The sequence below is a fragment of the Haemaphysalis longicornis genome, unplaced genomic scaffold (assembly GCF_048455015.1).
Source record: "Haemaphysalis longicornis isolate Haplotype H1 unplaced genomic scaffold, Haemaphysalis longicornis Haplotype H1 scaffold_10, whole genome shotgun sequence".
Taxonomy (NCBI): Eukaryota; Metazoa; Arthropoda; class Arachnida; order Ixodida; family Ixodidae; genus Haemaphysalis; species Haemaphysalis longicornis.
Window position 1 is genome coordinate 154947328 of NW_027526204.1, and position 72089 is coordinate 155019416.

The 72089-nt window shown below is 48.4% G+C and overlaps 1 protein-coding gene across 2 annotated transcripts; it reads right to left on the minus strand.

Annotated features, from left to right (window-relative positions):
- Positions 1–6784: 6784 nt before the first annotated feature.
- Positions 6785–47229, minus strand: LOC144159697 (phytanoyl-CoA dioxygenase, peroxisomal-like). 2 transcript variants are annotated; one of them, XM_077691359.1, is made up of 7 exons: positions 47101–47229; positions 28469–28693; positions 14767–14851; positions 11494–11651; positions 10487–10618; positions 7344–7406; positions 6785–6980 (listed from the first exon to the last, which is right to left on the minus strand). In XM_077691359.1, exons 1-7 carry the CDS (start codon positions 47194–47196, stop codon positions 6927–6929), a joined length of 813 nt encoding a protein of 270 aa, XP_077547485.1. In that variant the 5' UTR covers positions 47197–47229; the 3' UTR covers positions 6785–6926. The 2 variants fall into 2 exon arrangements, with proteins under 2 accessions (XP_077547485.1, XP_077547486.1); XM_077691360.1 differs by lacking the exon at positions 47101–47229 and adding an exon at positions 29641–29797.
- Between the last annotated feature and the right edge of the window lie 24860 nt (positions 47230–72089).

Genomic DNA, 72089 nt, shown 5'->3' on the forward strand with positions numbered 1-72089 from the left:
TTACTTGCGTGGGCCTGGCGAGATTGCTGTTCGCTCTATAATGCGGGCGGCTTGGGGGTTGATGCGTCCTCTTGCGAAGTTGCGGAGGGCTTGTTGAGAATCACTGAGGATAGCGTCGCAGTCCGGTTCGGTCATGGCGAGGGCGATAGCCAACTCTTCGGCCGCAGTGGCGTTGTTGCAGCATGCGCTGGCGGCTTGGGTAGCTTGGCCCGTGCAGGCGTTGATCGCAACCATCACGTAACGGCCGTTGCCGTACTCGGCCGCATCGACGTAGCGGGCGCGGGAGTCGTCCCCATATTGCTCCACGAGGAACTTGGCCCGGGCTTGACGGCGTTCTTGGTTGTGGTCAGGGTGCATATTCTTAGGGATAGGACTGATGTGAATATTGACTCGGATCGTGTCGGGGAGGTTGGAAAGGTGTCTTCCCGTGACTTGGGGACCATAGCCGAGGATCTCCAGGATGTGGCGTCCCGTTCTTGTGGTTGCGAGGCGTTCGCGCTGGGCAGCGAGTTGTGCTTCGATGATTTCGTCGACGCGGTTGTGTACCCCCAGGTGGGAGAAACGCTCGTTGTCTGTGGACTCGCGTAGTCCGAGTGCCCGTTTGTAGAGTCTGAGCGACATGGAGAGGCAACTGAGAAACCTTCAGTCGCAGCTCTACTCGGGATGACATTCTATGAATTGAAGAAAACTATTCTTCCTCTTTTGGCTTGGACTAAGGAGCCCACCTACTAACCAGCTAGATTTGCTTGCCTGTTAAATAACGTTTTCTCCTCCTACTGCTCCTCCTCCTCTTGAGGGGAGCTTTACTACAACGCATATCTGAATATTATATAGATATGGCTTCGGGAGATGTACCGAAATATCCCTCCAGGTCTGAAAAAACAGTGTTACTGTGTTTTACCGTAAACGTGACTCGTTTTGCTCAATTACTTCGATTCTGTTTAGAAGCCTGGTATAAAACCTGCACATGCCTATACACACAATGGGTTATTTGGAACTCAACCTACAGTTTTTGCGGCCCAGAGTGATTGTCGGCATAGCTTCATGCCATGACAACGTAAAGTTGTGTGATGAAATACATTCGATCGTTCGGCAAGGTTGAAAAAACTGTTTTCCCTTACATACGATTACCGCGAATCGTAATGCATTCTGCCAAAGCCTATAGCCCCGAAGGCCTGGAATTTGTTTTGGGCTTGCATTTTCGCTGTTATCTGTTACTAGCAGCTTGCTCTTCCCTTTGCTCGAAATATTACTTAATACAGAAGCTGACGGCCAGCTCCGACTCTTCGCGCTTCGCACAGGACCGGCTTCGCAAGGAAAGGGGCGACGCCGGCAATCTTTCTTCCGTAGCGGTATCCAAAACTATACTTTAACTCACGCCTTGAGCTAGTGTATGCGATTTTAAGTCTATTATTATAATAAAAAGTTACGCACACGCAAAATCTGGGGCGGACAAGCAGCAAACGTCAAGCGAGCGCAAAGGAATGGCAGGGAGAGCGAGCCCGAGTGAAGCAGACGACAAATGCGAGAATCCCTAAGCCGACGTCACGGAGGCGCGCTTCGCAGCGCCGCCCGTGGTCGTGCTCACCGCCAATGGGAAAAATCAAGGCGAGGTACTACTGGCCACGCCTCACATCCGACGTCACCCACTACATCCGGAGCTGCCGTGACTGCCGTGACCTGGCCCGAAAATCATCTACCTCCTCGTTTCGGAAAGCACAACTTATGAGCCCTTCATGTCGATGGTGTACCGGTAACTGCTTTAGTCGATGCAGGTGCACAGTTGTCCGTCATGAGCTCATCCCTTCGCCGCCGCCTACGGAAAGTCCTCCCGCCTGCCCCCTCCCATGTTTCGAGAGTTGCCGAAGGGGGATGACCTCCGTAGCCGGAGTGTGTACTGCTCGTGTTGGACTCGCCGGCCACGAAATTTCTGCTATGTTTGCGGTCCTGAACACGTGCCCCCATGACATCATTATCGGGCTTGACTTTCTACTCGATCACACTGCCTTAATCGATTGCACCTCGAGTTTTCTTCGTCTCGAGCTGCCAACCACCCTTGCTACTGATGTTGAACCTCAGCCCCGGCTTTGTTCCACCGAGCACATTCGACTAGCCCCAAACGCGATGACCTACCTCCCGCTGACCTCATCTCCGCCCGTGCCGGATGGTGATTACATCGCTTCACCGGTTACTGGCGTGCTGCTCGACCGCAACGTGACCCTCCCATTTTCGGTCGTAACGGCCACCCAGAATTGCATAACACTCCCTTTCCTGAATTTCGGACTTTCCACACAAGTTGCCCCGCTAGGAATATTCCTTGCTCTGCTTTTCCTATTGGCTGACTGCGAAGTTTCCGCCATGGTCATTGACACAGCTCAAGATGTCAAAGCAGGCCACCCCAACCTCGCACCATCACAGCAGTTCATGGCAATGATTTCTCCCGCCCGTCCCGCTGAGCAAGCGCAGCACCTCCGATGTCTTCTCGCCAGCCATGGGGACATTTTTGACTTCGACAGCCGCCGCTTAGGTCAGACGTCCGTTGTAACGCACCCCATAAACACCGGCGATGCCAGCCGTCGACGCCCATATCGCGTGTCCCTGACCGAACGGGGCATCATTCAGCGGGGAGTCGATGAAATGCTCAGAAGAAATGTTATCGAACCCTTCTAGGCCATGGGCGTCATCAGTCGTCTTAGTGAAAAAGGAGGACCCTTCCTGGCGCTTTTGCGTCGACTACAGGCATCTGAACAAAATCACCAATAAGGATGTAAACCCTTGAATTGGTGACGCCCTCGACTGCTTACACGGTGCCTCGTACTTCTCATCATAGAGTTTCATACTAATATATGAAACTCTATGCTTTTCATCAACTGACCTGCGGCCTGGATACTGGCAAAATGCTGTCGACGAAAAAACCGCTTTCCTAACATATGATGGGGCCGGTGTACCAATTCAAAGTCACTCCATTCGGACTTTGTAACGCGCCTGCCACATTCGAAAGGGTGATGGAATCTCTTCGTCGCGGCTTCAAGTGGACAACCTGCCTGTGTTACCCGGACGACGTTGTTGTCTATTTCCCCACATTTGAGACTCACCTACAAAGTCTCTCGGACATTCTGGGTGTGTTTCGCCTGGCAGGTCTGCAACTCAACTCCAACAAATGCCGTTTCGGATGCCGCCAAATTAAGATTCTCGGTCACCTAGTCGACGCCAGCTGTGTTCAGTCTAATCGTGAGAAGATAAGCGCCGTCAAGACTTGCCCATCCCGCGTTCGGTGCACGACGTGCGCAGCTTTATAGGGCTGTGTTTGTACTTCCGCTGTTTTGGCAAATATTTCGCTGTCATCGCTCGCTCCCTCACTGATATTCTGAAGAAAGGCGCAACGTTCTCTTGGGGCCAAGCGCAAGCTTCCGCTTTTTCCACGCTCATCGACCACCTACCTACCCCCCAATCCTGGCTCACTTCGACAGCTTTGCTCCGACGGAAGTCCGCGCAGATGCTAGCGGCCGTGGAACAGGAGCTGTGCTGGCACAAAAACAGGCAGGCCTCGACGGGGTGATAGCTTACGCAAGCCGTTGCTTGTCCCCGTCCGAGCGCAACCACTCCATCACAGAACGCGAATGCCTTGCTCTTGTGTGGGCCGTCAGCAAATTTCGACCATATCTCTACGGCAGGACGTTTTCTGTTGTCACTTACCGCTATGCCTTATGCTGGTTTTCTTCCCTGATAGACCCCACATGCAGGCCGGCTCGGTCGCTGGGCTCCACTCCTCCAAGAGTTTGATTATTCAGTTGCCTACAAGTCCGGTAAACTGCTCAGAGATGCCGACTGTTTATCTCGTTATCCCGTCGAACAGCCTAACACTGCATGATGAGCACGACCCGAATAGTTGCGTCTTTTTGCTGTCCGACTTCCACGACATCGGTGACCACCAGCGCCGTGATCAGACGCTCCGGTCTATCATCGACCGTCTCCACTCAGAGTCAACGGATCCTTCTCTGAACGCGCTCGTACTCCTAGATGGTGTCCTATATCGCCGTAACTTCCGGGCTGATGGACCTGAGCTGCTTTTTTTTTTGGCAGTACCCGAGAACCTCCACTCGGACGTCCTCCGCCAGCTTCACGACGTGCCAATGGCGGGCCTTCTTGGGACCGCCCCCACGTACGACCGCGCCCACCGGCGATTTTACTGGCCAGGGATCTACCGGACTGTGCGTCGCTACGTCGCGGCATGTGATATTTGCCAACGTCGAAAAACGCCCCCGTTACGTCCTGCCGAACATTTGCAACGTTTAGATATTCCCACCGAACCATTTTATCGTGTTGGCTTGGACATTTCAGGGCCCTTCCCGTTGTCCTTATCCGGTAATCGTTGGATTTCAGTAGCCACAGACTATGCTATCCGCTACGCCATCCCGCGTGCGCTCCCCAGGAGCTGCGCTACCGATGTCGCCGATTTCTTGCTTCACTACCTTATCCTGCGTAACGGTGCTCATCGCCAGCTGCTCACGGATCGTGGCCGGCACTTTTTCTCACGGGTTGCCGAAGACCTTCGCTCTTGTGAAATAAAGCACAAACTGGCAACCGCATTTTACCCTCAGCAAATGGCGTTACTGAGCGGCTCACCAAAACGCTCACTGACATGCTTGCAATGTACGTCTCCAACGACCATCGGGATTGCGATGTTACACTACTTTGTGTCACATTTGCATACAATTCCTCCCGGCACGACACTGCTGGATATTCTCGTTTTTCCTTCTCTTTGGCCGTGAGCCTACCCTATATACCATTCGACACCAAACTGCCTTTTTCCACTCAGCCGACCACTGTCGTGACGCCATCGCCCACGCTGACCTGGCTCTCCAGGTTGCCCGCGCACGGCTCTCGGCATCCCAAGCATCCCAGAAATCTCGATACGACGAGCGCCACTGCACTGCAAACTTTTCTCCGGGCTCCTTGGTTCTTTTGTGGATCCCTTCTCGCCGCATTGGAGTGTCCAAGAAGCTCATGTCCCCATTCACTGGCCCTTACCGCATCGAGCGTGCCGTCACTCCCGCCACCTCTGGCGCCCCCGACGTCGTCTCTTCACTCGGCGCCTCAGCTCGTCCACGTGAGCCGCCTCAAGCCATACCACATACGGGATTCCGCTGCTCCCCCGTCATAACAGGCACCGGGACGGTGCTTCTGCGGCCGGGGAGTTGCGTCGCAGACCTTGGCCAGCTTCGCCAGGAACGGACGCTCATGACAGCCGCATATCCAGCTACGTTCATTCTCTCTTTATCTGGCATGTGCTGCTGCTTTTGAGGACCGACGGAAAAGAAGAGAAGGGAGACGAAGTTAGAGTCCGGCTGGACTGGGTTTGCGCCATCAACCTGCCCCTGTGCCGGTGACTACGGTGTCTGTTGTAAATACACCTACCTACTGACAACCTATCTCTGCGTTGTCACGTGACAATATGTATAAAACCAACAGGCGCCTATACACACAGTAGGTTATTTGGAACTCAACCTACGTTTTTTTCACCCCATAGTGCATGTCGGCATACTTTCATGCCATGACAACGGAAAGTGATGTGATACAATACTTTCGAGCGTTCGGCAATGTTACAGAAACTGTTTTGTTTTGCCATCTCCTTACACACGATTACCGGGAGTCGATCGTAATGTCTTCTGCCAAAGCCGACAGCCCCGAAGGCCTGGCATTTGTTTTGGTCTTCCATTTTCGTTACTGTCGGTTACTAGCGGCTGACTGTTCCCTTTGTTTGAAAAATTTCTTGATTCATAAGCTGACGCCTAGCTCCGACTCTTCGCGCTCCGCACAGGACCAGTTTCGCAAGGAATGGGACGACGCTTGCAATGTTTCATCCGAAGCGGTATCAAAAACTGTACTTTAAATCACGCCTTGAGCTAGTGTATGCGATTTTAAGTCATATTGGTATAAAAAGCTACGCACACGCGATTCTGGTGCGGACAAGCATCAAAAGTCAACCGAGCGCGAAGAAACAGCAGGAAGAGCGAGCCCGAATGAAGCAGACGACAAATGCGAGAATCCCTTAGCCGACGTCCAGGAGACGGGCTGCGCAGCGCCGCCAGTGGTCGCGGTCACCGCCAGTAGCATCATAGCTACTCCCCGACACAGAAAATCCCACCAGAGCACCAGCTTCGCCAGAGTTCATTTTCACAAGGTTGAAGAGCCCTGATTTTCAATTCTTTTTTTTTTTTTCGGTATGCTGCCCCTACGTGGCTCAATTTTGGCGAGGAAGGTTTTCATCGCTATGACTGCCGCAGAACTATACCTCTCGCTCCAAAATAATTAAATTTCCGCTTTGAAACAAACTGTGGGGCTTTGGTCATATACTCCCGCTTTTTAGCCTCGGTTCCGTAGCCAGCCATGGTGTCCTGGCAGTACTTAAAGTAAAGTTATATTCTCTAGAAAAGTCACGTAGCGCTCAAGATTGCACTTCTCCGAAATGATGGAACAGCGCAAACTTGACGGGACAAAGAGAAGGTGGCAACGCGAGTGCTATTCGTGTCAGCGCGCGTCTTCCCTTCGTGCCGTCAAGCGTGCGCTGTTCCGTCGGTATGAATGCATACCAACCGCCTCGACCCCCTTCACGACGCGGATCGTAAGTAAAGCCTGGAGGGCTCCGTGGGGGCCCGACACCCAGCGACGTTGCTGCAATGGCCCCAGAACCAACCCTGGAAACCCTTGGGATAAGAGGACCGTGCGTCCGCAGGAGAGTGCGGCAGCTCGGTCTGGGGAAAAGCATGCAGTCGCTCCGAGCTAGGCTTTGTTGCTCGCTTTATTTAACACACAATCATTTCGCTTAAACAGACGCTGAGCATGCGCACGACTGTCCGCTCGGCCCGGCGTGCGGAGGCGCCCCCGTTTGGGAGGTTTCCCCCTTCGTGACTGTGCAGGCAGTTTCACAGGCGGCTGTCGGCGCTGCGAACTACGTAGGCGCTGTCCTTCCAGTAGTCCTGCATGTCAAAACGAAGAAGGAAAGAGTGCGTCGAGCAGTGCAAATTACAGAGCAGCCCGAAACAGAGGAAAAGTACTGTAGTACCCCCAAATATATGTTCTCAGCAAATAAACAGTTTCCTCTTATAGGCCTTATTGCAGCCACCTTACGGGTGTGGCGTGTGGAGTCCGTGGCTTTCATCGGGGCCAGGGACATATGACTGTCCTGTTAATTTTGTTGCCTTTCTTGCACTCCTTTTCTCGCCCTCCGCGCTTTGAAAATGCGTATTTCGCTGACGCCAGGAGGAAACTCCGGCGAAATTCGGCGAACAGAGAGCGCTTCGCGTCCGAAAATAGCCTTGCAAACAAGAAATTCAAGTCACCTGGGAGGCGGACGGTTTCTCAATGTACCGAAGGTTGCTTGGGGCGTAGTGCGAAATCATTTCCTGCAAAGAAAAGCACTTTATGACACAACAGGCCTCATCGTCAGAGCGCGGTGTTTCTTGCGGAACTAATAAATGAATTTTTCTGGAAAAAAGGTACCTTACATGCACACTTTCAGTTATTACAAGCCAGCGTGCATTCTGCTCCATTTGCCATTGCAAAAGAGTTAGCAACGAAGCGTGAAACCTCCTTGTGCTTGTAATGGCCTGAGACATTTGCGTCCAAACTCTGCGTCCAAAGGCGCCTCATAAGTCATAATGACCAAAAGGTGTGACCGTATATACCACACTGACGTGCCGAAAGAGTTGAATTTTATGATTCAGGTAATTAGTTATCCTAAACGCATTGAAAAAGTTTCTAGCGATGCTTAGAACTTTGAAAGAATGTGAAGGCGAAAAGCGAGCTAGTTCGACCTTCTACTGATATGATGAACTGTCTGTTTAACTTTGCGGACGCTCCCGTCACCATTTCACCAGACCCTGGATAAAGCCCCCTCCCACACCGCTGTTCCTTTTCCTGGCGCGCGATCCCGGGCTCACGCTCCACGGATCGCGCAACTTCAGCGTTCTTTGGACCACACGTTTTGTGAACCACACAACGCGCGTGCTTGAAGAAAACAGAGATTTAAGGCTTTCGCCTTAAGCATTGCGGAGGACACTTTATGTGTGAGGACGCGGAAGCATGGGCGGGCTGCCGTATGCGGGGAACCACGCGATGCAGAGGCAAAGGGCCCCGGAGCCGAAGCGACCGGACAGCGCTGCGCGTTACGTTAGGCCTAACGTTAGGCCTGCGCTTACCCGCGTCGTCAGCCCAACGTATACCCGCGCTCTCAGTAAATGAGGATTTTTTTTGTCACGTTCGCAGCCAATGGAGATTTTTCTTGCGAGGATATTTTCCTTGCCGAACGCCTACGCCGCTTTTCGCTCCATGCGCCTACTTGGCTTTCGCCTAAATTCCGCCGGATCTGAGCTTGTCGTGCGGTTTCAGTTGTGTGCCACTAACTGGACCACCACCACCACCACCACCAACAACAACAACAATTGTACAGGTATATATTGTGCAGCTCTGAGTTTTTATAAACCTTAGATTTTCAAACAATTTTTGTCTTTGCTGAAAGAGAAAAACAGCGCTGAAGACAGGACGAAGGGGAGACTAGACGCACGCAGCGCTGCCTGCCAACGAAAGTTTTATTGAAAATAAAGGGGGCATTTAAACACGTTTTTCAGAAAGAACATATACAAAAAATAAATATAACAGTACTAGTGATTATGAAGTGAGATACCTAATCTCCTTGTCCGTTAATTCTAATGAAGGACTGCTTATGCAATCTTCTCACCTTTGGTATAGGACTAGTGCTTGGAATATCTCTCGCGTGCGTATTTAGAATGGCGACTTCTTCAAAGGCCGGCGTGCACCCGCTATACACTTTGATCAGTGCGCAGCAAGCTTTCTGCCCGTGTCCTGTTTTAGGCAGTATGCGCCTGCTCCCGTAGGCGATCATTGATGCGCCGTCCTGTCTGGCCGATATATATAGGACCGGCTGTTAATGTTGCGATTCGACTGGCTTTTCTTTCTCTGTTATTCACGGCACGGCACCGACTACCAAGCTTATTTGGTGCAGAAAACACCACTCGTACCCCCACTCGGGCAGCCGCTCTCTTAGTCCGCTGCAGCACGTGATGAGCATGCGGGACAACAGCGGTTCCACGACGGGGTTCCTCAGGTTGGGATTTGCTCCCAGCACTCTTGCGGTTTTCTACCAGTAGCATTTCTGCGAGGCTACTAGGCGGCCCGTCAGGGTATCCAGCTGAACGTAGCCTCTTAACTTGGTTCTGAAGGCTGTGCTCAATCAAGTGGGCACATGACCCAGACAACGCATTTTTAATTTCAGAAAGAGCAACGCCCCCTTTTTACAGCTTTTGAGTGCGCAGAGGCAAAGGGCAACATGCTCTTAACTGACCGCGGTCAAGGAACCTCAACTGAGAATTGGACATGAGTTCCCCGGTTATGGTTTCCTGACCAAATGTGGTGCTAAAAACTGAAAAAAAAATGGTGTTGGAACGCTTGTGATACTGCTCAAATGGGGACACAAAGATCACGAGGAAATCAACATAGCCAAAAACGTGTAGAACGTTTCACATCCAAGGTGAAACGTTTCACATCCAAGGTTTCACATCCAGGTTCACATCCAAGGTGCGGTCCAAGTTGGCCAGCAAAATGTCACTTAAAACTGGTGCCACGCAGGAACCAATACAAACGCCAGTTTTTTGCCCACAGTGACCACCGTGCAGTTCTACCAGCGAAGAATTCAGGTAGACCCTTAGCAGATCGAGAAACCTGCTTATTGAGCACGGCCTTCAGAACCAAGTTCAGAGGCTGCGTTCAGCTGGATACCCTGACGGGCTGCCTCGCAGAAATGCTACTGGTAGAAAACCGCAAGAGTGCTGGGAGCAAATCCCAACCTGAGGAACCCCGTCGTGGAACCGCTGTTGTCCCGCATGCTCATCACGTGCTGCACCGGACTAAGAGAGCGGCTTATATCGGCCAGACAGGACGACGCATCAATGATCGCCTACGGGAGCACGCGCATACTGCCTCAAACAGGGCACGGGAAGCAAGCTTGCTGCGCACTGTTCAAAGTGAATAGTGGGTGCACGCCGGCCTTTGAAGAAGTCGCCATTCTAAGGCGATACCGAGAGCAGCGCAGGCGAGAGATATTCGAAGCACTAGTCCTACAGCAAAGGTGAAAAGATTGCATAAACAGTCCTTCATTAGAATTAACGGACAAGGAGATTAGGTATCTCACTTCATGATCTGTTATATTTATTTTTTGTATATGTTCTTTCTGAAATACCCCTTTTCTTTTCAATAAAACTTTCGTTGGCAGGCAGCGCTTCGTCCTGTCTTCAGCGCAGTTTTTTTTTTGTTTAAGCATTATGTACCAACTGGCCCGCGTTACCCGTCTTTTACAGTTCAGTTTTGCCTACCAGCTTTGGCAAATTATGTAAATCCACGCGCTAACGGCAACTTTTCGAGCCTAATCCAGTTATTGCGCACGGCTTCACATGTTCGTTGCGCATACCTTTCGGTGCACACTGGATCTGTTGGGCGCAGTTCCGTGGACCAGTCTGGGGTGAATGAAGACTGCGTCACCAGGCTGGGCCTCTACAGTCACTGCGCCCTCGTCCTCGAACATTGGGTCGATGATCACTCCCTGCGCACAATCGCCATTGGCCGGAGCTATTGCAAAGCCCAGTTTCGCACCGGAAAGATGGGAGATCGTGAAAAGAGGGCAGCGAGTAAGAATATAAGCAAAGAAAAAAACACGAAAATAAAAACAATAACCATAAACAAAGAGTCATTTGAAAAAAAAAATGTCTATATGCCGGGGGCGTAGTCTACAGGAACTTTCGGTTGTTTCGTTCGTTGTTGTTTTCGTTCATGGTCAAAAAAAGATAGCTCAGGCGCCGTCACTGTTTTTTTTTTTTTTTTGGTGGGAGATTGCCGGGCCAAAGATTGTGGACAGCGTGAGGCTGGAGGAGATCTTCTTGGGGAACCCCTCCGTGGGCGTAGAGCACCTGCGGTCATAACCGAGAATGGCGTCCCTGAGAGGTATCTGCATGTCCACATGGTAGGCGCGGCAGCCGAGCTCCACAGGAGGCATCGTGCCTCACACTGTCGCCTTGTCATCAGCTGCGCCAGATGTCGCGACAGTCGCTTTTTATCGAACACAAGAAGTACGCGGCGCTGACATTCTCAGCTTCTCCGTCCTGGGAGAAGTCATTTTGTCACTGGGCTGTGCTAGCGCCAATGTAATTGGCGCAGTCGACAGGACCGTCTAAGTGCGCATGCGCAATGCCGCCCAGAACGTTCCAAGATGTTACCGAGGCCTAAAGTACGAAATAATACACAAGGCGTGCCTTCTTGACATTGGCCTAACGAGTATAGCGCATTCTTACCGCGACATGGCGTCAAAGATGTGCACTATTTCAACGTGCTAACGCCCTCCAACGGCAGAACTTTGCCAAAACGTTTTTCGTGAGAACTTAGAGCGCTAGCGCTTTAGCAGACGACAAGCAGAGGACGCACGTCTTCGACGCTGTGCTGCAGGTCGGAGCCCCTGTGGGAGCCCGGCATGGCGACGAGCCCGGGGCCACCGCGGTCGAGCAACGTCCACACGGACACCACGCGCCCTTCGTCTTCCGCCGACAGGGGCAGGAAGTTGCCGTTCTGGTGCAGCGCCGCGCCTGCGAGGGAAACAGGTGGCGGCGAAATTTCGGGCTTGCTGCTTCCTAGCTTTCGGCAGAAGAGCAGAGACAACGAACGAGCGGACACACAGCGCTGACTGACTCCGTCTATATCCGTTCGTTGTCCGTGCTCTTCTGCGCCACACTTTGAAAACAATGTTGTTCCCGTGACATCTCGGTTCGATTTGCGCGCAGTTTGATTGTGAACCTCGAAACACTATTAGCTGAGGAAAACAGCCCTCTACCAGCGCTTGTGGCTGCTTTGCGCTGCAAAACATATTTACCTTTCTAGACTGCTTTATTTTAGTTTGTAATCTGCCTGCAGGGCCTGGTACTTATGAGGTTGGAAGAGCAGAAGTCCTGGACCCGAGAACACGGGGAATATTTGAGACAGCCAAGGCTTTTCTGAACACACTGCTTTCGGTCAGTGCATCGGGCGAATACCTATGAAGCATGCATGGTTGACTTTGTGTAGGCGAAACACAGCAGTTGGCTCAAACATCAATTTCATCACCATAAGCAGCAGCAGTACCACCATATTCCAGTTTCGCTAGCACCGTTAGAGACTCTCTCTCTCTCTCTCTCTCTCTCTCTCTCTCTCTCTCTCTCTCTCTCTCTCTCTCTCTCTCTCTCTCTCTCTCTCTCTCTCTCTCTCTCTCTCTCTCTCTCTCTCTCTCTCTCTCTCTCTCTCCATTCTGCCTGTTTCTTCATTATTTTTAAACGATTCTATCAAAGAGAGAGAGAGAGAAAAAAAGTTTTAATAAAAACGGAAGGAGTCATCTCCACTGACGATACAGTTTGCTGCTTAAGATGGATCTGAACAAAGTGAGATGAAAGAGCGAAAGAAAAGAAGGGGAGGGGATGAGCAGAAGTAAATACATCGTGATATATGTGGCGATAAAGATAGTAGTAAACACGATAATAAGCCAAACTGAAACATCGCTGCAAGAAACACGTTGTAAACTGGTCATTTGGAACTTATGAGACGATGTACACATATTTGAAAGATGCAAGAGAGCTAAATATACAGGGTGATCAAAGCTAAGTGGACAGGTTTTTTTCTTTAAATTAGGCGCTTATGTGTACGTGTAGACCACCTCTACAGTGAGTTAATGCGCCCAGAGGGACACAGAATGAAGTGGTAATTATGGATGGCGGTGGCCTAATAAACTAAAATTGAATAAGTAACTTTTTAGCGGACGTAGTAAGCAGGCATGTTTGTATTGAAAGTTAGACACAAACTTGTTTCTACACAGTTTCATTTGACAGAAATCTTCTAGCGCATCCGTACTCCGAGATATCGAACTGCTAAGTCTAACTGCCCTTCGCATGATTACGCATGCAAGACAGTGAGGACCGGCGCAATGCTCCTCCCTTTTTTGACGTGCCTGCTGTGTACACTGTTTAGTTTGACATCAGGGTGGAGGCATAGGCAAAAGTGATAACTGGCACCGTTTTAGTCTTGGCTGGCGCTATCGCAATCTGCAGCACTAGGAACCGCTATCGAAACACAGAACAAAAGGGAGGAGCTTTGTGCCAGCCCTCACTTTCTAGCACGCGTAATCATGCGAACGACAGTTAAACTTCGCAGTTCAATATCTCGGAGTACGGAAGCGCTAGAAGAATTCTGCCAAATGAAACCGCGTAGAAACACGATCGCGCCTAACTTTTCAATACAAACATGCCTGCTTGCTGTAGCCACCAAAAGTTATTAACTCAGTTTTAGTTAACTAAGCCACCGACATCAATAGTTACCACCTCATTCTGTGTCCCCCTGGGCGCATAACCTCACTGTAGAGGTAATATTCACGAACATTTAAGTGCCTAATTAAAAAAAAAAAAAAACCTGTCGACTCAACATTGATCACCCTGTATACGTTCAAACGGTTCACAGCTAAGACGTCATCTAGCCCTGAGTCCATGATACAAGTTAACAGAGCTTTTGTCTGTAGCGCAGCCTCGTCACGATTGCGCCACGGTACAAAGAAGCGGGAAAGTTCGAGTCCACCTCCACGTTGGAGTCGAGTCGCTCGAGTGCTTTCGACGCTGTTGCACGTTGACTGGCGAATAGCGGGCAACAGCGTAAGATGCGCCTAGTCATGGGCGTCGGCAGTGGGGTGCAAAAGGGGTACTTTCCCCCTCCCAAGCCAGCCCATAACCATTGCCCTCCCCCTCTCCCTCTTTCCCCTCAATACAGCGGGTTTTCCCCCCTCAAGACAAAATCCCGCCGACGCCCATGCGCCTAGTGTGCACTCGGTTGTAAAGCACAGTGGACACAGGGGCGATTCTGGCAGGCCCAGAAGCTGCGAGCGGAACATGCGAGTAGTGCAGAAACTTCCCTGGGCGGCGCAGCGAGGCTACCCATGCACTAGGTTCGAAGGGCTGAGCCACGCTGCTGTGGCAGGTGCACTGACGGAAGAAGCGCGTGGATTTGTCGGCTGAGCTGATCCGATGAACAAACGGGAGTAACCGGCGGCTGCGTGCAAATGTGGGCACCACCAGAATGTGTCGGACCAACTGACCATTTATGTACAACACGTATACCAAATTAAGCTGACTGTATACGCAGACGAAACTACTTGTTTTTCACCCAGTACGCTGGAACTAAGCCCTGCGGCGCACTTTTGTCGGCTCGGTGAGGCGAGTGCAAAGGGATCGCGCCTAATCAGCCGCCAAGCATACTGCCAACGTTAACTGTGGTGGTGCAGGCGCTGCGAAACGGGCACTGAATGTTTTTAGCGCTAAGTGAATGCGAAAAGAGTAGCCTGTGGCTCGCTCGCTATAGACCTCACTTACGTATCTGGTCTTACCAGAAGCCGAGTCAGTTTTCGCACCGAGCAACGTCCATCCTTTCACCGTTGGAGAAGATTTTTTTCCTGGTAAGAGAGCGATATATGACGCATTTCTGTTTTTCCCAGAAGACATCGCTGAACTACCTCTCTTCTCAGAGCATACTCGTACTTTATCGGGAAAAAAATCCGAACCGGCTCTTTTTTTGCGTGTATACGTATGGGCCTTATTTGTGATTCAGCCACCGAACACACACCGTCCTTTAAATTAATTGTCCTTAAATGACTCCAATGCCACGTTTTGAGATAAATGGGGAAGTACTTACCAGACGAGTTGGGTGGCACGCTGACGTACATGGCAGCGAGGGAAAGTATCTTGGCACCGCAGAAATGCTCCACCCAGTCCAACACCTGCGCCGAAACGGGGTCGTGAAAAGACTATAGCTTTGTGGCCGTGTATGTATAGTCAAGCTGAAGCGAGTCTCTGAGATTTATTGTCACCTCCCGTAGGAGCTCCCACCACCTTACGTATCGTCATCACAACTGCAAATGACTAAAACGAGAGTTCAAACACTTATTTTGCCTGCTAGGAGTTATCATTCAGCGCACTTTACGTCACCCTCTTGGCTACTCCCTGCACGCTGTAAGCAGTATGTTTTGACAGGAAGGAATCGGAATAGCGAATCGTGTGGGACGGAAAAAAACTGTGGTTGACTCCTCTGTCATATGAATCGGTAAAACACGAAAGTGAAATGTGCAGTGAAATCTGCAGCTAGGCATGATTTGCGGGTCGGCGGCTGTCTTGTCGGTGTGCTTGGCGAGCGACGTCCTGCTGGCGGGCCGCTTCGGCAAACGTGTACTGGCGCCATGTCCGTGACGGATATGACGTCAGTGAAATCTTGGTGTATCCCGGCATAAAACACTTTCGTGTTAAAATATAAAACCCGAAAAGGAACAACCCGAAGTATAACCTACTGTTTAGTACTAAAGGTTGCTTCCCCGCAAGAAGACCCTCTGTGCAGGGGTGCACCCTTTACAGGCCACTTGCTTTTTTGTACTGGCGTTACTTCCGTGACGGATATGACGTAAGTGAAATCTTCGTGAATCCCGGAATCAAACGCTTTCGTATTAAAAAAACTTGCCTTGGTTGAACGCGGTTAAACTAAGTTTGTCGAACGATAGCTGAGCTTTCGCGCCGATAGCGCGCAGTGATCACGCATACAATTGCACGTCAAGATAAAGCACTGACGCTGCTGGGCGCAGTCAGCGCTGTAGGCGCGAATTCGCAGTGAAACTGGATGCAGCCAGCGGCTCCTTGTATTATCTCCTGATGGCACCCGCGTTTAGTCTTTCCCACCGTCCCCTCTTCGCACTCCTCCCCTTGGAACGAACGAGCGACTAGACGCTTTCACTGCGCAACCTCACGAGGCGCCGGCTTGACCTTGGATGAGCTCGAAGGTCCGGTTGACGCTAGGCCCGTTTTCTGTGTATGTACCTGGTTCAATAGAGCTCTAGCTCTATAACCCCCAAAGAAAAAACGAAAAATGAAATGCACTTGATTCTGAAGGCGAATTCAGGTATCGTGGAGTGCGGACCAGAATTAGGACAGACGTGAGGCGGTAAATAACGAAAGTAGTAAAAAATAAGGAGCCAAACTTGCAGTCCGTAGGAGACAAGGCGCGGGATATTAGAATAATGCTTCATAACCAAGTCGGGCTATATTACGAAGGGCTATATTACGAAGGATATAAGCGGGCTTTACTGTACCACTAACGTCAAAAAAGCATTATTTATTTATTTGTTTATTTATTTATTTATTCTTTTTATTTATTTATTTATTTATTTATTTATTCTTTTTATTTATTTACTGCAGACCTTTCATAGGTCCAAGCATCGCAGGCGCTTTACAACAAGACGCAAAAAACAAGAACATAAACAATAATACACAATAAACATGAGAAAATCAAGTAAGGGAGTTAACACTACGAGATTGAATATCAGCGTTCCAATCATTTATCGCTTAGGAAAAAAAAGAGAACTTGAACAGGTCTGTGAGATCGAAATATGGCGTAAAAGTATGCGGGTGATCGTGGCGTGTAGACTTTCTTGACAAAGGAATTAAGTAATTACTGGGGTCTAGCCCAAGCTTTCTATTGACGAGAAGAGAAAGGAAATCTAAACGGAGTTTCTTCCGACGTGCCTGAAGTAATGGAATGTTATTATCACGCAGTAAGGCTGAGGGGGAATTATAAGCTGAAAATTTGGAATATGTGAACCTGGCGGCTTTCCTTTGGATTTTTTCCAACTTACTGATGTTAGAGGATGTGAACGGGTCCCAAATTATACACGATACACGGGTGCTCGAGTTTTGGTCTAATCAAGGAATAATAACTCAACAGCTTAACGATAGATGGTGCTGCTTTAAGTTTGTCTTAAAAAACACAGCTTACGAAACGCAGATGAACATACATTGTCAATGTGATCGTTCCATGATAAAGTATTTGTTAATGTCAGACCCAAATATTTTACAGAAGTGACGTCTTTTAGTGGTGATGATCCCAACATGTAGTTAAAGCTTAAAGGTGCTTTCTTGCGTGTAATGCGCATTAGGACACCTTTATCTGTATTTAAAACCATTCCCCTGCGGGACCACCAATCAGTTATTCTACCGAGACTTTTAGACAGGCTTTCTTGGTTACTTGGAGAGCTGATGTTACAAAATAAGACACACTGTCGTCAGCAAATAACCGCATTTCCATACCAGGGCAAGCTTCATATACGATATCATTTACAAAAAGTAGGAAAAGCAATGGTCCCAAGACACTTCCTTGGGGAACGCCAGAGCGAACTGGAAGAAAGTCAGATTTTTCATTGCCGAGCGAGACAAATTTCTTACGATTAGATAGGTAGTCCGCTATCCATGAAACAATAACATTAGAAAGTCCAATGTTCCTTAATTTTATGATTACACTGTGATAAGGGGCCTTCTCGAAGGCTTTACTAAAATCCAGAAATATTGCATCAATTTGGCCATTACAATTAGCACCGAAGCGAAAGAATCTATAATACAGACTAATTGTGTGGATGGGGAATATTCTTTCCTAAATCCGTGATTATGCCCGGTTAGTACGGTGTTACGTTGGAGAAAAACGTTTATGGGGTTAGCAATAATGCGCTCCATTATTTTCCAACACGTGGATAGTAAAAATATGGGTCGGTAGTTATCTATTGAAAACCGGCAGCCTTTTTTACAACTGGACATGACTCGGGCTATCTTCCAGTCGCTTGGGACTTTCCCAGTTAAGAACGAAGCACGGAATATAATAATAAGAAATTTAGCCAAAGACTCGGCATATCTTCGGAGGAACATTTGGAATATCATCAGGACCTGATGATGTCTTAGTTTTCAAGTTAAATAACATAGACACATTACCGTGATAAGAAATAAAGTCGGCATCTGATGAATGAATAGTTTCACTAGAAACATGACTCCTATAAGAGCGTAGGCATTTCAAACGTACCATCCTACTTTCTTTTGTTCACAAGTCACGTAACAATGTAACGCATTCCTAGATTTCCAGCAAACGCGGTACCAGGATATCTTTGGGAAGGGATATTCAAGGGCGGATCACATTCATGCCATAAACCAGGAAATGGAAAAATGCAAGGTGTGGACCTTTGCATGGAATTTATGTAAAGGGAGAAAGTTTGATTTATATTTACAGTAGATATCGCCGCAGCATTGAGATATGGCTTCTGTAGCACGCATGCTGCGGACGTGCGGGCCCGATAATTCTTGGGTAGAACAGATAAGATAGAACAAAGTGTGGCTGGTCGACCTCTTCAATTTGCTTGATTTTTTTTTTAAAGCAAAGCTTTCTACCTCTACCAGCCGATGGTCCTTTCGCGGCATGCGGGACAATAAACTCCCAACGTGGCGGAGGGTGCGGGGGGGGGGGGGGGTGGAGGAAGGCTTCACTTCTTACGGAGCACACTGTAGGCGCGGCAAATTTGCCCACCGTTCCCCGCGCGGAGGTGCCTGCTCGTAGGCGGGCGCGTCGGCGGTACGGCTCGTCTGCTTCAGCGTGGCGCAGCTTCACGTCCGTTGCGCGCTTCCTTCGCACGGCTTGATTAACTTGCTCGACAGCACCTCCAGGGTAACCCGCACCCGACGTAATTAAGTGGTCGAACGGCAAACATACGTTAAATATTGGTTTGCAGGGCGAGTAAACAAAATGTACAAACCATGGCATATAGACGTCTGGCCGCTAGACAAACGCTACCTTTTGCGCTCTGCTTGCTACGAATGGGACTCCCTTTTCAAAATTGGTCAATGCCAACTCGGTTGTGTTTTAAGAGGCATTACAAAAGGCGAAAGTAACAACTGGTCCTGATAAATAGCGATTATAAAAGTTCCCTCAGCTTTCTCGCAATTCTCAAACTTACTAAACTGACTAGTTTAGATCGCTATAAATGGCAATCACTAAGCTCACATGCCGAATTGTTTGGTGTCTGCGCTTATGTCGCGCGGTGGTGTAGCCTCAAGCTCGCACATCAGGATGGCTAGGTTCCGTTGTCTCACCCTTCGAAACGCGCTCCTCTCCATTTTCTTTCTCCCGACGCACGGCAGGGGTACAGCGGCGGCGTCTGCCGCTCCAGTCCGGCCGTGGCCGAGGCTGCTGCGTTCGGGACGCCGCCCCCGCGAATTCCAGGTAACGGCTGGCAGGATCTTTGGCTTTACTCTTTGTAGAGCCACTTGTGTGAATTCAAGTGGCGTCGCATGGGCAATCGTTGTGGGTGTCGTTTAAAGCTTTGCTTTCCACTCACCTCCACAGCGTGGATTAGAGCCAATTTTTTTAATATAATTCCCTGGTTAGTCCAATGTCGAGATTCGAAAACATTTTTCCGCGAAAAATTTTGTCTAACTGTAAAAAAAAAATTGGAACGTGAAAAAGTGGGCCCCTACCGCTACATGCCCATGCGCCTCTGCCAACTTTAGCGAGGTCTAGCTACGAAAATATTTATGAGGGACAATTCATAAATTTTATGCTTAATTTACGTCTGGTGTACATTTATCTAAAGAACGTTTTACTGCTCTCAGATGTATACATTTTTCGCAATAAATGTCAAATTCGGCTCACGGGGCAATATCGCTCGAAATTTGGGCCTAAATATTACAAAAAGTGTTTCTTACAACCTGAAAATTTCAATCACGTGTGCTTATTACAGCTATAAACAATAATTGTATATTTTACAGTCAAGATGCAATGGAATGGGCACGCAAATCTGAAGAAAAAACGAAAAAAACGCTAATTTTAGGAGCTAATATAAAAAAAAAACATCTTCGTTTTTTCTCAAATTCTTCCCTTTGTTTCTGGAGCGCGTACAGCGCGAGAGAGGAGCCCTACCCGGCCGGCTCACCACAGCTACAGTTATGATAGCGGTATCCCTGAGATTTGCATAACATAGATGTTTTATACAAAAGGCAAATGACCCCTTTACGGATACAATACGGGATAATGTAACAGAAAAAAATGGCCTTTTTAAAGTCCACGTTGGCACCATAACAGCCAATCTGCGCCAATTTAAGGTCTATAGATTGGGGGAAAAACAACGAAACTCTTAGGTTCAGCCCCATATTTTAAAAAAGCGCTCTTTCATTTTTTTTGCAGCTCTCCCCATGTGTTGACCGCTTAATTTGCGTTGGTTAGAAGTATAGAGACGCCTTGCATCATATCGATACTAGGGTATACAGTGCGACAATGGAGCCCTATCAGCCATGGTCCTCGCGGGGTGCCGCGACAGTAAATAGTATTATAGCTACGCCCTTAATATATATCTGATTCTTTTGTACAAAAGGCAAAATATCACAGCTGACATGAAATCAGACAGAATTCAGTAGAAAAATGTCACTTTCAATGTTAACGTTTGACGCCATAAACAATCGGCCCGTATACACTGCTGTGTAGCACCTGTTTAGCTAAAGCCATATAGGTATTTAGAGTTTTCCATAAAGAGTACACACAGGCCGTTCTACATGTAGATCTCACGTACCCGCTGCCGATCTCTTAAATTTTACGTCACATGTGTCAGTACTGAATTCTGGGGAACGCATGCACTGGTCATCACTATTCCTTTTTTCTGCCATGGTAGCAGAAAACTTCATTTCGCTCCACGTATGGGACGTGCGCGCACTTGACTTTTTTAGACAACAGTTGCTATGTTTCTGGAAGTATGAATTTCATTTCTTGAGATCGTCCTTATGTTGTAAAATGTAGCCTGGTGCGTTTTTTGCAAATGCAATCCAGATTCCTCTTAGGGTCAAGTGCCTTCTATGCAAAGTCACCGGACTCCCACATGACAACCACAATTCTCTCCCCCCCCCCCCTCCTCACCCTATTTTCTGCAGGAATATTCAGTCTTTCGAGCAAGAGAGACTCGCCTTTTGTGTACTTCCCAATGCCCCCCTCAATAGCGTCATGGCGCGCTGAAAATTAACGCACAGTTCAATTCACTGGCGTCTAAAGTTAGGTTCCAAGGTATTTTCCGTGTATGCAACATCAACGTGCTAGTTGGCACAGTAGGCGCAGAGGCACATTTCCTGCTGTCTATTACATTTGGCTCATCCAGGATGAAAGGAGTAGGGCATTAATTAAACTTGGTTAGCCCAGTGCGGAATTCGGGAAGAATACCTAAGTAAGCAGCTTCGGCTCGCTGAAAGGTCGAATACGGCAGGCCGCACCAACGGAGTCCTGGACTGACGACCCCGCCAACTTACCAGCTCGATCTCACTGTCCAATAAAGTTTCCTCCTCCGCTTGTAGAAGCAAAGCTTGACTTTGTCTTGAACTGTTCCTTAACAAGTCCCCTCGCCCTCACGTACAACTCAGATGATGTTTTGTCTGACTTTGCGCTGAGAACTCCAGCTCATCATTCCCGCCCCGCCAGATTTGCAGTCCCCAACCACTCTAAGCGCCTCACGAGTCTGCGTTAGTGCGAGTAAGCATAAGGGGGGTCGCTACGTGGGGGCAATCACACGGTATTCCGGGGAAACCAGAAAGCAAGAATTTGTGCAACTGTCCTATTGCGAAAATCTTAATTTTATGGAACAAATACAGCACGTTTAGAATTGTGGTGTGCACGGATCCAGTGTGTTACCGGTACGGGTTAACTCGGTGAGGAAAAATGGCATATCAAAAGAAAGAGCGCCAGCGCTTTAAAAAATCCAGGGAAAGCTCGAAAAATTAAACCTGAAGAACATCGTTCCCTTTTTTTAACAACTGCGGGCATTTCCAGAGTGCGCCCCAGAAGCGCTGCCTTTATAGGAGGGTGGTGTACACGTTCCACTATCGATATTACGCAAGGTGTAACTAAAGTAAATAAAGTGGTCAACATGTTAGCAGAGTTTCAGAAAAAAATTTAAAGAGCGCTTTTTTTTTTAAATATGGGGCTGGATATACGAGTTAAGTCGTTTTTCCTCCAATCTATACACTGTAAACGCAAACTAGCCGGAAATGGCGTTTTAATCAAGTAATGTGCCCTGAAAAGTACCTATAGCAAAAAATGTACTCCCTAGGCATGATCTAAAGAAGTGGACGAACCTCCATGGTAGTACCGTTGCCCATCCGGGTAGCAAAAGGGAGGATTTAGAACGACTTAACACCATTTGTGAGATGGCGTTCCGTTCCTTGTATACTACCACGTCCACAATAAACGCCCTATCTGAGGTAATCATCTCAAGCGGGCGGTCGCCATGTTAGTCTTCTGTTGTCTCCGTGCACCAGCACTTCAACCGTGGCCTAATGCTAATTAGAACGAGTAAGCAGGACGCGACGGTTGCACGCAGCTACAAAACCAATACCGTACGTATACCCGTATAGATGCTTCAACCAGCGCGATCACAGGCAGAGAGCGCGGACGTGTTGTCTCAATCTGTTTATTTTGGCGATAGGTGTTGTCAAACTCTGCTGCTAACGAAGAGGCAGTTCTCGCCGTTGCAAACAATTGCAATGTTCATCTGCTTCGCTTGCTTGCGCATACATAGACGCTTTAAATTCTCGTGCCAGCGCGCCAACGCACCCGACTGCAGCGACTCAACTTGCCCTGGCGGCACGACTGGCTGCCCGGATGTAAACAACCTCTGTGATATCAACGCAGCGCGGCCGGTGACTCGGCGCGGCCGGAGCTTCAAGCCTCGCCTTGGGCCGTCGTTTTTTCTTATTTGTGAAGGACTAGTAGCGCCATTTGGTGGAAAGATTTTCATGTGTCGCTGTCACACGAGGAACGGCCGCAAACAGCATTTGGATACGGCGACAGGTGTGGACAGCTCGCTGGTAAGTGGTCTTTCATCAGTCGATGCATTTGTCAAACGTTTGGATAGGGTTAACAACGAAGTACACGGGTACCCGTGCCGCTCACAGCTCGTACACGCACGGGCAAAGAAAAAAGTGCACACTCGTATTATTTTACTTGTTTGTGGGTTTTGGGGTATGCGTTCGCATTCTTTTGTAGGCCGGTTTGTAACAGGGCATTCGAGATAAAATCGTTTGTCGCGCGCGGCGTCGTTTCAAAGCAACGTGACGGTTACTTCGTGCTGGCGAAAATCAGCGCAGTCCGACGGAAGCGGGAAGGAAGGTAGAGAGATCGGGAAAGAGGGCGCTAATATATAAAAGAAAGCGTAATGCAAGACGAGAAATATAACACAACCCGCCTGCATTTCTCCGAACTTCAGGACAGAGCCGCACACGGGTACGTTGTCACAAACTCGAGCGTACGACGTCTAAAAGTACCGTATATTTTTTTTCATTTTTCAGCGTGACCTGAGCCACTTATCTTCTCATTGCCGCGCATGGAGACCTGATTGTGTCCCTGTGACATAAGAACCAGCAAACGCGAGAAATTGTAGAAGCCAGCCACATCAGAAAAGCTGGTTCCGAAGGTATCAGTCATCCCTCTATCGCCCTGCTTAATCGAGAAGTCGCATATTTAGACGCACATTGAGCGCTATTTCGGTGCTTCTTCTGGGAATGCGTGTTGGGGGTGGGAGGGGGGTCTTAATCCATGTATGATGCGGTTATCGTTGCTGATTTTTCGCCTTTCGTGCGCCTCAAAGTTCGTTTTGTGGTTTTGGTGTTACGTTTTGTGGTTTTGTTGTTACGGTTTTTTAGTATTTTCGGCTGAGTGCGCCGAGAACTGCGACGCATTGGGGGCGCGGCAATTGGGCGCTTGGGCATATAAAGCTTTGAATTGTGCAATAATAAACTAGTTGCGAGTGTGCGCTTGTGCCGTCTTCATGTGTTCTTGTCCTCGTTAATTTGCGCGCAGTTTATTTTTCGCAATGCATAATTACCAACTCGCCCAACTCGCAACCCTTTTACAGATCCTATACTCCGTAAAAATGAGTTGCCTGTCCTTTTAGGTACGGCAAAATCTCGCGCAGCGCATCATTCTGCCATGGGGCCATATCCTAATGTCAATGCACACAGCAGCTTGCACTTAATGCGTCACATTGTCTGCTGATAAGCATTTTAGATTCGCCCCTCTCGTCATCATTCACTTCGTGGAGATGGCGGGATTTTCTTTCATAGCTTGTTGTCACTGCAGTAATTAATAGCAGAATCAGTCCTACAAATCACAGAAACGGTTCGTTTCACGTTGAAAATACTCACAGTAACACACTTTGCACCACATGGAGGAACAGTCGGTTGCAGTGATGAAGCATAAGGGTAACTTGTTGTTAAAGGGTCATTGAAGACAACCAGCAAGTTGATTTCAAACGGAAGTCGGACCTCCGCATAGCCATTTCAGCATTGATTTAGTGCCAAGATGCCTTAAGTGCTGAGAAATCGCTGTTCAACTGCTCATCAAACGTGACGCAAACACGACTGCAGTCGCTGTTTGCATCAGGATAAACCGGAAGCAAATGAAGCAGCGGTGATTAATAGCAGTATAAAAGCAACTGAATACAACGTTACCACATACCAAGCAGTTTGGTCAGTTCCGGTCAAATCGCTCATGCTTCCCCAAACTCCCCTGTCATTTGCCGTTCGAGACCACTAAGCAAAATGTTTCTCCATTGGACCTGTGATCAGTATTTACGCTTCACTGAAGAAAAACATTGGCCTTTTCAGGCCCCGCAAGTTTTGGCGTCGAACGATTTTCTCATGCGTAGCTCGCATGCTCCCTTGGAAAGCGGTACTGCCACCCCAAGTATGGACGAGTAGCACCATCCAGCGGCAGCCAAGAAAGAAGTTGTGCGCGTCAGGCCACTTAAGCCCTTCCGGTGAAAACGTGTTTTTGCTAGTTTCAACCTTATTAAAAAAAAATGCCAGGTGTAAGAGGGGTATAATAGTGTTCTCCGTGAGCTAATAGAGAGACTTGCATTTTAACTTCACTGTCATTTAAAGTTGTGCTCGAGTATATTGTGCGGAAGTAATATCTTTTTTATTGCTGCAAAAGCCACGATGGTTAATGTACTGGCACTTGGTTTTATGAAGCCTTTGCATTCCTAATTTAAGTACTGAATCTTCGCAGGGAACCTGGCAAAACAATTTTATTACTGTACCGAATTATTAAGTTCATTTAACCATAGTGTCTGTTTTGAATTTTACATGTGGGGCATTTTTTTTTCTTTTTTGCTTTTTCAGGTAGTTGTTCCTTTGACTCCCTGCCTGCATTCCGCGAACGGGGAAATTAGCCTCCGCATCGATGGCCAGAGTGTCTTGACTGCATCATCTTTACGGGGAGGACTGTGTAGTCTGTTTGCATCGTTCTGGGTTTTCAACATTCAATATCCCAAGAAGGCACAAAGAGCTCTAACGTTTGTGGAACATGCCTTTTTGGACCTTGCCAGCACCAAACCACGTGTGAAGGATTTAGAACTAATTAACTTTTATCGCATCAATACCCCTCACCAATATTTTATTTGTTTTCAATCCTGTAATCATTGGATAGTAGTTTAAAGAATTTCGTATTATGTTTCTGACGTTTTCTTTTTTTTTTACTGAACAGGGGATATTTGATGGGCCCTTCTGTATGCTGATAATACAGCTATTTTTTAGTGAAGCAATAATATTAACCAACTAATATAACTTGAAACAATTATCTAAATAATGTTGGCAACTGGTGCCAAATGAATCAACTCAAAATTATCGGAAAAACACGAATTACATGGCTTTTTCTTCTCACTCTGAAGAAGCTGTCGCGATACCACCCATTCTGTTCTATATCCTTGCAATTAACCCCTCAGACTGGGTCACTTTTCTTGGCGCATTTGTGTCTTTATCAAAACGCACTGGTATTTTCTGCAGCATATCTCTCGTTCTTTATATTACTCATTTATCCATAGCCATCTCATTGCTGTCTGTCTCCTACATCATTTATCTTTAGTGCCTTTACCATCTACAAAATGCTCGTTACCTTTCAATATCAAATCGTTACACAGCTCTCGCTCATTTCACCACCAATTGAAAAAATGTTTTGTTGTTGTAAACCACTGCAACCATTTTTTTCACTTTGTGTACTGAGTACTGATGCGTACTGATAAGTATACTGATAAGTACTCACGCGTTCTCAATCCTCTAGTATTATATAATGATGTCACTTACCATGCCGTTGTGTTTGTGCCTATATGTTTTTCGCGTATTTCCAGTTCTTGTAGTAATACTGTTTCTACAGTTTGTTCAACTAGCACACAGATCGCTCATTTCACCACCAACTGAAATTTTTTTGTTGTTGTAAACCACTGCAACCATTTTTTTCACTTTGTGTACTGAGTGCTGATGCGTTCTGATAAGTACTGACGCGTTCTCGATCCGCTATTATTATATAATGATTTCACTTACCATGTGGTTGTGTTTGCGCCTATCTTCGTTTTTCGCGTATTTCCAGTTCTTGTAGTAATATTAATTCTACGGTTTGTTCAACTAGCATTCTATTGCTGTCTTCCATTCCTAACTGTCGTGTTTTTAGCAATTTACCATTTTTGCTTTCTTATAGGAGGTCGCCCTAAGTTTTTATTTCGGAGCCTCCTTGTGTACACCATGTACCATGTAAACTTGTATGCGAAAGTTCGTTTGAAATAAACCTGAAACCGAGAAAAACCGTGTGAAATCAGTACTCCCGCAGGGAACTAGAAACTCTCCCTTGTGGCCTTGAAAAAACTACTTTCGGAAGGCCTACAAAACCGCCCCAACTTTGCAAAACTCCATTCAAAAGAAATATATGCTTCCCTTGAACCTCCTAAAAACTCCCCTCGCGAGGCCTACAAAACGTAAAACTCCATGCAAAAGAAGTAAATGCTTCCCTTGAACCTCCTCAAAACGCCCCTAAAATAACATAAGTACTTCCCAAGGGAGCCATAATAGGCTCCTATTCAACCGCCTAAAAAGTTCATAAACATCACTTAAAAACGCCTTGAGGAAGTAAAGAATACTCCATTTTGATCTCCTTAAATTCTCCCTAACATTTCTTAACACTCCCTAACTACCTCCTTTCTATCACCTAAAAACACCCTGTTTTGAGGAGGTAAACAAAACCTCCCTGTTCCATGTAGTAAAAAAACTCCTACAAGGAGGATCACTAGAGGACAGGCGAAAAAGAACCTCTAGGGAGTATATGGGTGGAAAAAAAGTTTAGAGTGTAGGCTCTAAACAGGGCGCAGATTGGCTGTTATGGTGCCAACGTGCACATTACAAAGGCCATTTCTTCTGTTGCAATCTCATTTATTGTATCCGTAAAGGGATCATTCGCCTTTTATTCAAGACATCTATGTTATGCAAGTCTCAAGGATGTCGCTACTACAACAGTACGTCGTGGTGAGCCGGGCGGGTAGGGCTCAGCTCTCTCGCGCTGAACGCGTTCCAGGAACAAAGTGATTTTGTTGCTGGAACATGTTCTTGCTGATAATGCAAGCACATGTAAAGGCCCACGTCAGGGGAGAATTTGAGAAAAATCGAAGCTGTGTTTTTTTTTTATTTTCCCTCCTGAAATTTGTGTTTTTCCGTTTTTTCTTCAAACAAGCGTGCCTATTGCATCTTAACCGTACAATATACAATTATAATATTCGGTGTGTTTGTTTATAGCTGTAAGGAGCACACGTGAATAAAATTTGCAGGTTGTTACTTGAGTACTTTTTGTAGTGTTTATGCTCAAATTTCGAGCGAAATTGCGCTCTCAGCCGAATGTGATATTTTATTGTGAAAAATGTATGCTTTGACAGCGACAAAACGTTTTCAGATAAATGTACACCAGGTGTAAATTGAGCATAAAATTTAGGAATTGCCCCGCATGACTATTTTCGTAGCTAGGCGCTGCTAAAGTTGGCCGAAGCTCATGGGCATGTAGCGACAGGGGCCCACTTTTTCAAGTTCCAAACTTTCTTACAGTTAGACAAAATTTTTCGCGGGGCAAATATTTTCGAATGTCGACATTGGAATAATCATGGAATTACATAAAAAAAATTTCAAGAAAATCGAAGAGCTCGACCAGCCACTCTTTGTTCGATCTTATCTGGAATTACGAGTTGATAAGGAGAGTGGGAAGGAAACGCGCTTTTATTGACAGCACTCCTCAAGCAGTTTTCAGCTATGCCTCTTTTTACAAATTTTGAACGGGCGAATCACAGCTGAGTAAATATTTTTTTGGAACGGGGCTGGCATATCCAGAACTCCTGTTCATCCTGAAAGGACATTTAGCGTCAAAAATAATTTAGGCACCCGTTCTGTGTCAACTCGAAAGTAAGCTGTAGCCCCAACCTGCAAGACCCGATGTTCCTAATACGTCGTTCACCGGAGGGCTAGCATTCACAAGTCGCACACCTTTAAAACCACAAGGAAATCGTGTACGTATCTAAACACCTTGGCATTAAAATCGGCTCCAAGGTGCGTAGCAATGCACTTGTCGACAGAGGATAAAAGCGAGTCACTTAAAGTGGTTCGCATCACGTGGACTAGCTTAAGGCGAGCTGGAAGGGACGGCCCTGTGGACCCGCCTGAAGTGGAGACTCGAGCGAAGTCGCACTGCTGCTCACCTGGGAAGCGCGTCGGTACTGGGCGAGCAGGTCGCGCATGCTCTCTTCGAGCCGTGTCCTGTCGGGAGCCTTCTGGCGCTGCTCGAGGGCGATGTCCAACCGGCTGGCCTCAGCCACGAGCGCGGCCGGCACGAGGCCCGGAACCACCAGGAAGCCCTGCTCCTCGAACAGGCTTCGCTGCTCCGAGGTCAGCCGGCTTTTGCTGCCGCCGCTGGCCGCGCTATCCTGCCCACGCAAAGTCACGAGAGGCCAAGGGGAGTGTTGCGATTCTCGCTCGGGGACGCAAGGTCCGCGAAAACACGCAGCATCTGGTCACAGAAATAGTCGCCATGTGCCGTTCCAAAGGGCGCATCGCGTGGTTTCCAATCACATTATTTTCCTGGGTCCACACGCAAAATCTGAGGAGTTCGAGCACTCTTTCACTTTGCCCGGGCGGCTCAGCCGAGTGACAGACAGACAGACAGACAGACGGACGGACGGACGGGCGGACGGACGGACAGACAAATGGTTCCAGGCTTGGTCCCGTCCCCTCTAGCTGGCACCGATGACGAACTTTGGCCTCGCTCCTCAACATATCCATAACGAATACTAATTAGTAACACGCATTTCCTTTTGTAACACCAGTACGCCATCACCGGGTATGCAATCACAGTCCCCCATGCAACATAACTTTCAACTTTGATGTAGTATAGTTACACGCAAATTACTTGCAACGCCATCTTAAACAAGTGTTTTTTTTTCTCTGAATATTTCATTGTTATACCATTCTCGTATACTTACGGCCTTTTTTTGCGTTAAACTGCCGACCAGTATTGCGCATTTCCGCTACAGTCTACCTATCTTCTGTGACCGTCAATTTCATACTCCATTTTAAAATGCGACATAACATCAAATGTTAATGGTTACCAACAATCATCGCGCATTTTCTCTTACAATGTCTTTGCCTACGGGAAAGAAGCGAACTTTTCATCTTATTTTTAGAAATAAAGGGCCAGCCGTTGTCGTAAACATGTTTAGCCAGTGCGGATGTCTTGTTATTGATTACATTCTCTAGTGCGCGGCTGCTGGGCGGATAAACGGAGGGCGGCGTGTTAGAAGTAGTATTGACAGGCTAAGCGCAAAAAGAAATGCTGGTCATGGTTGGAGGGGAAAGAAATCGTCGGCCGTCTCACCAGTCTCATGACACCGCTGTAGAGCGCCGCCGACTGCGACTCGGCTGCAAGGCGCCCAATGCCGCCGCGGCGGCCTTTGAACAATGAAAGCAACTCTGCGACTGCGCTGCTGGCGCCTTTTAGTGTACGCGTCTGTCCGCACACAGGGGGAAAAGTAGAAGGAAAAACATTGGCGCGGAAAACCTGAACAAAATGTAGATGGAGGCATGCTTTTCTATTGTGTGGTATGGGGCTACCGAAATTACCACGAAAGTAACGTACTAGACGTGATTGTCCACACAAAGGGCCATTGTTCTGAAAATTACGGCTCTTGACAATTCCGGCTGGATGGTTTCGTTGTGGGAGCTTCTTGTCTACCTTTCCTCGTACACAGAGTAAGATACCCGCCCGCTCACTCCTCAGGAAACTTGAAACGCCGCAGAACGTCACACAAAAAGGGGAGGGTGCTTGTGAACGTAAGCACGCTTCAACACTGGCATTGAACCCCACACGGCACTGCAACCGTTTTTGGCTCAGGCTACGAAGGACGGTAGCCATAAACAAGTGTTATAACGCAATCTGTGCGCTCAGTAAAAAATTGGCCGCGTATCTGCTCCTTTCGTTGCAAATGTCGTCAAAAGACTATAGTCTTTGTAGACATTTGCCAAGGAAATGCCCCCCTTTGCTTTCCCGCTCACCTCTCACGCTCTTCCTGTTCCGTCGCGCTCATTCCAAGGTAAACACACTAAAGGTTTGCGCGAGGCGATTTCGAATTTACCGCGTTCCACTGCTACACGCCGGGTTCCTCGATGCCAGCGCTGCAGTACGGCGGAGACGCGCGTGAATGGAGGCGGCCGACTAGAAGGTTTATAGAGCCGCGTGGCCGTGCTCCACGTGCGTTCCAAGCAGAACGTGGAACCTAGCTTGTGGAACCTTTCGTTGCTGTTGCAGCGTGATTTTTTATATGCCGCCAGGAGGTGGCGGTTTTCTGGAGCAGATGTAGAATATCATTTGCTATCGAAAGACCAAGCACGCAGGAATTTTTTTGTAAAGGAGCAGTGTATATATCCCTTGTGTACTAATTTCCTGTCTTATATTTATGTAATGTCTTGTTCTTGTTCAACAAAGTTGACGAGTATGTACATATAAACCGGGCTTAGACGTTTACACGTGGCTGTATGTAAGACTATTGCGCAATATCAATTTTACTTTGGCCGGGTGGCTGAATCGAGTCACAGACAGACAGACCAATATTTCTCGGTTTAAGTAGCCCAAGAAAGACTATCGTCTTTAAAAACGGTTTACTTCCCTTTCAAAGCGCGCATACTAACGAACCAAAGCACGAGTGACCGGGACGAAGCTCGGAAGGAGTGAGGGCATGACGCGTCTGGCCGGCCGGCGGTGTCCACGTGATTGGCGGTGGGAGCGGCTGTGTTGCCTTCGACACCACACTCTCTCTCCCGTTTCCCGCGTTTCCGCTGCTGCTGCGCAATCTCTGGACGTTAACGCCGGAGGGCTCTTTCCATCCCGAGTGCTGACGTCACGAAGTGGCGGTGGAGTGCAAGACAGGTGGCTTGGCGCGCGCGGAAGTACACCCTGAAACATTTTTTCTCCCCGAGTGTTCGTGGCGTTCACTATATGTGACCGCAATAACAAAACAAAAATATATTTTTCCCAGTTGTGGTGATATTCGAAGAAGACAGGAAAGCAATTATCTGTGCGGGTGAATACGCATTGTTGGTATGGCAGTGATATTTCAACGAAATACAGTCATGTAACGGGGAAACGTTCTAGTGAAAGAGCACTATATTTTACTGCGCAGGACGAGCATACTGCCGCTGCACACCCATGCACGTCAGTTTCTTTGGGCGCATGTAGACGCGTGTGCGCGCAGGTTTTCCGTCGGACCACCTGCTTAACGTCGCCAGGACCATGGGGAATACTACATTCTTGCTGTGAGTCAAGATTTCACTATATTACAGTCACCTAAAATTTCGAAGAAGGTACCTAGGAGCTAGGCCTAATTGGAACAGGCCGGCTCAGGCGTGGCTCTCGATGGGCACACCAGCTCTTGTCGGGGACGTAGCTTCCACGAAGGCGGGGCAACTGGATTGACGTAGTCAGTGCTAAGTCGAAGCAAAAGAAGAACAAGAACCGAATAAAAATATATCCAACGCCCCTACGGAGATTTTAACTAGCGACTGCGTGAACATGAAGCGGGCATTTTACTTCTACGCCATCTCAACAGGTGGCGCCAGCTGGTCAAGATGCTCTCAGTACATACGGCTGGCTGCTTCTAGTTTTTCGTTGTATTTGAGAGTCCCTCGCACTGATACCGCCTGTTCCTCACCCGCCGATTTGTAGACGGGCCCCATGTTGCTGTTAATACTAGTTATGTAGCCGGGTCGCCTTTATTTAACCTAAAAGAAGCTATCGTACATGCGTCGCTCGACGACACAAGCCACGGCAGTTGGGTCGGGACTGTGTTTCGCTCAGAGGTCGGCGAACTCACTCATGAGTCCACTCACTCAGACTCATTTGGACTCAAACTCACGCGTGAGTTTGAGTTTGAGTGAGCACGAGGCTAGTGTGGCATGGTGAGTTTGAGCTTGAGTGAGTTTGAGCCGAGTGATCCCGACTGAGTTTGAGTCCGATTGAGTTTGAGTACGCCTGAGACCTAGTGAATTCTGAGTCCATTTTGAGTTCTGAGTACATTTTGAGTTTGAGTCCATTTTGAGTTCTGAGTACATTTTGAGTTTGAGTCCATTTTGAGTTCTGAGTACACTTTGAGTTTGAGTCCATTTTGAGTTCTGAGTATATTTTGAGTTTGAGTCCATTTTGAGTTTGAGTCCATTTTGAGTTCTGAGTACAATTTGAGTTTGAGTCCATTTTGAGTTCTGAGTACATTTTGAGTTTGAGTCCATTTTGAGTTCTGAGTACATTTTGAGTTTGAGTACATTTTGAGTTTGATTACATATTGAGTTTTGAGTACATAGGAGTTTTGAGTCCATTTTGAGTTTGAGTACATATGAGTAGCCTAGCAGGCAGCTATGGTTGGCTGTTAAGTTTCATACGTCACTGTGGGCTCGGAATTCAGGTTACCTGCGGGTACGGCACCAATCGCGATCTGCATGATCGCGATTGGTGCCGTACCTTCATAAAGTGTCACACAACTTAAAGAAAATTGCTTCGCGGCATGGTGTGCGATTAGTGTTTTCCGCGCCATGTAAGCTGTCTGGGTTGTGCACGCGCATTGAAAATGCGGGAAAAAAGAGAGGTGCGTGTAAAACGAAGCATGAAAAGCAATTCGTAAAGTGTGACGAAAGAGTCATTTACAACATTCCGTTGACGTGTGGTAAGGTATATATAGGCCAAACAGGTCGATGCATCAACGACCGGTTACGAGAGCACTGCGCGTTGATCAGAGGGCAAGGAGCCGGTCATCTTTCTTATCACTGTCGTCAGTGCAAACGTCAGGGCAAATGTGAGGCTTTGTTTGAAAGAGTGACGATTCTGGGAAGAGGCAGGACTAAAACAGAGAGGGAAATAATTGAATCGCTCTACATCAGCCAACAGGAAGAAGGAAATTGCGTGAGTGTTTCTTCCATCTCCCTCAGCGATAAAGAGATCGCGTTCCTACAAAGCTGAGCGGAAAAAGTGTATTTCGATAGCGTTTTATCAGAACGTGCGCACTTGTTGCGCATGCGTAGGCTTGGTCGTTCTCTGGTTGTTTCTGTTTTTCAATTAAATTTTCAGTTGCTAGTCCAGCGTGTGTGTTGTCTCGTCTCTTCTACGTCCCGTCTATTTCGCTGGTTTTTTCACCTGCATGATCGGTTGGGAGGGAGGGGGGTGTCTGATTTTTTTTAGTTTCTTGTTGAATTTTCATGGCCATAAGCACTTGCTGTATACCTAATTTTCGCAGCTTGGCGCGTGAGTGATAACTGACTGGTGAGGTCATAAAAAAGGGTTGTCTTAACTTTTCCTCCTGAGGGATCCACTAAGAGCGTGGGAAAGGATGGTGGGAAAGCACACGGCGGCGCTGGCGTGCTGGTTGTTCGCCTGCTACTGTTAACGGCTTGATATACTACGGGTCACAAAGGAAGAGGTGAGAGCCGGGGGGAAGAGGGGGCAGGGGCTGTCCTTTCTGCTGTTTGAAATGAATTAGCTGAATTGACTAGGCAACATAGAATAATGACCACATTAGATTGGGTGAAAAGTAAAACTGATGAGGCTAAGGCGTGTAAGGTATCAAACGAAAGGTTCGGATTAACGGAATCACGCGGGGTAAATAAAAAAATGCTTCCTGATTGTAGTCATCAGGCAGTCATAATGAGTCATAGATTGGGTTAAAATTCAAAATGACGCTGCGAGGGCATGTGGGGAATCAAATTCAAGGTCTCGATGTGGGGAATCATTCGGGATGAAAATGAGTTATGGATATATGATGACGTAGTCATGGTAAGTCATAGATTCGGTTAAAATTCAAGTTCACGACGCTAAGGCGTGTGGCGTATCAAATTAAAGGTCTCGATGAGGGTAATCACGTGCTTCCTGATTATTATCATGACATAGTCAAAATGGGTCATAAATTAAGTTAAAATTCACAATGATGCCACTGTGTGTCCGGGGCATCAAATCACGTGGGACAAAAACGTGGTAGGGCTATATCATGAGATAGTCATGGTTAGTCATTGATTGGTTTAACATTCAAATTGATTCCGCTAGGATGTGATGGGTATGAAATTATTGGCCTTGATGGGCGGAATCACGTGGGAGAAATACAAAAATGTTTCCTGGTTATAACCATGAGATTGCCATGGCGAGTCTTATATTGGGGTAAAATTCGAAGCGACCCCGCTAGGGCGTGTAGGGTATCAAGTTTACGGTCTTGACGAGGGGAATCACGTGGTACAAATAAAAAAAGGCTTCGTAGTTCGAATGATGAGATAGTCATTATGAGTCATAGATTGGGTTAAATTCAAGGTGAGGCCGCTGAAGCATGTGGGGCGTCAAATTGAAGGTTCCAGGTAGGGGAATCACGTCGGACACTTAAATAATGCGTCCTGGTTACAGTCATGAGAGTCATGGTTCGTTTGACTGGTATGAATTTCATATGACCCTGCTAGGGTGTGTGGGGTATCAAATTAAAGGTCTCGTCTAGGGGGATCACGTGGGACAAATATAAAAATGCTTTCTGGTTATAATTATGAGGATATAGCAAAAGGTATATAGCAAAAGGTACACACTCACACTCACTCACACTCACTCACACTCACTCACTCACTCACACTCACACTCTCACTCTCACTCTCACTCACACTCACACTCTCACACTCACTCTCACACTCTCACACTCTAACACACTCACACTCACACTCCACTCACACTCTCACTCTCACTCACACTCAACTCACACTCACACTCACACCCACATCACACTCTCACTTTCACTCTCACTCACACTCTCACTCACTCTCACTCTCACTCTCACTTACACTCACTCTCACTCACACTCTCACTCACACTCACACTCTCACTCTCACACTCACACTCACCCTCTCACTCTCACTCTCAATCACACTCTCACTCACACTCACACTCACACTCTCACTCACTCTCACTCACTCTCACTCACACTCACTCTCACTCTCACTCACACTCACAATTACTCTCACTGTCAGTCTCACTCACACTCACACTCTCACTCGCACTCACACTCTCACTCTCACTCACACTCTCACTCACACTCTCACTTTCACTCACCCTCTCATTCACACTCTCACACTCACACTCACACTCTCACACTCACACTCTCACACTCACACTCACTCTCACTCTCACTCACACTCTCACTCTCACACTCTCACTCTCACTCTCTCACTGTCTCCATCTCTGTGAGGCCATTTGAGTTCTGAATTCATTTTGAGTTCTCAGCCCATTTTGAGTTCTGAGTTCATTTTGAGTTTTGAGAGAGAGAGAGAGAAATGACTTTATTGAACATTTGTCCGGCGGGAGGAGACGGGTCAGGCCACGCAGGGCTTCGCCGTCCCCCCTGTCTATATGGTTAGGCAGACCTCGAAGCACTGGGGCCTGGACCACAGCCTGGGCTACTAGAAGGGTCCCCGTCTCTCTTCCCTCCGCCACCCCGAGGGGCGGCAGAAAGAAGAAGGTGCGGGTCCCCCTTTCGCCTCTGCTGCGCCCGAGCAGCCTCGAGCCGCTGGACGCCTGCAGTTGCCGCTCGCATTCTGGCGAGCTCATGAGTCCGTAAATGTCCGGGGGGAGGTCCTTGCAGCCCCCGCTTGCTACGTGTCCACCACAACCCCACAAGAGGTGGGCGAGGTCCGCGGTTGTAAGCGCACACACACTGCACACACTGTCTTCGTAAACGTCCGGGCACACGTGTCGCGCAAGCGCTGGCGTGAGCACAGTCTTAGTCTGCATCTGCCGTAGGAGCACCGCTTCTCTTCTCGTCAGTCCCGGGTGGGGTGGCGGGAAGGCGCGTCTCCCGTCTCTGTACCATTGGAGCACTTCACCGTAGACGGTCAAGGGCTCAATCTCTGCGTCTGCGTTGTGCTGTTGTTGCCGGTCCGCTGGTGCGGGGGACGGCGGGCGGGGTGGCGCAGTGCGGCACGTTGATAGTTCTCGCGCTGCGGCGTCCGCCTCTTCGTTGCGGTTGCTGTGTCCGTCCGGTAGCTCACTCCCGCGTGTGCGGGGAACCATCGGATTCTTGTGGTCCTTGTTCGACTCTTCCCTTCGGCGTTCGAGAGGATGCGTACCGTGGTCCTGCACACTGCATTCTTGGCGAAGCTTGCGATCGCCGACCTGGAGTCGCTCAGAATCATGGTCGTTGTCGGGCAGCTCATGGCCAAGGCTATGGCCGCCTCTTCCGCCTGTCGAGTCGTTCTGGCCCTCACGCTGCCGGCATTCAGCAATTCTCCAGTGGTGGCTTTCAGCACCACCGCCACGTACGCGTCGGAGCGTCCGCGGTACTTGGCCGCGTCCACGTACACGGCTCCCTCCTCTGCGTTATACGCCTTGGCGAGCGCTTGTGCTCGCGCCGTTCGCCGTTCCGCGTTTCTATCCGGGTGGATGTTGCGCGGGAGCGGCGGTACTTTGATACTTCGGGCGATTTCGTCTCTTAGTGGGACGACCTCGTCCTCCCGTAGCGATCCCAAGGGAGGGTTGATTCCCAGTCTTTTCAGAATTTTTCTGGAAGTCTTTGTGGAGCTCAGGCGTCCGAGCTGTGCCACCCTTTGCGCTTCGCTCACCTCTTCTAGGGTATTGTGGACCCCCAGTGCTAGGAGCGCTTCGTTATTCGTGCCATTCAGGAGGCCGAGGGCCGATCTGTAGGACATGCGGATCGCCGCATTTATCCTATCCTTTTCTTGCTTCTTCCAGCGATGAAACGCGCCGACGTAGGCGACGTGACTCATCACGAAAGCCTGTAACAATCGGAGGAGGCTGGCCTCTCGCATCCCCTGCTTGCGCGTGGAGATCTTCTTGATGAGGCGCGTGGCTACTCCCATTTTCGTGGTCATCCGGTCGATCGTAATTGAGTTGCTCCGGTTCGCTTCGACGTGCATGCCTAGCACCCTTATGCTCTGTACTTTCGGGATGACGGTGCCGTCTCCCGTTCTCAGCACAATGTTCTTTTCGGCCTCTTCTGCGGCCCTCTTGCGATACCGACCCGGCGGGGGCAAGATTAGCAACTCGGATTTTTGCGGGGAGCATCTGAGTCCCGTGCCTCGTAGGCTGGCCTCGATGCAGTCCACCGCCTCCTGTAGCGTTGTTTCAATATGGCCGTCACTGCCCCCGGGTACCCACAGGGTAATGTCGTCCGCGTATATTGTGTATTTCACGTGAGGAAGCTCGTCTAGCCTTCCGGCGACCCCGATCATCACCAGGTTGAATAGTAAAGGTGAAATGACCGAGCCCTGCGGGGTACCCATGCTGCCGAGCTCTTTCTCTTCCAGTTGCGTCTCTCCAATCTGAAGCCGGGCGGTGCGCTGCGTCAGAAAGTCTCTGATGTAATTGTACGATCGCTCTCCCAGTCCGAGTCGCGAGACCTGGGCTAGGATCGCGGAGTGCTTCACCTTTTCGAAGGCGCTTTGCAGGTCCAGACCGAGGATGGCGCGATTGCCCGCTGTGGAGCTGTTGGCGACATCCACGACCCCGTGTTGTAGGAGCAACATGGCGTCCTGCGTGCCGAGCTTCTCTCGAAAGCCCAGCATCGAATCGGGATACAGCCCGTTGTCTTCTAGAAACCTTTGCCACCTGTTATTGAGCACGTGTTCCAGGACCTTTCCCACACACGTGGTGAGGGATATAGGCCTCAGGTTCTCGATGCCCGGTGGCTTGTTCGGTTTGGATATTAATATCGTCCTGGCAGTCTTCCATTGCTTTGGGAGCTTGCCCGACTGCCAGCATTTGTTATGGTACTTGGTGAGGGCCTTTATTGCCTCGTCACTCAGGTTGCGCAGGACCTTGTTGCTCACTCGGTCCGGACCTGCGGCCGACTTGCAGTTCAGATCTTGGGCCGCCTTGCGCACTTCCCACTCCTCTATGTCTTTGTCGAGGGCGGGGTTGGGCGGACCGTCGTAATTTGCGTGTGCCTCGCTCGGGGTGTCGGGGAGGTAGCGCTCGTTTAGGCGCTTGTACACCTCCTCCTCGCCGAGCTTTTTGGTGGCCGTGTACATTAATTTTCTCCAGCCGGTGGTGCTGATAATCCTTGCTTTTAGTACACAAAGGATATTTACAGTGTTCCTTTATTAAAAAATTCCTGGATGCTCGGTTTTTCGATAGCAAATGATATTCTACATGTACTGCAGAACAACGCGTACCGACTGCTGTTGCCCGCGCCACCTCCGGGCGGTATATGAGAAATCACGCGGCAACAGCAAAAAAAGATTCCACTAGCTAGGTTTCACGTTCTGCTTGGAACGCACGTGGAGCACGGCAACGCGGTTCTATAAACCTTGAAGTCGGCCGCCTCGATTCACGCGCGTCTCCGCCGTACTGCAACGCTGGCATCGAGGAACCCCGCCTGTAGCAGTGGAACGCGGTAAAAAATCGCCTTGAGCAAACCTTTAGTGTGTTTACCTTGGGATGAGCGCGACGGAACAGGAACAGCATGAGAGGTGAGCGGGAAAGCGAAGGGGGGCATTTCCTTGGCAAATGTCTACAAAGACTATCGTCTTTTGTCGACATTTGCATTGAAAGGAGCAGTTACGCGGCCAATTTTTTTCTTAAACGATCTCATATTTGCAATCCGTTCGACTAGGCGTGAGCCAAACATTCGTCTATCAAACTCTACCAAACTCTACCAACCGTTTTAGTTATAGCAGATCGGAAAAACGGTTCCGGTACGATAACGTCAACCGTCTGGACCCCACCGTGCATGCGGAGAACCCTACCGTAAACCGGGCGACTTGGCCGGACGGTGCCGAGACGTACCGTGTCCGTCGTTCCAAAGCGGACAGCCGCTTTGGAAGAGTTTGGTAGACGAATGCTTGGCTCACACCATGTCGAACGGATTGCAAATATGAGATCGTTTAAGAAAAATGAGGTTGCAACAAGTGAAATCCGCGCGTCAAGTGTGGCCAACATAGCGTATATACCACATGATATACAGTGAGACGTGAAAGTTATACCAGTGCAGTAGCTATGAGATGAAGCGCCTAGCTAGTCTACCTTTTGAAGGACCCAGGTCCTAAATTGTTGTAGAATCATGCATTCTGTTAGGAAATCTTTGGTTTCTACTAGGAAATCTTTTTAAGCGCTGAATATCATGCAATTAAGATGCTTGTGGCGCATGCTCACAAGACTTTTCTGCTCATAAAACGTTTCCTGGGTGTAAAACAAATTTTAAGCTACAATTTCGTCCACTCGAAAATAAGAACTTCCCGATTTTCGGAAGTTTTCCTTGCTAATATTTCGGAAGAGGAAATCTAGTGTAGTGGTACGTACGCGGTACATGTGCAGGGACACCAAAGATTACCTTTTCTATTCTTGGCGCATTGTTTGTAATTGTAATGCGCACATGTGCTTCAGATAGTGCTTCTAACAATATGAACTCCGGTTTATCTATGTTGTCGGCCCGAGAACAGCGGAGCTTCGTCCCGCTTTCGGAAACGCGACTCCATGTACGCGATACGGCTGTACAGCAGCAGCAGCGCCGGCTGCTCCCGCAAGAACAAAAATTGTTTGTTTAGAAAAGTTCTAGCAGTTCCATGGTGCGTTAATTTGTACTACAAATGCAAAAATGTTTATTTCGTACTACACCACACAAAATAATGACAATTATTATTGTTGTGACGTCATCATGACGTCACGCGTGGCAGTAGCCACCGCGAGCGGGGCGTGTCTTGTGCCACGCGCGTGGCACGAGACGCTGCCTTTCTTTTTTAAGCTCTACAGGTGATGGCTACAGTATTCTCAAAACAACTACAGTTAGTGTGAATGCTTGACCCGAAAAGTGAAATATTCAAGTTTCTTTAAACGAATGCAAATAGATATGAGCAACAAAATTATGCGTGATTTGCTTTGGGACGAGTTCATCAGATGTCGCTACCTGCGCCACGGCGGCCGAAATACGCAAACCGCAAACGGAGCACTAAAACGTGTTTTACCCAGTGTGTCGAACCGAAAAGAATACCGGTTCGGTTGCGGTTCTGGTTCAAGCGAAATCATTTGGTTCCGGTGCAGTTCCGGTTCGACAAAATCACGTACCGAACCGGTTCGCGAACTGGTTCGGGAGTTTGAACCGGTTCGCGAACCGGGTTGATGAGTTGAATTATAACTGCAATTAGAAAAAAATTTAGTAGTTTAAAAAAAGTCAAATAAAAATACAAACAAATATGCAAAATGCTGCTATTCCCCAAAGGCAGTGGCGCAATTGCAAAGCAAACTTTAAACAATTACGAGATATTAGAAACATGGTGTCGAGCCGGAACCGAACCGAACCAAAAACCGGAACCGAACAGGTATTTTTGCCGGAACTGAACCCGAACCCGAACCATTATTTTTTGAGCCGGCTGAACCCCAACCGGAACTAAACCGAAAAAAGAAATAACGGTTTCCGGTTCTCGACCATCCTGTTATTTATAACGGGTGGTAGGTGTTATTAGGGGCTTCTTTCACGCGCCATCAACTTCGCAATCTCTCGCTCACTTTTACCCTTTCAATGAATCAAAACGCTCCGAACGCGGTCATCACGGTCACAACATGGTGACAGTTTGATTATTTGATTGATTGGGAGGTTTGTTAATGCGCCGACGCACCGCAGGCGATGAGGCGCGCCGCAGTGGACGGCCCCAGATTAATGTTGACCACCTGGGGATCTTCAGCGCGCGCCGAAATCTCGAACTCACGGGCGTTTTCGCTTTTCGCGTCCATCAGAAAAGCGGCTGCCGCGGCAGGAAATCGAACCCGCGTCCTTCGGCTCAGCAGCACAACGCCATAGACACAACATGGTGAAACGACTGCACACCAGTATATATCAATTAAGGCCCCTAACTGCAATGGTATGTTGCTGATGGTCGAGAAAGCAGGGTGCGAGGCTGGGAAGAAGAAATGTCAAACTCTTGGCAGCCTGCGCGGTGTTTGAAGCACCGAATTCGCCCTTCCCGCCGTCGCCGGTGAGCCTGTCACCACGCCCCCATAAGGGGCCTTTAAAGGCTCAACAAAACGTTTGTCGCTCTCTCTCTCCCTCATTAGGAGGTGCAAGTGCAGTCCACGAGATCGTTGCACTGTGTACCAGCCAAGGTTCAAGCCCTACATTTGCCTATGCCTATTTCCAGCAGCTAAAGAGTGTTGAAATTTTGGCGTTGAGGTACAACGCCACAACGCCACAACGCCACAAACGGGACGCAGGAAGAAAGGGACGCACATATGTTTGTTATTGGCTCGAGACATCGGCTTTATACCAGCGAGGCGAACCTCAAGAAACGAAAAAGAGGGGAAAATAGGGCGAAGGGGCCGTAGAAATAAGATTCTTAAACGTACTACGCGGGGATAAGAGGAGATTGATTGATTATGAGGTTTAACGCGCCAACGCTACACAGGTGATGAGGCACGCCGCAGTGGAGGGTTCCGGATGAATTTCTACCACCTGGGGATCTTTAGCGTGCGCCGAAATCTCGAGCGTTTTCGCGTTTCGCCTCCGTCAGAATAGCGGCCGCTGCGGCCGGGAATCGAAACCGTTTTTTTTGGGCTTAGCAGCACGACGTCTTAGCCACTGAGCCACCGCGGCTGGTGAGGCAAGCGAAGATACGGGTCTATTAGAAATTCTAGGGATTGGGTTCTTTCGAATTGACAGGTGTGCCCAGCGTTGAGCACTGTACGTTTGGTTTCGCTGATTTCCGCTAGCGTCTTTGGTAGACTCTTGTACAGGTAATGCTGCTCTTCACAGGCGAATAAAACGCCATGTTGTGTGTGCGGGCGTGTGTTTGCGCGCTTTACGTGGAAGTTTTTTTGTTGACTGTTTTGCAATGGGGATGCAGGCAGCATTCGCTCTTGATTGTCGCAGTAAGCCCGATAACGAAGGGGCCGCAGCCCGTGGTCGGTGATACATTTCCGCCGCGTCTTCTTACATGCTTTGCCAAGGATCCTAAGTGGACCATGAAAATGAAGCCCTACCTTGCCTTATTTGAAAGATCTGCCTTTGGTGACTCGTTAAGGACGTTGTTTTCATAAGAAGTGGTGAGAAACACCGAAAAAACTTTCAAATTTTCTGCCACCCAGCATCAACAGTGACGTAACAAGGAAGTAATTCAAGCAAAATAAGCAATCTCTAAAGTCATTATTAGCATCCAAGGAATACAATAAAACGAAGCAAGGGGCACCAATAAATAACACACTCATGTCTCTAGGCGGTGGCTTTGTAGTCTCTAGGACGACAGTAGGGGTGCTGAAAAAGAGGCTGGTACATTTTCTATTACACCTGGCCTAGATTTTCAAATTTGACCGTAGTAGTGCAGCTCATTAAAAAAAAAAACATTAGTTAGAGTGAAGAAAAAAATACTTTAGTTTTATGATGAATTTAAAGTATACAAAACTGATCTTTCGTACCTTGCTAATAATTCAGTTCTGGACCGGTTTGCGAACCGGTTCGCGGATCGAATTAGCGGAACCGGAACTGAACCGGAACAAAATAAATTTACCTGAACCGAACCGTAACCGAACCCGTATTTTTTTCGGTTACGTACGAGCAGTGGGTGGACCGGCTGTCCAGTTCGCACCTCTCGACCCAGTGCATGCTGATAGAAAGGGCACGAGCAGCCAGCAAGGACCAGGACATCCCGGACTAGCGGACGCCCCCCACCGGTGGTGCTCTCACCATCCTGCACCATTAAGCTCCAAATTAAAGATGTTTATCCTCTCTCTCTCTCACTCGATTAGAAAACATGTGAAGTGGCCTACTTTCTACTACCGCCTACCGCCTACCGTCTACTTTCTCGCTCAGACTTTATGTTGTCCTACCGACTATGCATAAAGCCACCGCCAAGAGATATGACGGTGGGATATATTTTCTGCCCTTTCCTTTTTTGTTGAAATCGCAATCGTTGCTATGGAATCGCCCATCACGCTGGACTGGACCGGAAATGACTTTATTTCAATAAAACCTGCAGTGGGCTGGGGTCTGTTACGACCCCCGCCCCGACGTGGGCCACCGTCGCATCTTCTTTGCGGCCCTACTAAGCGCTAGCCCCTTTGCGGAGCCCGTGCCTTTCGAGCGCAATGAAGGCCTGCTGGATGGTCCATGCTTGATCCGTCTTGTTGGTTGACTCAATGGCTCTTTGGAGGTCCGCCAGGTATTCTTCGAAACTTGCGCCGTCTGGGTCGGAGGAACAATCCCACATGACGCGCCACCGGTTGGCCGGCCCTTTCTCACACACGCTGCATTGGGCATTGGGGTATTCCTCGGGATACATGTGATGTAGCGCTGCCGGTGACGCGACCGACGCCATCTGGGGTGGCGGATACGCTCTTCTCACCAGCCGCATGTTCTTGAGTTCTTCGCCGTAACCCCTGGGTCTGTCTCAGTCTCCACCCACCATGCCCACTCGGGACGACTCCCCACACTGGGGGCGCGGTGTGTTATTGCGCGCGCCTCCCTGTGGGCCGCCACGTTGTGGTTCGCTGTGTACGGTGAGCATTCGCCCGCGTGTGCCGGGATCCATCTGATTTCTACTCTTCATTCTTCTTGGACACCTGTTTTCTCGATGATCTTGGCTGCCTTGCCGCTCACTCGGCCGTTCGCCAGGTTGCGGATGGCCTCTTGCGAGTCGCTCAGGATCGTGTCGCAAGTGGCTTCGGACATCGCCAGGGCTATGGCGATCTCTTCTGCCTAGGTGGCGTTCTCGCACTTTGCGCTCGCTGACTCGGCCACCCTTCCCGTTCTTGCGTTTATGCTTGTCATCGCATACCTGCCTTGACCATAGTCTGCCGCATCGACGTACCGTGTTCGCGGGTCGTTACTGTACTGCTCGATTGTTCTTGATTGCGTTCTGGGTGCATGTTCTTCGGAAGGGGACTCACCCGCGCGTTCTCCCGCACCTTTTCGTCTAGGTCTTGGAGTCGTCTCCCCGTAATTTGGTAGCCGAAGCCCAGGGTATCGAGGATGGCTCTACCCGTCTTGGTCGCTGCCAGTCGTTCTCGTTGTGCTTCTAGCTGGGCCTCGATGAGCTCATCCACCGTGTTGTGGACGCCCAGTTGAAGCAATCGTTCGGTGTTCGTCGATTCGTTCAGACCTAGTGCCCATTTATACATTCTTCTTATGTCTATCTTGGCCTTGTCGGTCCGCGTCCATTTGTGGTACGCCGCCGGTGGCACAGACTCAGGTATCGAAGGCCCATCACGCTAACCTTAAAGCCTTAAGTTTAGGCCTGCGTATTGGGGCGTCAAAATACCAGCGCTTAATACCAATGGGGCACATTTTATATATTTGTCACAAAACAGAAAAATCCCACAAAAGGCACATAAATACTACCAATGAATTAATTTATTTGGTCACACTGAATAATTTGTTAGCTGTCACCTTATCGAATGTGTTAGCCACACTTTTGTTAAAAGTAAGCTTTATTTAACTCTCAGTCACTGCATTATTGCTCTGGCCACTGCAATTTCTTTTGCGATAGCTATACCGAATGTGTGCATTACAATCAGTATGTCATCGTACCGCCTGACCCCCGGCTATCGTTCCGCGTGCTATATTGCGGAGTCTTATAACAGATTATTCTGTTACAAAATGAAAGGGAAATTTGACGCGCACAGCATGAGATGGGACTTTTTTGGGTAGACGCTCTTTAATTCGTCCACAGCAGTACTCTTCTCCGGAACGAGTAGCAGTAGAAGTAATGTAGCGAGTTGGGCAGTCAGTACAAGTGAACCATCGAAAAAAAAAGCAGATCTAGCTGAAAGAGACAAACTGCAGAACAAGCAGAAAAGATGATGGCTGGGCGAATGGGACAGTGTGAGGTATCGGCCTGCCTTTCTGCACGCGTCATCTGCTTTATTACTGTTTCTGCTTCCAAGACAAGGTCGAGGGCTACAGTTTCTTGCCAAGGGATTAGGTGCGCACCTTAACCGTTTTCCCTGACATATCTGTTGTTATTTGTATCTGTAAAAAACGGAACTTGTCAACTGTACTGTTCTCAAAAACTGACCACATAAGTCACTTTCTTCGCACTGATGACACGTTTCGTTGGGAAAGGCAGGGCGAAGAAAAGTATAGAGGAATATCCACGTTTTGGTGCTTTTTTTTTTACTTATTCCGTTTTACTTACTTTTTGAGTAATATTTTAAAAGAACGTGATTCGCCTTTTCTTTTTTGTTGTTTTCCGTGTAAAAACATTAAAAAAAACTGGCGCGTTTGATGCCCCGTGCTATATCTCTGCTCTGAGGCGCAGCTTATGTTGCAGGCCGGCAGACTTATTTTAACCAGCTGGTGATATTAAACGTGGATAAAAATCTCGATACACGGACGTTCTCGATTTCCATCTACTGCAGAAAACGGTAATAGGGAAGGGAGATCGACGCCACTTGTGGTCAGCAGCAAACGGCTTAGCCACTGAGCAGCTCCTGCGGTCACACTGGTCAAGTATTAACAAATTTGCAGGTGTCGGACCTTTTAAACAAATCATGAAATGCAAGAAGTTTGCACACATAGGGTGTGTGGGCTTTCGCTGTGGCGCAGTGGAGCACTCCTGCTGCCTGACTGCTCCAATAAAGTCGCAGCTAAGGAAGGGCGAAGTCGTTTTATATCCCCTGCAAGCTGCCGAGAATGGCATTTCGTTTGGTCAGCTTGCACTACGCTCGCGCTTCCAGCAGCAGCAGACCATTGCTACATTGGTGCTCGTAAATTTCCCCTGTTGTTCGTGATAATTTAAATAAATTAGGAGAAAAATTAAACTTCGACGCCAGTGAACTTACGTTTAAAAAAACAGGTCAAACAAGTGTTACTTAAGCAAAACGCTCGCAATACTGATATATAATTAAGGGTTCGAAGTATATGTCTACATGTTCCCCTAAAGGTAGAAATTAAGAACAATTACAAACAAAAATATACTAATACGTAATTGTGAGATAGTAGTGTAACTGATGAAAGTTCATGCGTACGAATTACTGCGTTTATGTGTACATTGTGATCCCTTTGTGAATTTGAGACCTATGCTTTGTATAATACATAAGAAATATAGTAATGACTTTGCCTTATGCTATTTCTCTATTACGATTGTGCTATCATGCTTAAATTTGTGAACAGACGTGTTGTTATGTACGCTGTAAATCGGGTGGCTGAGGCCTCTGTCAGGCCACGTTCGCCTTCAGTCTCAGCCTCCCCTTGGTTTTTGCCGAGAAATAAAAAACAAATCAAATAAAAAAATAAGACAATGTTCAATTGTCTGACGGGGAAAGTGCGAGAGCGGGTACGAAGTTGATGGTACGTGAAAAAAAAGAAGGCCTGAATTGCATTGACTGTGCAATATCAACGACGGAGGGTCGAACCGTTTCGGCATGAACCAGTAACCGTTATTTCTTTTTTGGGGGTCAGTTCCGGTTTGGGTTCAGCGTGCTAAAAAATAACGGTTCGGGTTCGGGTTCAGTTCCTGCAAAAATACCAGTTCAGTTCCTGTTGTCGGTTTGGTTCGCTTCCGGTTCGACACCCTGGTTTTACCGTTTTCAGCGGTAAACGGAAACTCCGGATTCCTGTAACATGGTAAACGGTAACGCAAACACGCTAACGATATGCTCGTGTTGATTAAGCGTTTGCTTGCGGCCCAATAATGTCGTTTTGCATTCACCGATAACCCGGTGACAGCGTGACTGTCGCTCATGGGAGCAGAAAATGAATATTGTTTGCACGCGCTTAAGACAATTAACCGTCCGTTCCACCCATGACACAGCGTTTTCCGCGAGCACACACATACAAATGTGAAAGTGCTTCGAGAAAAAGAAAAAGGAATCCGCCGCAGCCAAACTCACGTCTTTGCGGAAGGTGTTCATCCAGAGTCCGGCTCCCACGCCTCCCGAGAAGTTGGCCTCGACGAAGTTCCGCAGCTTGCGGCCCTTGGCGCTCATCCCCGTTGCGCTGCTGCTGCGGGTGTCGCGGGGAACAACAGCTGCCGTCAGGGCGCTGCAGTGTGTACGCGTGGCACCACAGCCCAACGAGCTCGCCGCGTCTGTACTTCTGTGCAGTTCGCAAGTTAAAAAAAAATGGCCGCCTATCTGCTCCTTTCGTTGCAAATGTCGTCAAAAGACGATAGCCTTTGTAGACATTTGCCAAGGAAATGTCCCCCTTTGCTTTCCCGCTCACCTCTCATGCTGTTTCTGTACCGTCGCGCTCATCCCAGGGTAAACACACTAAAGGTTTGCTCAAGGCGATTTGAATTTACCGCGTTCCACTGCTGCAGGCCGGGTTCCTCGATGCCAGCGCTGCCGTACGGCGGAGACGCGCGTGAATCGAGGCGGCCGACTTCAAGGTTTATAGAACCGCGTGACCGTGCTCCACGTGCATGCGTTTCAAGCGATACGTGGAACCTAGCTAGTGGAACCTTTCTTTGCTGTTGCCGCGTGATTTTTCATATGCCGCCAGGAGGTGGCGCGGGCAACAGCCGGCGGCGGTTTTCTGTAGTAGATGTAGAATATCATTTGCTATCGAAAAACCAAGCATCCATGAATTTTTAACAAAGGAACACTGTAAATATCCCTCGTGTACTAATTTCTTGTCTTATAATTGCGTAATGTCTTGTTCTTGTTCAACAAAGTTGACAAGTATGAACATATAAACCGGGTTTAGACGTTTACATTTGGCTGTGAGTATATAAGATTATTGCGCAGTATCCATTTTACTTTGGCCAGGTGGCTGAATCGAGTCACAGACAGACCAAAATTTCTGGGTTGAAGTAGCCCAAGAAAGACAATCTTCTTTAAAATGTAAGTGCATGCAAATCTGTTTGCATGGAAACTCTGCCGTGCGAAGCTTTGCTTGCGTAACCTTCAATCTACTATGCTTTTTTTTTCTCTCCTACGTAGCTAGAGTGAGCTAACTGGTGTTTATTGCTTTTTGTGCATAGCTGCTGCATTAAATTACGCAAAATGTGTATTGGGTACCATGTTACAAGTGCGAGTGCCTACATATTGTGCTGTATTATATCAAGCACACGAGTAAGCTTATTCACGCTTAGGGCCTTAGGTGGCGGAGAAGTTCTTGAACTCTCGCCGAACGACAATTGCCTTGGTCCGATTTCCTTGCATTCTAGCGGATCAAATAAAATGAGAAGGTTTATTCCCGACCGCATTTGTTTTAACGCCTGGTGCTTGTGCCTTATGACTTTAGGTCCGCTTTAAGAATGTGAATGCGCTCGGGGAGCTGTGTCGAAGTTTGTTCCTGCGTTTGGAGACGCCCTGAAATGTCACAGCTTTGTTTATATAGTTTGCGGATTGCCTGCTCAATGCCTCTAACCGTTTTTTCTAACGTTTTCAAAATACCTTCTTGTTGGCCACTTTGAAGGTTAAACTGCTTGCTTGTTTCTTTTCAGTCATCACTTGACGAGTCTTTCCCAAGGAGGTCCAGCTCTAGCAAATGAGCCAACATCGCCCTACGCTCTAGCTAGCCCCAGTGTTTTCTCAAGCGTCGCGATCAAGCCCACCCCGGTGAGCAGGAGGTTCTACCCCGTCGTCAGTTCGATTGATCGGGGCTGCGAACGCGCATCCAAGTTCGAAAAACGCAGTGCTCAACAAACAACGTCAAAACCAACGCGCCCGGCCGCCTGCCGTAACAGCTAAACTCGACACCCCCTCCATAAAATAAAACGTATCTTGCGGAAGTACCACCCAATTTTAGCCAATAATGACCGACTTAAAAACGCGTTCCAGGGAGCACCAAGACTCAAGAAACAAAAGCCTAAAGTTTATTTTAGTGCATGCCAAAATTACCCTTCTCCGAAACCAAACATAACTTAAAATCTCCTGTTTCCATCCTAGATGCAAGACTTGCAAGCATCTGCAGATGCTTGCGGATGCTTGCAGATGCTGATCTGCATATCAGCATCTGCAGATAGGCTGAACTGCTGATAGCACAGCCAGCAAGTACGTTCACATTTACAAATGATTTGCAAAATTCACAATTGGCCTTTCTTGGAACAATCATTTAATTTCAGAGGCAAAGACGGTCGCTTAACTTTATTAAGCGTAAATTTTTACAAGCTCCGCTTGAACTCAAAGATACCCTGTACATGAGCAATGTTCGTCCTAAATCGGAACACGGTTTTTCTGAATGAGATCCTCACTCTAAACTAAACATAGATGCGGTAGAGGCTACTCAAAAAAACGAAGCCCAGTTTTTCTCGGGAGATAACGACTTTAAAAAAAGCTCTTCAGCTATTCGAGATAAGTTTGTTTGGCCTCTACTTGAAACCAGACGAAAATATTTTCGAGTGTGTCTTTTTTGCAATATATATTTTTAAATATGCATGTTTCCCGAAAAGCATTCACGACTGGAACAGTTTACGAGAACACCTTTTCGTCGCCTCGCCTACTTTTTTTTAGAAATTTGTGCGTATCATTTTTTTATTCGTTTCATTTCATTTTATTCACCAGATACTACTGGTTGGTTGCCTGGGCTATAAGCTGTGGGGACAGCTTGACGGGGGACCAGACAGCCAGTACAAGGCCGCAAAGAACGATACATCAATCAGCACTGCGTGTACTATTGGCTGTTGACATTCATGATATACACAGGAGAAATGTAAAAACGCTACAAGCATGTATACCATTGTAACAATAAAAAGCGACTCCAGATGAGAAAAGAATAGCAATTGAAATGCATAAGCAAAATACACAGCCATGCACAATAGGGAAAGAAAAGTGCAAATAACAATAAAACTATGTAAGCATTAAAACTACATATTCACACATATTTCCCGTAGTTCCTTTAACGAAGGATTGCATAGTGTTCCAAATTTATTCAAAATATAAGGCAGCTTATGTTGCAGCATTTGATTTTTGTAATCTGTGCGAAAACAAACAATTTGCCAAATATCACTTTCGCGTGTTAACAGGATGGTTTCTGCGTTGTATTAAGGAAGAAGCTGTCAGGAACTGCGTGAACTGTCAGGACCTGTAAAATAATCGTACGATACGGAAATTGTTGAATTGTTGATAGTTGAATTTTGTTCCTTATACCACGACTGTCCTACCTGAATTAAAGATACATGTATTGTGATTGTCCCATGTTTATTTGTATCGATAGTGCCATTATTGCCAATGAAAAAAAAAATATGCTTATTTTTCTGGTGACATTGATGCCTGTGACGCTGATGTGGTTCCGACACTTCTTTTACTATCGTCATGTATTGCGCACAAGTTTCGCGCACATGTCCTCATTGTCTACGCTCATCATACCATGTTAACCCTTAAATTATTGCCATCGACTTCCATGACCTTACCCCTACAATATTCCTCGATAAGAGCGATGTAGGAATCCAAATAAATAAATTGTAAGGATGCCCGTCGCCAGCGCAATTCACGAAGGAGCAACGCGAGTATAGGAAGCACTGTCCACTCGCCATGAGAGGGTACGTGCCGAAACAGAGCATCATCATCGCAGTCAAGTAACAACAATAGACGGCAGCCGCATCGCGAACGCTTGGAAGGAAGAAGAAGCTGCCTCTCGCTTTTGCTCTCGGCCAACACTTCGTGTTAGCCACCACCACGCCACGCTGTCGGCCACGCTGGAACATTCGATCGTACGAGCGCTCTGTGGGGTTTGGCCGAGTTTTTGAGTGGTTTTGTGCTTGTTTGAGGTTAAGAGGCTTTGATTTTCAGCCTTGAAGGGTTTTTGTTTTCTTGTGAGTTAGTGTATTGGTGAGGGAGATGTCTTTCAACTCCCCCGGTCAGGGTTCCTCGCCCTGGTCGGCATTCCTCCCCATGCAGGACCTGTCTGTGGAGGCATTTCTCAACGGAGGAGTGCGGAACATCCCCGTGGCCCTGGTTCCAACAAACGGGGGCGAAATTCGGCGCAATAATCCGAAGGCCATTCAGGTGGACCTGCAAGGGGTGACTCCGCATTTCAGGAAGATCTCGGAGGTGAGACCGTTCGGCAGGGGTGGCATACTCGTCCGGTCGTCTGACGAGGCCTGCGTCATGGATATTCTAGCCTGTACTCAGTTCTCCTCAGTGCCGGTGAGAGCGTTTATTCCTCCTCACCTTGCATGCTCGAAAGGTATCGTGAGGGGAGTTAGCAAGGACTTGAGTCCACCGGAGGTGCTGAATAGTTTCGCAGCGGCGGGTGCCATTTCGGTCTTCCGGTGCAGCAGAACAGTCAACGACAGAAAGATTCCAACGGAATCCGTCATCGTGACTTTTGCGGGAATCACCTGCCCCTCGGAGATTAAGGCATGGCCTTTGCTGTTCCGGGTGGAACCCCTTCAGCCACGGCCATTCCAATGCCACAAATGCTGGAGATACGGCCATAGCATCAAAGGCTGCAAATCGAACTCCCGGTGTGTGTCGTGTGGAGGAGCTCATGCTGCCTCCGAGTGCCAAGCAGCTGAACCCCGATGTTGCCTTTGCCAGGGATCGCACCCGGCTGATTACTCCAACTGTCCGACTCGTGCTCAGGAAACCAGTGTGTTGGAAATCATAGAGAAGAGAAGGTGCTCACGTGGGGAAGCTGTAGCGGCGGTCAAAGAAAGGGCGCGTGGTTATGCTACTGTGGCCTCCCGCCAGGACTCTGTCAGCGAGCAGTCCATTTCCAGCATGATCAATGCTTCGGTAGTGAACTCCATGACTACCATTGTACAGCCGCTTATAGGGTCTCTGTCCGAGTGCATGAGTCAAATCCAAGCCATGACTCAGAAAATGGCAGACTTTTTGCAAATGTTCTCAGCGATTTCCTCCGGCTCTCAGCTTCAACCTGCAGGAATTGGCCCCATTGTAGGTGCCGTAAGTGGGAAACCACCTTCACTGAATAATGCTGACTTAGCAGAAGCAGCACCTCCCTCAGCATCGCCTCTTCTAGCCCCATTGCCACCTTCGGCATCGCTGCCGGGCGGCACTCGGGTCTCCCCGCCTACTCCTCTTGTAAACATGCCATCCACTTCTGATGATAATGCAGCATTCACTGATCTAGGACAATTTCCTGTGTCCCAAGAAATGTCGTCCGCTTGTTTTGAGGACTCGGATGAGATGGAGGTAGGCCAGTCCTCCCCACTGGCCCAAAAGCGCAGGCTCTCCCCCACTGATGGGGAGGTAAGCAAAGATTCCAAACCAAAGAATACCAAAAATCCAAAAAGTTCCGTGCAGTCTCCCAATCAGCCGCACGACATACTACAACAGGCTATATCATCGGCGCAGCTTGGCTAACAATGACAAGTATACGAGTACTCCAATGGAATTGCCGCTCTGTTTTCTCTGCTTCTCCTGATCTTAATTGGCTTGTGTCTCAATACCACCCTGACGTTATCCTACTTCAAGAAACTTGGCTTTCTCCCCAGAAATCATTTTTTATTCCAAATTTCCGCTCGTTTCGTTTGGACAGGCAAGGTAGAGGTGGAGGGTTATTGATTTTAGTATCGCAAAAATTCTGCCATAGTGCACACATGTCATTTGTTTCTCTCTCATCTGAGAGTGAAATTCTTGCAGTTGACTTTGAATTACCAGGAAATGTTTCATTCTCCCTTGTAAATGCATACTTTCCATATGGGGTGACATCGACTGGTTCACTGGATGCAGCTTTGGCGGCTTGTAAAAATCATGTCATATTAGCAGGGGATTTCAATTCTCATCATGTGGACTGGGGATATCGTACCGATGCTTGCGGGAGGCGTTTATGGGGGTGGATTAGCGACCACTCTCTCTCCTGTGAGAACTCAAAAGCGGCTACATGCCTGCGCGGCCAGAGTAAGTCGGTATTGGACTTGACTTTTGCGAAGCCGGGTCTTGTTGCTGCGTGGTCTACGGCAGACTGTGCTACATCTAGTGACCACATCCCCGTGGTTTTTGATATTCGCGCAAGGAAACACGTTACCCGTACGAAGCACTCCTTTGTGAATATGAATCGGTATGAAAATTTAATGCGTTCAGCATTAGCTTCGTTACCAACTCAAGAAATTGACGCTCGTGCCAAGGAGCTTATATCAGTAATTCAGGATTCGGCCAGTCGAGCTAAATTTACGATTTCTTCGGTTAAAGGGAAGCCAAGCAGTCCTTGGTGGAATGAGGAATGCACGAGGGATTTCCGTCGAAGACAAGCAGCGTGGAAAAAGTTACAGTATAACCAGTGTCCCGAAAATTGGAGCAATTTTAAGTATTTTCGCGCTGTGTTCAAACGTACTGTTGCACGGGCAAAAGAGATATATAACACAAGCCGCTTCTCTTTCCTCTCGAAAACTAGTAATAGGCGTGCGCTCTTCTCGTTCTTGCGGATTAGAAAAAACGGCCACAGCTCACCAAACCTTGATTCCTTCATGCACACGCCAACAGCCTTAAAAATTCTTCTTGATCAGTTGGCTGTAGGACTGCAGGCTCGTTTCACTTCCCGCTACCCGGTACTGGCCCCACCGGCCCATGGCTCCCCTGTCCTGGGCCCGGCTCCTCTTAACTTTGAAGAGGTTACGAAGGGAGAGTTATACGATGTGTTACAGCGTGTATCCGATGCAGCACCAGGCCCAGATGGTATTACTGTCCCAATGATAAAGATGGTGTTTACGGAGTCGCCTGAAGACCTCCTGCATATTGTGAACCACTCTCTGCGCGCTTCCTGGGTGCCTCTCGATTGGCGTCTGTCGAAAGTTGTTCCCTTGCCTAAAAAACCTGGGTTAGGTCTTTCATTGGATAACATTAGGCCGATAAGCTTAACGTCTAATCTTGTAAAAATTGTTGAGAGGGTTTTATTGGCCAGAATCGAAAAGTTTTTAAATAGTGCTAACATTTTGAGTCCTCGACAGGTGGGCTTCAGGCCAGGCTGCTCGATATGGTCGGCGCACATAGACCTAGAGAGCCGCCTTCATCTGGCTCGTCGTTCCAAAGAGGCCGCAGCGCTTGTGACATTGGATGTGGCCAAAGCTTATGATTGCGTGGAACATGGCATACTTTTAGAAAAGATGCATCGATTATGTTTTCCCGAATATATTACTTCGTGGGTTAGGATGTTTTTAACCGGTCGCAAATTCTTTATTGCTCAGAGCGGCGTTACCTCCTCACATTACAATCAAACGCGAGGCTTACCTCAAGGATCCGTTCTTTCTCCGGTTTTATTTAATGTCTTACTCAGCGAGGTTCCCGTTATTGCGGGCGTACAGTCGTACTTGTATGCTGACGACCTGGCGTTTTTTAGCTCTTCAAGCAATGTACATGTCTTGTTTCAGTCACTGCAGCTTTATATGTCGACCTTAGAGTCATGGCTGGATGGTCTCTACCTATCCCTAAATGTCGACAAGTGCGCACTCTTGGCATTCCCAGTGAAAGACCCAATTTCGATTGATCTGACATACAGACAGAAATCAATACCGCAGGTTACCTCTCTGAAATATCTAGGAGTGTTGTATGAGAGCACTCTGAATTGGCGTCCTCACATTGACTTCATTGCGGTGAAAGGGGGGAGAGCGGTTTCCGTGTTGAAGAGATATTGTAATAAGAAATCGGGTATGCGCAGAGACGTCCTCCTTATGCTCTATCGCATGTACGTGCGCCCTATTCTGGAATTCGGCTGTATCCTTTTTTCTAGTTATCCGTTCTACAAGCTCCGACCATTGATTACATTAGAAAGGCAAGCTTTGCGATTGTGTTTGGGATTGCCAAGGTACGTCCCCATTCGGGTATTGTACTGGGAGGCTCGAATCCTTCCTCTGATATCTCGTTTCAAGGTGTTGACAGTAGAAGCATACCTTCGTGCAATGGAATTGCCTATATCACGATCGCAAATGGTTTTTGTACACTCCCCAGCGTCCTTTTTTGCCCAATCATGGCCCATGTACAAGCGTCCACAGGTAGTGTTCGTCCAGTCCTTGCTCGCCCCTTTAAATATCAACATATTATCTGTACCTACGTTTGAATATCGCACTGCGAGTGTGGACATTGACTTCGTCAACATTTTTCCCTCCAATGCCAAATGCTTGCCGGAGAGAACGATATCTGGCCTTTTAGAAAACTACCTAGAAGAGTTCCCGACACATGTGGTTATAGCCACAGATGCTTCTGTCCGAGACAAAAAAGCTGGTGTAGGTATCTTTTCACCTGCGCTTGACTGGGCATTTCCTCTTCGTCTTCCGAATTTCACGTCAATATATTTGGCAGAATTTTTGGGAATCACGCTCGCTCTTCGAAAGCTCAGCGAAGAGCATTCCCAGGTGATCATTGTGACGGATTCTTTTTCGGTTTGCTCCGCTTTATCTTCCCCAACCGTTTCTCCACTTCGCCGATCGCTGTCGATGCTTATACCAGTACATGTCAGGGAAATCCGGCTGGTCTGGGTCCCAGGGCACAGAGGAGTTGAACTTAACGAAACTGCTGATTACCTGGCAGGAGTAGCACTGAATGGTCCTCTCGTTGATACTGTGCCCCCGGTAGCCTATGTTGTTGGAACTAGGTTTCGAAGGTACAGTTCACTGGACAGCTTCCCACCAGACAGCATCGCTGGCTGCCCAGACATTGAGCATCTCCGGTACTCTTGGAAGTGTGACTTTGCGCAGTCTCGGCTGTGCGAGGTCACACTGACTTGCTTGCGATGTCGAACACCTAATTTGAATTTTTATCTGCACCGTGCACGCATAGCGCCATCGGCCACCTGCAGCTTCTGTCAAGAGGAGGAAACACTTGACCACTTCCTGTTGTCTTGCCGGCGGTTCTCTTCCCTCCGAAATCGTTACCTGGAGGCTCCCCTCCGGCGCCTGGGTCTCGCCTTGTCGGTGCCTAATTTATTGTCATTTGGGGCAGTCGGGCTTGGTCGGTGCAACGGGGATGTTTTTCGCGCTCTTCACTCATTTATTGCCGAAACAGGTCGCTTGCCTTGTTAATCAATAGCTTCAACCCATTTTTAATCGTTTATTGAAATACCTGTTGGTACAGTAGTATTGAATTTCTTTTGGTTCCAAAATTGTTAGCATCACTGTACCCTATTTTCCCTTCGTTTGAAACTAATTACTAAGCTTCTTTAGCAGTGAAATCACAATAAGACTTGGCCAATCCCCCAGAGTGGGTACGCGCCATTCTCGTTCCGGATCCAACCAACCAACCAACCAACACTGCAGAGCGGACTTCGTGCTCCTGACTCCTAGAGCTGACTTTGAGCTGACCAGTCCTTTGGCCTTGGAATAAATCCTCCTTACAATTTTGGTGGAGTGTGCGGGTTCCTCCTCGTCCTGGCCCCAGCTTCCCACCTCATCGGCCTTCGCACAATCGTCGAGAGGGCGTGACCCGCGTCGGCAGTCGTTTTCTTACCCTGGAGCTCCGCAATCGGACACTTCAAACTCCTACAATGCCTCGCGACGATAACCCGGCGCCTACGCCAACACCCATCGTCTGCTCTGGTGCGATCCGTGAGCGGGACCCTCCCAAGTACAACGGCACCGATGAGCAGGACGTCGACGACTGGCTTGCCGCGTTTGAACGGGTGAGCACTCGTAACAATTGGGACAACCGCCTCAAGCTCAATAACGTGGAATATTCTTTGACTGGGCTCGCGGAGAAATGGTTCCTGAACAATGCAGCCCGTCTTGAAACGTGGCCAGAATTTAAAGCCGACTTCCAAGCAGTATTTGGACGCCCCGCTGTACGAAAATTACGGTCGGAGCAGCGTTTGCGCGAGCGTGCACAGAAAAGTGGTGAAAACTTCATTTCGTACATCGAGGACGTCGTAGATCTGTGCAGGAGGATCGACAGCGCCATGCCCGAAACGGACAAGATCAAGCACATCCTGAAAGGGATCGAAGACGATGCCTTCCAAATGCTCCTCGCGAAAAACCCCCAAACTGTGGCAGAGGTCGTTACCATTTGCCAGAGTTTCGACGAGCTGCGTAGGCAGCGGGCTCTCACTCGGCGACCCGTCGTACAAGATCAGTTTATGTCCAGCTTGGCTGCTAACGACAGTGATGGTACATTATTTCAGCGAATCCAGCAGTTTGTGCGCGAGGAAGTGGCTCGTCAATTGTCCCTAATGCCAAACGTTCCGGAGCGTAAATCTTCCCTCAGCCCTGACCTCCGGACCATTGTCCAACAACAAGTTGCTCAGTCCCTTCCAACTGCACTGCAGTCAACTCCTGTTGTTGTCGCCCCCGTGCCCTATTCCGACGCTACGCCGACAGCCCCAGTCACCACAACTCTGGCTTATGCCGATTCTATACCCTCCATGCCGATGGCCGCTCCACCGACCTTTCTTGACTCTGTCCCACGGCGACCTTATGCTGAAGTCGCAGCCAGGTACATACATCACAGCCCCGCCTTTCTACAGCCCCGCGTACCTGTACGCCCCCCGGTATGCTCTGGTCCGCAACTCACTAACCCTTGGAGGACGCTGGACAATCGTCCAATTTGCTTTGCATGCAGGGCTCCTGGCCATGTGGCCCGCTATTGCCGCCGCGGTATGACAACTGGACGCAACCCTGCCACGGCTTATTCCTACGCCCCATCGCAACTCATTCAGGAGGGCGCCGCGTATTCGCCGGTGACATCTATTCCCTCCGAAAGCCGTGACTTCGCCGGCCGCCGATCTTCGTCTCCGCGACGACGCTCGCTGTCGCCCATGCGTCGTCGTCCTACCCCAACGCAAGCGGAAAACTAGGCGCCGCAGTTCCGGAGGCAAGAACTGCGTCGTCGTCGATCTGCCCAAGACCTCCTCCCTCTCCCGCAAACATCATTAGTATTGTCATAGATGGCGCCGAAATCTTAGCCCTTGTCGACACTGGAGCCGCCGTTTCTGTCATGGACGCCAAACTCTGCCGCCGCTTAAAGAAGGTCACGACGCCGCACCTCGGGTTCTTATTGCGGACTGCTACGGCTCATCCCATAGATCCACTCGGCGTGTGCACTGCCCGTGCCGTTATTCGAGACGTCCTATACGTTATCGAGTTCGTTGTCCTGCCTTCGTGCTCCCACGATGTAATACTGGGGTGGGACTTCCTTTCCCAACATGGAGCTGTAATCGACTGTGGCCGTGCCGAAGTAGAGCTCTTCCCGTCCATAGATCCTACCGCTGATGACCCGCCCGCTTGTTCTGCCGTAAAACTGCTCCTCGCGGAAGAAGTTAGCATTCCTCCTCATTCCGCAGTCCTTGCTTCTTTATCGTGCCCCTCTCTGTCCAATGCGACAGTACTCTTTCCGCCTTCTACCCTGTTCTACCAGCGCCGAAATCTTCCGCTTCCTTTCTCCCTGCTTCCAATCCGCAACAGCGAAGCTACACTTCTCCTTTCTAACTACGGCTCATGTCCCTGCACCTTGCAACGCGGAGAGTGCGTCGGCCACGTCGAGACCGTAGCTTCTGTTGTGGCTGTGGATTTTCCAGATGATTTACCAACCCTTGACGTCAGTGGACTCTGCGCTCCTGCAGCAGCGACACCCCAACCGTCTGCAGATATCTTTCTTCGCGCCGTTGATGACAAGCTTTCGTCGTCCGAACGAGACCAACTTCTTGCATTGCTGCACCGATTTCGGACGTCTTTTGATTCTGTCCAGACTGGCCTGGGGCGTACCACCACTGTTGAACACACCATCGATACTGGGAGTCACGCACCCTTACGACAACGTCCCTACCGTGTTTCTCCTACTGAACGCCGCGTAATTGACGAACAAGTCGAGGACATGCTCCAACGTGGTGTGATTCGACCATCCACGAGTCCATGGGCGTCACCGGTAGTGCTTGTCAAGAAGAAGGACGGTTCTATTCGGTTTTGCGTCGATTACCGACGGCTTAACAAGATAACCCGCAAAGACGTATATCCTTTGCCAAGAATCGATGACGCCCTCGATTGTCTTCAAGGCGCAGAGTTTTTTTCTTCAATTGACTTACGCTCAGGATATTGGCAGGTCCCCATGGCGGAGGCTGATCGTGCAAAAACGGCCTTTGTTACTCCAGATGGCCTCTATGAGTTTAACGTCATGCCGTTTGGCCTCTGCAATGCGCCTGCAACCTTCGAGCGAATGATGGACAACATTCTCCGTGGACTCAAATGGCAGACATGCCTTTGTTACCTGGATGATATTGTGGTCTTTTCTCCATATTTTTCAACACATCTCATCCGACTTGAGCAAATTTTGACGTGCTTAACTACCGCAGGACTGCAGCTAAACCTCAAGAAGTGCCGTTTTGCTGCCCGACAGCTGACCATCCTCGGCCACGTTGTCTCTAAAGCGGGGGTGCTGCCGGATCCTGCCAAGTTGCGTGCTGTGGCAGAGTTCCCGAAGCCGACATCAGTGAAGGCCCTTCGCAGCTTCATTGGGCTGTGTTCGTATTTTCGCCGCTTCGTACGGAACTTTGCATCCCTCATCGCGCCACTGACACAGCTCCTCAGCAAGGAAGGCAGTATCTCTGAGTGGTCAACGGCTTGCGACGATGCTTTTGCTAAACTGCGTCATCTCCTCACATCTCCGCCAATCCTGCGCCATTTCGATCCCGACGCCCCTACCGAGATTCACACCGATGCGAGCGGAGTCGGTTTGGGGGCAGTTCTCGCACAACGGAAGGCAGGTTATGACGAGTATGTGGTCTCCTACGCAAGTCGTACGCTAACAAAAGCCGAGACCAACTATTCTGTGACAGAGCGAGAATGCTTAGCTGTTGTTTGGGCGCTTGCAAAGTTCCGCCCGTATCTCTACGGCCGCCCTGTCGAGGTTGTTACGGACCACCACTCGCTTTGCTGGCTGTCCTCACTAAAAGATCCGTCCGGTCGCCTAGCACGCTGGGCTTTGCGACTCCAGGAATATGATATTCGCGTTACCTATAGGTCAGGCCGGAAGCACCATGACGCTGATGCCCTTTCTCGCTCCCCATTGCCGCATGAAAGTGAGCGACTCTCGACTACCGATTGTTACCTCTCACCACTGGAGATACAGTCCATGTCATCCGAGCAAAAGAAAGACGCCTGGATTTCCTCCATCTTCAAACTCCTGTCAGGCTCATCGGCGAAAGGTGCATCTCGAAATCTACGCCGGCAAGCGTCGCACTTTGCCATTCGTGACGGTCTGCTGTTTCGACGCAACTACCAACCCGAAGGTCGCAAGTGGCTCCTAGTAATTCCACGCCACCTACGTGCACAAATATGCGCATATTTTCACGACGAGCCGCACTGCACCCATGCTGGTGTACCCAAAACCTACCAACGTTTGCGCCTGCGGTACTACTGGCGCGGCATGTACCGTTTTGTTCGTCAGTTCGTTCGTTCCTGTGTTCACTGCCAACGCCGCAAATCTCCACCTCGCCAAGGAATTGGACCTCGACAACCTTTACCATGTCCAGAACGACCCTTCGACCGCGTCGGCATCGACATCTATGGGCCTCTTCCTTGCACGGCAGCTGGAAACAGGTGGGTTGTTGTGGCTGTTGACCACCTGACCCGATATGCAGAGACGGCAGCACTGCCGGCTGCAACTGCGCGTGAAGTTGCCTCTTTCCTCCTTCGGCACTTCATTCTACGACATGGAGCGCCTAGAGAACTACTCAGTGACAGAGGAAGGGTTTTTCTGTCTGAAGTTATAGAAGCCCTCCTCACAGCCTGCCGAACCATCCATCGCACCACAACAGAGTACCACCCACAGACCAATGGTCTCACTGAACGTTTCAACCGGACGCTAGGGGATATGCTCGCAATGTACGTGGCATCTGATCATTCTAATTGGGACACCATCCTTCCATTTGTTACATATGCGTATAACACCGCCAAGCAAGCCACGACTGGCTTCTCTCCGTTTTTCCTTTTGTATGGACGCGAGCCCTCTTGTACGCTGGACACAATACTTCCTTATAGTCCTGATGACTCAGAGTGCACGCCCATCTCATACGTTGCGAAACACGCCGAAGAATGCCGCCAACTGGCACGTTCACTAACCAAGGAAGACCAACAACGACAGAAGACACAGCATGACGAAAAGACCTCTGCACCAAGCTTCTTACCCGGATCACTTGTTTGGCTGTGGGTGCCAACGACTGCTCCTGGATTGAGCAGTAAGCTCATTTCGCGATACGATGGTCCCTACCGTGTCGTCAAACGCACCTCCCCTGTCAATTACATTGTCGAGCCTGTTGCCCCATCACCCGACCACCGACGCCGCGGCCGTGATATAGTACATGTCCAGCGCCTCAAGCCTTACGTTGAGCCCCTCACCATTTCGACTCCCTGATTGCCAGGATGGCTCTTTTTCCCCGGGGGCAATTGTAAGGATGCCCGTCGCCAGCGCAATTCACGAAGGAGCAACGCGAGTATAGGAAGCACTGTCCACTCGCCATGAGAGGGTACGTGCCGAAACAGAGCATCATCATCGCAGTCAAGTAACAACAATAGACGGCAGCCGCATCGCGAACGCTTGGAAGGAAGAAGAAGCTGCCTCTCGCTTTTGCTCTCGGCCAACACTGCAGAGCGGACTTCGTGCTCCTGACTCCTAGAGCTGACTTTGAGCTGACCAGTCCTTTGGCCTTGGAATAAATCCTCCTTACAAAATAAACAAATAAACAAATAAACAAACAAATAAATAAAAAATATAAATAAATAAATAAATAAAAAATAAATAAATAAAAATAAATAAATAAATAAAAATAAATAAATAAATAAATAAAAAAATGTTTATAGAACCACGTTGCCCTACTCCACGCGCGCTCCAAGCGGAACGTGGAACCAATCTAGTTGAACCTTTTGTTACTGCTGCCGTTTGATTTCTTAAAATGCCGCCAGAAGCTATAGTGGCGCGGGCGACAGCAGGCTATAGAGGGAATTTATTTTTAACAGTGGATGTATTTCATTTGCTATCGCAAGAATCAAGCATCCAGAGTTGTTTAATAAAGGAAGACTGCGAATGTTACTTATATATGTTGACAAGTATGAACATTAAATCCTGACATGGACGTTTAGATTTGGCTGTGCATGTATATGACTATTGCGTAGCTTCTGTTCCACTTTGGCCGGGTGGCTGAATCGAGTCCCAGACAGACAGACAGACAGACAGACAGACAGACAGACAGACAGACAGACCAAAATTTCTGGGTTTAAGTGGCCTACGAAAGACTATCGTCTTTAATAAATAAATAAATCTTAATTCAAGCTTCGCATGCACTTTCTCAAACATTGACAGTACATCGGGGGAGCGAGTCAGGCCATGATCTCAACAGCAGTCGCGCAACATTTTAACCAGCCGGGTCACATTTTTCATCATCTCAAGCTGTGCATACTGCTGTAAAACTTTGTGTTCAAGGGACAGTATATACACGGAATCATTATTAATTCGTAAATTCAAATCTACTGCCTGCTGGAATTAATGCTTCTCAATTCAACTGCAAATGTTTGCGATGCCCCCATCGGACAGAATATCGAGGCGTCTACATGCTCGCTTCTTACCAAAATGACCGCGCCCCCTTACATACGAGTCACCTTTTCCGCCAATGCTACTTTTTCTTTTAATATTTTTATTATTACTTTATTTAAAAATGCTTCCAACTCCTTGAAACGTTTTTGCTTGTGTACCGTACTTGCTTCTATACTCGTGTGCAACTTAAAGGGCCCCTGGAATGCATGGCGTACTAGTTCGAACTCGATTTAAGCAATTTTTACGAGCGTAAAAACACCAGAAAGCTACAAAAAACATCTTTCGTCTCATCACCATCATCACCAACAACAGCCTACTCAGGCCGACTGCGTGCATGGCGAAGGCCTTCCCCACTGACCTCCAAGCGCTCTTGTCCTGCGCCGCTCGAGTCCCCTGTTGGCCAACCAATATCCCTATCTCATTCCTCCATCTTGTCATATTGGCCTTCTCCTTCTTCCAGACCCATCTCTTGGTATCCACTCTGTTACCCTAATTCTCCACCGGTTGTCGGTTCGTCTCACTACACGGCCAGCCCAAGCCCATTTCCTTTTCTTTACTTGAACTATGACATCGTCTACTCGAGTTTGTTCCCTGATCCCTGAAGCTCGTTTCCTGTCCCTTAGTGTTATTCCTATCGTTGGGCCGATCTGAGTTTGCTTTATGGTTGTTTAGTAAGTTGCTATGTTTCAGCTCCGTATGTCATCACCGGCAGTATGCACTGGTTGAATTCTTTTTTTTTTTTTTTTTTGTGAGAGGGGTAGCTTACTTATTATTTGAGAGTGAACCCGCCGCGGTGGCTCAGTGGCTAAGGCGTTGCGCTACTGAGGACGAGGTCGCGGGTACGATTCCCGGCCGCGGCGGCCACTTTTCTGATGGTGGCAAAAAGCAAACATGGCCGTGTATACGAGATTTCGGCGGACATTAAAGATCCCCAGTGGTCAAAATTAATCCGGAGCCCTCCACTATACGGCGCGCCTCATCGCCTGCGTTGCGTCGGCGCGTTAAACCCTACAATCAATCAATCAATCAATCAATCAATCAATCAATCAATCAATCAATCAATCAATCAATCAATCAATCAATCAATCAATCAATCAATTTCAGAGTGCTTGCCGTGTGCTCCCTAGCCCATTCCTATTCTATGCTTGATTTCTCTCTCGGGGTTGGGGTCCGCACTAACCATCTTTCCCAGGTAATTATATTCTTGTACTTCTAGGCTCTGTCCCCTAAGCTGAAGAGGGCGCTTACGGCATGCTTATTCCTCATTACTTTAGATATTTTAGATTTATTCATGTTTATTTTTAGTCCCACAACCATGCTTCTTTTTTTTAGAAGAAGAAGAGATCTATTTGCCGAAAACATATTGTGAGCACGCGTCATCATCGACCGCACGACGGCACGTGCTGCCGTAACGCCATCTCGCAGCGCGTCGCTGCCGCCCAGCACGCCTGATTGCCTCTCCCTCACACTTCCGCCATGCGTCACCGCTGATTAGCGTCTCGTGCGGGCTCAGCATACTGCCCTTCCCCTCACGCTTTCGCCACACTTTCCTCCGCCGTTTCCTTTCTGTCATCGCTCGCTCTGTTACGACGCCGATGTCAAACCACAGCAGCGGCTGCCAAAGTGCTGCGCACCAAGGCAGGCGATGTCATGCATTAAGAACATTCTCCTTTCAAAGCGTTCGCCCGCTATGACATCCTGGGCCGCCGCTTTGGCGGAGTGATACACTGCATGAGCTGTTGCCATTTTTGACTTGTACCCGAGTACAATTGTCTTGCTCTTTCCAGAAAATTTCGCCCCCTTTCAAGTGTGCAAATGCTGTTGTTTGATGCGTTGTTTTTTTCTTCTTTTAAAGACGATAGTCTTTCTTGGGCTACTTAAACCCAGAAATTTTGGTCTGTCTGTATGTCTGTTTGTCTGTCTGTGACTCGATTCATCCACCCGGCCAAAGTAAAACAAGGCCTGCGCAATAGTCTTATATAGTCACAGCTAAATCTACCGGTCTAAGTCCGGTGTAATGTTCATACTTGTCAACATTGTTGAAGAAGAACAAGAGATTACGCAAATATAAGACAACAAAATAATGCACCAGTGATATTTGCAGTGTTCCTTTATAAAAAATCATACATGCTTGATTTTTGCGAAGTCCACGTTCTGCTTGGAATGCACGTGGAGTAGGGAAACGCGGTTCTATCAACGTTGAAGTAGGGCGCCTCGATTCACGCGCGTCTCCGCCGTACGGCAGCGTTGGCACCGAGGCACCCGGCCTGGAGCAGTGGAACGCGGTAACTTTAAAATGATTTAAGCAACCCATTGGCGTCTTTACCTTGGGGGGAGCGCGACGCAAGACGAACAACATGAGATGTGAGCGGGAAAGTGAAGGGAGGCATTTACTTGGCAAAAGTCGATAAAGACTATCGTCTTTTGTCGACATTTGCAACGAAAGGAGCAGATACGAGGCCAATTTTTTACTCGCAGTTTGTAGGCACCTTGTGATGATAGCGCAGGATTTTCCTCATATGTACCTGCCCCCCTTTTGGAGCTCCCAAAGACCTCGAATTAGGTCACGCAGCGTCACTACAAGACACCATCTACAACCCCCGTCCCCCATGATCCTCCAAGAATCTCGTCCAAGCCTGTAGAAGAATCAACAATGTGGGTAGTTGGTATTGGTTCTTGAACACCTTGAAGTAGTGGTCTCTCTGAAGTAGGTGGCGTGGCCCTACCCCTCTACACTGAGCGTGCCAAGGATGAGCGCGGTTGCCCTGGCGAAGTCGATGCGTCCTGTCGAAGCGTCGGAACCGGTCTGAGGCTAATTCTCGCCAAAGTTATCTATCTTAAAATTTTATACACAGTTAAACTTGGATGTAACGAACCTCTATGTAACGAATTCCTGGATTTAACGAAGTTTTTCAATTCCCCATTTGCACCTCCATTGAAGCCCATGTGTTTGCGACCTCTATGTAACGAAGGGGTTGCGACGGTTAACCCGGATGTAACGAACTCTTTACGCTGATGAGTCAAGGTTTCTTGCCCTTTTCCGAAAAATCGGCTTGCAAAATGCACTAATTTATCGAATTTGGCCCGCAACGCAATCTCTCGTGCGATTCCACGTGTGAGTGCGCTGTCGGTTAGGTGCTACGCTTGCCTGTCAGCGTGTAGTCGCGTGTGTCGCCTGATATCCGGTGTATGGGTTCGTGGACGATCTCTGCTGGCTGAATAGGAAAAGATTTGTCTTTTCCAGACGAGCTCACAATTTTAAATGCCGTCTCCGGCGGTGAGAAAGAAGAACGTCGCCGCCCGGTACAGTGTCCCAGCTATCATACCTTCAAGAGTTTTGACAGCAGACAAGAGCATGAAGTTCGCGAAAAGGCGCCCTTTCAACATAAGTTTGGTTCTTGAAACGCGTTAGGGCACAGAAAAGGATCAAAAAGCAAAAGTGATACCTAGTTACATTTATCTATTTGGGGGCCGTGTAATAGCAGCAAGCGCGCATCACGCAGTTTCTGGGTGTGAAATACATCCTTGAACAAGGGTGAGTTCACCATTACTGATGCCTAACATATTGGTTTCGTTTCTGCTTCATTCCCGCGAGCCTTAACTCGAAACCTGCATGTAAAGAAAACCTGGATGTAACGAAAAAATGCGAACTTTCGTCAACTTCGTTACACCCAGGTTTAACTGTATATTATATTGCGATGACGTTTCTTAGATATTCTCAGATAATTAATGGCAGCCTATCATTGTTCCTGAAGAAAGTGTATGACAGTTGTATTTACCGGTATTCACCTACGGGGCAGAAACTTGGAGGCTCACCAAAAGGGTTCAACGTAAATTGAGGACGACTCAGCGAGCAATGGAACGGAAGATGATAGGTGTAACATTAAGAGACAAGAAGAGAGCGGAGTGGGTCAGGGAACAAACGCTTGATAAGGACATATTAGTAGACATTAAGAAGAAGAAATGGGTGTTGTCAGGGCATGAAATGCGAAGGCACGGTAGCCGTTAGTAAAGTTTGATTCGTTGTAGAGGTGGGTGGTGTCGTCGTGGATGGGTGAAAGTAGCCGATGACGCTGACGCAGGATGTAGATGATGAAGGAGAAGAAGTCTATTTAGACCTATTTACATGGGCTTAGAGAAGACACGACGACAACTCAAGACAATGAAAACTGGATTACAATTAAAAGCCGCCGCAGCGCACAAGGGGGTATCGCGGCACGATCCCTGGTGGGGGCCTGGAGGCCAAAAAGGTGCGTGGGGTTCTGGCGCCCACAAAACTGCCACGGGAGCGAGTCTTCGTGCGATCACTTGCAGTCGCAGCTCTCGACAAACTCATTGCAGGATGCCCGAGCAGGGCGCAAGCAAAGCCGCTTCCCCACAGCAGCGCGCATGCCAATTATGGTTTTGACCTCCGCTCCCCCCCTGTCCGTCCCCGAAGGTCAGGAGGACAGGCAAGCCTTCTCCTATGCCGCGTAAAAAGCCGCCTGCGAGGGAGGCCTATACAAAGAGTTGCGACTCGTTGGCGTCGGCGGAGGCCGCCCATCGCTTTCCGCTGAAAGGGGGGAGAGGGGGGGGGGGGGGACACACAAGGCCACGAGAAGGGAGGGGTCATCGTCCCGACGTTACACCATTGGTCATTAAAGGTAACAGAGTGGATCCCTAGAGAAGGCAAGCGTGGCAGGGGCGGCAGAAAGTTAGATGGGCAGATGAGATCAAGAATTAAACTGTGAAACAACGCTTAAAACGAAGACAGTGAGAGAAGAAGGCACAGACACGAGCGCTGACACAAAGAAGGATCTCGAAGATAGCACAGTGGAAAAGAGCCCGATGTACAAGAAATAAATCTAACTCTCTCACTGTCTTTCACAGTTTAATTATGAACTTACTAGCCCAAACCCAAACGTTATTATTTCTTGTACATCGGGCTCTTTTCCACTGTGCGACCTTCGAGATCCTTCTTTGTGTCAGCGCTCGTGTCTGTGTTTTCTTCTCTCACTGTCTTCGTTTTAAGCGCTGTTTCACAGTTTAATTATGAACCAACTAGCCCAAACCCAAACGTTAGTGAGATCAAGAAGTTTGCGCCCGGATAAACTGATCGCAGTTAGCGCAGGACCGGGATAATTGGAGATCTATGGGAGAGGCATTTGCCCTGCAATGGACGTAGACAGGCTGATGATGATGACGACGTTGAACGTTAGAGCTCTTGGTAAGACAGTCACGTCGTGCTGGGAGAAGTCCTAGCGAGTGAAAACGAACGGATCCTTCGCTCCAGGCAAGGCACGCGGAATATTCTTTTCTCTTCTTTCGGTTCTATTTGCTGCTGAGAAACTCTCGACCAGATCTTGGCAAGTCACAAGCCGCAGGAGCATAGCCACTGGCAGAGCGCCCTTTCTTTGATGTTCTTCGCTACAGTCGCCCCCGGCAAGCAAGACTGAACCACTGAATCGTAATATGGTTTCGGCCGCAGCACATGCGCAGCCTCGTATGCACGGCGTCGAAGACCCGACGAGGGCGAGGCCGCGACGAGCTTCGAGGAGAGGCCGGGAGTGAGGCATGGCGCCCGCAGCCAGAGAATTAAGGGAGCCAGGAGGAAAATTGTGAAATGCGCTCGAGTCATCGTGTTGAGACTTTTGCTGCGGCTGGTGCTAGGATGTAAATGAGCGAGACATCTGTCTGCATTCCTCGGCGAGCTGCACTACTTGCGAAAGAGGGGCATATTCAGACGGGTCGGGGCGGTACAAGGATGTCTAGCATGCAGTCCGGCTCTCGAAAGAATGGGGGAATGCTATGGTCGACGACGTAGTGGTGTTCTGTGCATACGGGATGAATGGAACGGCTCAGTCCCAGAGGTGTGGGAAGACGATCGCGTCGTCTATAGCTGGGAGAAGTGCTGGCGAGTACAACAAAAATGAAAGTTGTCTTAATCCATAGCGGGTAGCGGGGTGAATGTTTTGGCCAATGATGCACTCATCGGCGAAATACCTTATCTGGGAAATTAGACCCCGTTGAATTTGAAAACACAAACTTTGCGACGATCGGAAGAAAACCGTACACCTAATGAACGCGAGAATATCCTTTTTTAGCATGTTGTTAGGTTTATATAAACGTCTTGGGCGGATAACTGTCTGGAAAGCTTTTGATAGGTAAATAAAACAAGGCGTTGGCCTGACACCGTGCATCAACAAATTCAACAATATCATGTCTCTATTCTGCATGCAAGTTAAGCAATTGTAGTCAAGTCACTTCAATAACCGTCTTGAAGTTTGTTTCAAATCTGATGAGGTTACAGCAGAAACTCCATATATATATATATATATATATATATATATATATATATATATATATATATATATATATATATATATATATACATAAAGTAGAAGTACGCTCTTCGGAGACTTTATTTCTAACGTTTCGACCTGAGACAGGAAGGCCTGTCTCAGGTCGAAACGTTGGAAATAAAGTATCCGAAGAGCGTACCTCTACTTTGTGCGTATTCCTGCAGCAACTAAGGACTCCACTTCACAACTATATATATATATATATATATATATATATATATATATATATATATATATAATGTGCTCTACTACCCACAGCGCCTTTCCAATGCATTTAAGTGAGGGGGAGAAAGTAGAAATTCGTACATTAAACCAGGCACACAGCAACAGGATTCAAAGCCTAATGACAAGCGAAAACCAGGCATGGTCAACAAAAATTCATCACAAAGAAGACGAAAATACATCATTAGACATACGTGATACAACACCTTTGGGCAACTTATTCCATCCGCCAATGGTTTAAGAAAAAAAAGGCGTGGATAAACAATACGGTTCTACAATGTATCAAGAAGTTATTTTATTTTACAGTAGTGATTTGTCCCTGACGAAATATAGTCTAAACTCATTAAATAGTTTAAATCACTTAAACTAAATAAAATAAATAAGTAAATAAATACATCACAGTTTCAACGCACAAACACAAGCGAGCAGCCAGAAATTCAGAGGAATTCCATAGAAGAGTTACTCGATCATTTGTGTTGAAGTATGTTTTTCTTTTTATGAAGGAAAGTGAAGAAAAATACGCTCCCCAGGTGGGAACTGAACCCGCGACCTTCCGAATACGTGTCGGATGCTTTGCCAACTAATCTATCGGAAAGGCTGTGCTCTACTGACTTTCGCGGGAATTATATGTAACTTATAATTTCTATCCTACGCTTCGAGGTGTCAGCTGCGGACGTAGCTCGGGCGTTAGAGTGGTACTGGGTGATTTTTTTCTCGATATCAGAGCATGAGCAGTTCAAGCAAAACGCCTTCTAGGAAATGGCGTGGTATAGCTAATCCATCATCTGATATGCGTTACGGGTAAATTACCATACAGTTGATACCACGCCCATGGCATCCCCAGCTGAGTTCTGCACGGTATAAAATAAGGGCTCGTCACGGAGTCAACACTGACTGACGCGTGTTCCTAAACGAGCGCAATACTCAGACTAGGGAAAAAAAGCAAAAGGCACAGCGCTGTTACTCACCTTCCTCTCACGTTGTCCTAGGATGTTGCAAAGAACAAATCCTTGGGATGGAACGTGAATGGCCTACCGCTGGTAAAGTTCGGGGCAGCAGTGGCGAGCGGCCTTGTCAAGGAGCGTCGGTGCGAACTGCCGCTCACGTGCGTCGCCTCACGAGAGCCGCAGGGTATTATAGAAAGCGAAAGCGAGGAGTCGGCGTCGACCCAGTTAGCTGGCCGCCTGCCGATTGTGCTCCGCGCGAGGCGCTGGAGCCACGTCCTCGTTGCCCCTCTCTCGCGGAAGACTCGTCCAGGAAGGCCCGCCCGCGCAGGCTTGCTCCCGAGTGTGGCCGGTAGGCAGTCAGAAGAGAGCGCCATTCCGAACTTTGATCATTGGCCAATCCAGGGGGGTCTGGATGTCCTGACCCCCCCTTAATTTTACAGTTTATATCCCCAAGAAGGCGACCACTCGGGTTTTGGAAGCCTAGTTATTATTTTTCTTTTTCTTGTGTTTTTTTTTGTAATCCAAAATTTTGGGTGAGTAAAAAGGCCACTGCCCTCCTCATCATCATCACCATCATCATTATCCTCACTAATAGAAGCTGACCCTCCCCTCAGAAAAAAACGGGATCCGCCTCTGACTGTGATCATGGCGGGTTCAGAATGACGGGCTTCCAATATTGGCCGCGTATCCGCTTGCTTCACTGCAAATGTCGTCGAAAGACGATGCTCTCCCGCCGCCCCCGCCACGTAGCTCCTCCACTGCTCGCACCCCTCACGCCCTTCCTGTCCCGCCACACCCCTCTCGCAATTAATTGATTATTGAGTGGAGGCTTGTTCAATGCGATTCAATTTCCCCGCCTTCGCACTGCTCGTGCGCCATCTTCTGGGACAGCGCGAATCTTTTTTCTTTATCTTTTGTTTCCTGCTCTGCTGGAACAGCACGTCCGGAAGCTCTGTTCTTTTTGTGGGAACCTTTCTGGGCCATCTTTTAACGCGTTCTTATTTCAATTGCTATCTTAAAGGGACAGACAACCGGTTTTTGTCGCGTATATGTTCTCTAGCTCATATGAGAGCCAGCGTTTGATATAGTGGGGTAACCACAAGCAATTTATAAACCAAGTGGCAGAAATACTTTTAATTTGGCACTAAACTTTCTGAAATTGGATGGGAGGTGGTTCGTAGTGTAGAAACTTGACACTACAATATGTGTCCCGGTCACGTGACCTGCTAACCTCGCAGCTATACTGAAACAGCTGAAACGTTTATTCACTTATTGTGTAGGCGGCCGATGAGGTGGTGCGGCCGAGCCCACGTTTATTGAGGTCGCGCTGGCCGTGCCATGGACAGGACGAGGCGCGTAGAACGAGGGTGCCGCTTCAGACCGGCTGCCGAGTGTTCCCTGCCAGCTGGCCAATCTGCTGATGATGATGGTGGCCCTTACGAAGATGATGATGGTGGCGCTACAATTGAAAACGTTTTAACGCAAGTATTTGTATAAGTTTAAATTGTATATGCACTTTTGAACATTACTTGGAAACTTTGAAGACACGCCACCCGCCGCCCCCACTGCGTTGCTCTCAGTGGGGCTAACTAAATCTCCATGCCAAGTCCAGAGTCAACGGCAGCGCTCAGTGAACACACTGAGTGAAGGAGCTTCCTGCTTGTGTTGTTCGCTGTCTGACGATTCTGCCTGAGCCAGGAGCGTTTCTTCTGCCGAAATATTTGTTTTCAGTTTTCAAAAACGCCAACGGCAGCTAAAAGAAAAAGGACACGCCCGGGGAGAATCAAACTGCCGACCTCCACAACATGAAGCCAGCATTCTACGTATCGTTCGTCCCAACAGATGGCGCCTTCGTGCAAAATGTCGTAGTGAATAAGAAACTACATAAAGTAATAACAAAGCCTGCAATTCGCTATTTTTTAGCTGGGGACAAGTTTTTAAATACCGCTTTTTATCT

What these genes read in the sequence shown, in the direction of transcription:
- LOC144159697 (XM_077691359.1), bottom strand. Translation starts at nt 47,196, where the DNA reads ATGAGCGCCAAGGGCCGCAAGCTGCGGAACTTCGTCGAGGCCAACTTC. An exon ending in CGTGCCACCCAACTCGTCTG is followed by an intron (nt 11,652 to 14,766) that starts GTAAGTACTTCC and finishes TTTCCCTCGCAG; the next exon opens with GCGCGGCGCTGCACCAGAAC. An exon ending in TGCAGCACAGCGTCGAAGAC is followed by an intron (nt 10,619 to 11,493) that starts GTGCGTCCTCTG and finishes GATTGTGCGCAG; the next exon opens with GGAGTGATCATCGACCCAAT.